This window comes from Sinohyriopsis cumingii, chromosome 1 (genome assembly GCF_028554795.1).
Source record: "Sinohyriopsis cumingii isolate HCF-2022 chromosome 1, ASM2855479v2, whole genome shotgun sequence".
NCBI classification, from domain to species: Eukaryota; Metazoa; Mollusca; class Bivalvia; order Unionida; family Unionidae; genus Sinohyriopsis; species Sinohyriopsis cumingii.
The window spans coordinates 67727383-67799471 of record NC_142961.1 but is presented as its reverse complement, the minus strand read 5'-3'; the positions used below and the strand labels follow the sequence as shown (position 1 = coordinate 67799471).

Here is a 72089-nt window from a genome sequence, read left to right as displayed (position 1 = left end):
TGAAGCGAGTAAGTTTCTGCTGCCATCACGACGTATACGGAGTAAGATTGATATCTCTAATTACAGAAATAATGTTCTTTGCCACACCACGGTGGTGAAGTTACTATCTACTGTTCGTTATTGGTCGTTTGAGATACAATGATACGATTCACAAGATCTACCAGGTCCAGCAGCTTCTTTGAAAATCCATCTGAATATTTCTAGTCAGACAAGCTGTGGTACTCATAAAGTGCAGGGCACAAAATACGTAAATTAGTACGTCTCCACAACAGTTCTTTAAGAGTTCTTTGCTAGCACGCTCCACCGTTCGTTGTTGGCTATCGCTGAAGATAGTTTTTCATAGCATACCATGTCTATGAGGAATGTTGGAAGTGGCATCAAAATAACTAGTCTTTGTTGCCTCAATGACACGGTCAAAACTATAGTGCCGTCCGCGTGCGAGGTTATTGCATGTTTGAAATACTGTTCCATGGTTGTCTTTGTATATGTACATGAATCGATAAATCCAATTTTAAAAAGTCACGATTGATTTGTACACACATGCCTCTTGGCTTTTTCTTATCATGGTTTCTGTCGTAGTTTGAGACCATCACACGGTTTGCGAAATGCACTTTTTTCACGGACGCCGTATCCACATTGTTTGCACTGAACTGGACCACCACTCTTGCGAATTTCACCATTATGTTGTTATGCATATCTATATTTTTATAACTTCTGGTATATGATTTTATTTACTTTTTGTAATTTTATTAAGGGTCGTAAACTGTATAGAACGTTTTTTTATGCATTGCGTGCGTAATTTTACTTTGTAAAAACACAAATTACGAAGCATCTATAAATAGCTGTTTACGTACGTGTTGTCAGTTAGTATTAATAATCGTAATAATAAGACTTAAAATGACGCCTATGGCGTAGTTTTTCAATAACTGATCGAATATGGATATGTAACAAATGTATCAGTGAGTAGATGTATGCGCCTCCCTGGCAGCATGCGGTAATTAACATTAGCCCATAGGTTTAGATTAGGCACCACTCGACCGTGGGTTTAGCATGGAGTTAAGTGTAACATTGTTGAAAGTGACTGACTTCATTTGGGGATAAATTGTTACAGTTGGAGTTGATGTCAAAATGAGTCTCTTTGGGGACAAGATTACATCTTATGTTAAAATCGTGCGTATGTTCACATGGGTCAGCCACATTGGGAACAACGAGAATATAATATAAGAAATTTTGGATCAGCCACTCTGGGGACAATGTGAATTTAAATAGAATTTATCTTGTCCCCCTACTCTCTTATAAATTTAAGGTGAGTCATTCTGGAGACATGGAAAAGTGTAATGTTACCTTTTTTTATAAACAATCTGACCCTACTATCCATCGCTTGCTTTTTTATTACACACACACACACACACACACACACACACACCTTACCATGTAGCACGCCCTTTTTGATTACAGTCCAAAAACACACCCTACAATACACCGTTTACATTTTTTTCAGTCCAAACACACACCTACAACTGAGCGTCTGCTTTCTGGTAACTTTTTAAACATGTACTGCCACACTCCAGCGTTATAGCGTTATAAACAAACAACTATACCATTACACTCAAACGTACTATCACAAGAGAAGGGGTTAAGTGGTTTTAAGTTTTAATTGTCAACATCATAGATGTGCAAAAATCATACACACACGCACAAATCATACATAAAACAATTGTTTAGCCAAATATGTATCGTGTCTCTCTTTTCTAAAAGTCTGGGTGGCCTTACAAAGGCTTGATGGGGATGTTGACCAAAGAAATGAGTTAATAGATGCGCTATGTTTTATCTGCGTCTTTGGGTTTGCAACAATGCTCTCTTTCCACCCGTTACCCTGAAATGTTGGCAGAGGACAATGACGTGGGATACATTCGCAAATTTCAAGGGTTGATAAAATACAAAGGCTTATCCCCAACAAACTTATGCTGTCCAGTGTTACCGCATCATTTCCAAGGAAAACTGGTGTTCTTCTTATGTCCTACGTGTGCTAAAACACGTAATCAAGACCAGCTTTATTGCCACACGGATGAACGAACACAATTATCTATAACTTCTTCCGAGAACTAACTTTAACGAAACCAATACCTCTATCTCCATAGTTAATGGCAATAGTTTTACTGATGAACCGAATATTGTAAACCAATAGAGCCTCCATTTTGCTAATATTTCGCGAATACTTGACATATATAATTCTACAGAACCTAACACAGACAAACTTCTTGCCCTCGTGAATGAATGGATACCCAATCATGTTAGTTTTATTATCTCCCTAATTATAATAATTGTTACTATTGATATTATCAATAAAATAGACCTAAACAAACTTAGCTGGTCTAAATGGAATTGACCCTAAAATCTCTTAAAATATCGGCCTCATCAATCTCTTAGTCATTGAAAAAAGTGTTTAACTGTAGTATCACTTCCTGTAAATTTCCAATTATACTTCTGAATCAGGTCATATTTAAGTGGTTTTCTTCTTGTATCTGTATTAGAGCATCTTCTTTTTCTACTGTTCATCGATGACTTAGGCTTGTATCCAGTGCACTGTAACACGGATCCTTTCGCTGACGATTGTATACTGCATTCATCTGGTAAATATTTTTACACCATTGAAAATAAACTTCAAATCGACCTCAACGATATATTAATTTGGTGTCAACAAAACAGCATGCATATTAAAGCCTCTAAAACAAAATATGTGACAAGCGGAATAAAGCAGCGCCGATATACTAACCTTGATTCACTTGTAACTTCTAAATGGCTTAGACGTGTCTAGTGTTATGTATCAAAGACTTGTTGGTATCTACACTGATCAACATCTAAGCTGGAATACACATTTGTGCAATGGTAGTCAAATAAATAAAGGTCTTAAAATTACTGTCCGAATTTCTCCCCAGTAACTCGAACTTTATTTTTCGGGGTAGATACAACCACTTATAGACTACAGGTGTGCAATATGTGGAAACACATCTAATTATAACCTGTCCAGATTTGACTAAGTCCAGAAAAGAGCCGTCTCCTAACAGTTCTGAAACTTACTATTAAGACACCCAAGAATTCTTTCTTATCGCGTCTACAATGGCTACCAATACAAAAGCATATTTTTTTTCATTTTGAAAGAATTGTGACATATCAATCTTTAAACGGTCTTTCCTTAGATTATATATCTAACCTAACTGAATGAATATCATCAAATACGGAGCGTAACCTCCGCTCAACAACTAACAGTGATCTCCAGATTCCGTGGTAGAAAACCAACGTTTTCAAAGGACCATTCACTGTATAAGCACCTACCTTTAGAAATTCCTTATAGCCCTTATGATATCTAATTAAAATTCCTTTGCTTTATTTAAAACCTCATTAACGAAATCTTTCTTGATCAGCCGAATGATATATTAAAGACTCCTGATAGAGAATTTTACCATTGTGTCCAGAAATAATATGTGCTTGTTTTATTCGATGTAGGTATGTATGACTTCGGACATACTGAAATATGTATATCTGTGCATATATGTATCTGCTGACCATCATAGTTCCACATAATAATTCATTTTAAATTATAGTTCCACATATTAATTCATTTTAAATCTATCCGAGTACGTGTGCGAGAATACTTCAGTGTGCGTCATAGTTTTAAAATATTGTCTTATAGCATAACATACTCCAAAGATATGCACCACATGTCAGATGGGTTTTACATGGCCAAATGGGTTATCCTCGTTACAAATATTATTATTATTATTATTATTATTATTATTATTATTATTATTAATGTTGTTGTTGTTGTTGTTGTTGTTAAGAGATTACATGATTTGTTTCCTGCGTCCCATATTACAGAGGGAATCCTTAGGCAATAGCTTCTGAAATCGATGAAGATAAATATCGTCATAAATATTAACTTTCAATGCATTTTCATATAAGAAATGGACATAAAATTGAATAATATTTTTCCATTCAGATTTATTAACTGGGAAAGGATCTTAAAGTATGATTCCATGACGTCCTTTAGATTAAATTTATCCAGCAGTTTATATATTTCTGGAATAAGACAGTTTGTTTAAAATTGCATTCCTGGAATATGATAGCTAAAAGGATTTAGTAATAAAAAAAATAACTGTTTTGCAATATAAACTGCAGGATTCTTACAAAATAGCTCAAACAGTATTGTTTTTGTTTATATCAATGTAAGCTTAAATTGGGAAAATACATAATAGGCTTAATACAATGTCAGTTCTTGTATATCTAGAGGTACCTTATATATGCTTTGCGCAAATTCAATCGATTCTGTATTATACAAATATATTCTGATGACTTGGATTACACCAAGTCTCACAACGATACAAATTTCGGGGCATTGCAATAACTTAATACAAAATCTCAGCTGTAAGCCGATTAAATCTTTTCTTATTTACTCCAATATTGATAAAACTCTATAACGTACTTACAAGTGTACCTTAAGCTTTTTTAAGTTTCGTATCTATTCTGCTATAGTCAGACACATTAACACCTAAATGCCTAAATTGCTGTTTCTTGAAAAACCATTGTCTACTACGTCTTTGGAAGTTAGACAAGTTTTCGTCGAAAACTACAGTGTTAGTCGTCTTCTAGTTATATCTGTAATCTCACTCTGGATGTGTCTATCTGTCTGTCTCTCAAAAAAACCACAAGAAAACATCATGCATCTTGACTAATCAAGTCTTATTTGCCATTGTGAAAACCACATATAAAATTATCTCCAAATTAATATCTATTTATCTTTCTCTAAATCAAAACTGCGTTTTACAATAAAATATGATTTCACCTACAGTATTACATATTTTATGAGTATAAGGAAGATACAAAAACGTCTAAAAGACCGCACAGTGGACTGATATAATCATTGTTTGCTTTAAATGGATTAACATTTAATTGCCTTTTAGCACAAAAGTTAAATTGAAAGAACACTAAATTTCATCTTCAATTTATTGTCTATAAATAGTTAAAGCTACCTACTTACAATATCGGTGATCGAAGTGAACAAAATGTTGTTTTGAAAAACAATGTTCAGTGCCAATTAATTCTTGTTACTTTTGTACAGAATTATTTGCATTTTCACCTCAAACATCTTCCCTTTGACTTGAATGTCGAAATTATTGCTCACATTCCTTTAGCGTTCTTAAGGAGTAAAATCAATAAAATGATAAAATGGGAATTTATGGTGCTTTTCATATTCACGGAATGTCAGACTTAGTATGGTGTCTTTATCTTCCGTTGTACGATATGTATCTGGCATCTGAAATATTAATCTTTTGAGGCAAAGACGTGTATTCAAGGCGCTGCTGGTATTGATGATGAACGAAACATTGTGAAAGTAGTCTGTGGTATCACCCGTCTGTTCATGATATCTGCTTTCTTTATTTATCAGTTGTCTGTCCCGAAAATGTTCAATATGACCGTCTTAACTATGTTCAGAGTCACCTTTTTTATTACACTTATCGATGCCTAAAGCACAGAGTTCAAGTATGAGCTGAAATATTACACAGAGAGCGAGAACTGTAAGCTCAATCCAGAGTCCAATTGCTACTCCTACATCTGAAATAAACTGGGACATCTGAAATATAACATCAAACGTTTTAAAGATCTATTTGGCTGTTAATAATTTCTGACACACACACACACACACACACACACACACACACACACACACAGAGAGAGAGCTAATATAACTATTACAACTGCGCTTTATTTGCAGTTTTTAGTACATCTGTTGCACTTTTCCTTGTACTTACAAGGCTGTAGACCATTGTTGGTGTCAGAATATTTCACACACGTGCTCTTCACGGATTATTCTTCTTGAATTAGTATTACTACCGTAACGCTCTCTTGACTAGTAAGTAATCGAAACCATATTGCATCGTCTCCGCCGACTAATCAATTCCAACCTTGACTGGGTCCTACTTTTCTTCCCTTGACACAAACTGAAATTCCTCAAAGAAGAAAGAAATAAAACTAAAATATAACGAGACTGATATAACCATTCGGCGCTACTGTTCTTGTCCTTCATCTCTACGAATAACGAATTTGGGGGATGGGGTGAGGTGGTTCTCACAGATTTACTTAATAATCTGAACACAATTTGCATCAGAATTATCGAAAATCAAAAGATGATAGAAACAAATTAACATGATAATGATCGTTTGATACTGACCATACCGAGCAACAACTTTGGTCATTTTATCATTCGCGATTGTATGCGTACAGGTCCGTGGTCTTGAGGCTCGCGCGTGAGAAACCCCGCTACTCCTCTGGCCGAATGCGGCACTTTTAAACCACCGAATGAATTTTGCTGCTTGTAAATCACATCCATATTTCGAATATTATATCTCAAATCTCCGCACAAAGTTATCGGAAGGTATCCATTACCGCCAACACGATCTCGAACTCGGCCGTGATAATGTTTTTTTTTTTTCTTCGACGGCCACCCAGTTCAGTTGGACATCTGTGCGGAGACTGCTTTGTGCGGCCGCCAGAATTTCTTAAAAAAGCGTAGCCGATGATGGAGTTGTGACGAAATTATTTTACCAGCTCTGCCAGCCACAGCAGATGCAATCAATGTAGCTCATGCGGCAAAATCTACTGCTGTACCTATAATTGATACAGCTTTGATTCGAGCAGCAGGGAGGGCGAATCCTACAAGCTACTTTTCCGAGACACCCCTTCCACTGAAACTTTTCCCGATAGAAGCGTTATTTCCATGAAATAACACTTTTATTCAGAAAACGAGACAAAAAAAAATGTCCTTGAAAATGCTTTGTATTTCCGCTGATATAACGCGAGTTACTTCAATAAATCCGACTCGTATCCGACATAATTTCCACGGTGAGGTATCATCGAAAAATCAGGTGTAGTTTGCGCCCCCCTGCTGCTCTACGAAGACGAAGATTTCCAAGGAAACATTTTTATGTTAACCATACAATGTATCAAGTCCGATACGGTATCGTGTCCGCGGGTCGTGTAAATTTATTGTCACAAATCCATGCGGGGTTCTTTGAGCGCGACTAAAGAAATTTTTGAATTTATTTATGTCCATATCACCGCTACACCATGTCTGATGAATGTTTCTCAGCGTGTGAACATCAACTCCATTAAACACCGCAAGAAGATTACAGTTGTCTCTAATTACTTTAGGAATTTGTGTATAACGCTGAGTAACATAAATCACATCAGTGTTTTTATGACGACCTCGTGAAAATATTCTTGCAGGATTTTTTTGCTTGTCCAGCATCACATCATCATACACTACTAGGTTATTTATTTCCCCGTTAAGGTCTTCCACGGACGGAGCTTCTTCAATATCAGTTATAAATTCAACAACATCCTCGCCGTCTTCACTCAGCGCTTTTGCACTCTCATTAAAATCTTTTATAACATCATAACAACGTTGATCATCCACAGACGGAGCTATCAAGTATAGTTTGTCCCATTTCATCCACTTCATTATCAAGTTCAGCAACAGCTGTGTTTTACCTGAACCGGATGGCCCAATTATAATCGCGCGGATAGAGTTTGGTAGCACTGAATTATGCTTAACTGGCTCCTTTCTTCGCGTCGCAGAAAAATCTGTAATTTCCATTTGTATATAAAGAATAATAATTATGGATCTATATTGTGTGAAGTGTAAGGCACGAACCCCTACAAACGACATAACAACCATTACAACAAAAAATAACAGACAAGCACTTTCTGGTAAGTGTGCGCAATGTGGCACAAAAAAATTTAGATTTCAAAAAAAAAGCCTGACAAAGTCAGCGGAGGTGACATCTCAGCAACCCTCGGACGACTTCCAGGTACCCCTTGGGCTAAATATCCCGGAGAAAAGCATCTCCCAGGATACAATTACTGCGGTCCAGGGACACGACTAGATATCAGACTTGATGAACAATCTAAACCAAAACCGGGAGAGTATCCGATAAACGCTATCGACGCAGCGTGTCACATACATGATGTTGCTTATCGAAGTAAAGATCTACAAGACAGGCATATCGCGGATGTGAAATTAATTCATGTACTAAGCTCCATAAAAAATAAATCATTTAAGGAGTCACTCGCTAATTGGTTAATAAGATCAGCGATGAAATCTAAATTAGCATTAGGCGCTGGATAATTAATAACAATGGAAGCGATTTATTATTCCCCAATCGGATACTGGAGAGGTAACTCAGCAATTAATAAACTCGCCAGCGCAGCAAAAGTAACACGCAAGGTTGCCAAAAAATGGCTGTCAAAACAAGCAATATGGCAAATCTACTTACCACCACCTCGACAAATCAATTTTGCACATTTTGATGTTAGTACCCCCAATGAAGTTCATCAGGCTGACATACTATTCCTGCCTCATGATACTGTCCGTAGAAAAACATACAAATACGCGCTAACAGTAGTTGATGTTGCTAGTAGATACAAAGAAGCAGAACCGTTAGCGACTAAAACAGCCGCTGAAGTTGCTTCTGCGTTCAAACGAATTTATCAGCGAGGACCTCTAAGCTGGCCCCGATTATTACAAGTTGATCCTGGTAAAGAATTTCAGGGTGCGGTGTCATCACTGACAAAGCAGCATAACGTTACCATACGACGAGGACATACTGAAATTCATCGGGATCAGGCAATTGTTGAGCGATTTAATAGAACACTCGCTGAGAGATTATTCGGATACCAGTACGCGAGGGAATTCATTTACGATACGAGATCTCGTGAATGGGTTGCAAGACTGCCAAACGTGATAGCCGCACTGAATAATGAAATTACCAGAACAACAAACATGAGACCTGTAAATGCAATCACAAAAAAATATATACCCCGCGTCAGTGAACGTGTTTCAACGCAGCCAACGACGCTAGCGTCCCCACTGCTGGGTAATGTCACCGTTAGGTATTTATACGAACCCGGCGAACTCGAAGGAGGAAAAAAAAGAGCAACCGATCCCACATGGAGTGTTACCACACACAAGATATCCAGCATAACCAGATCAACTGGGAGAAACGCAATCTACAGATTAGATTCGACTGCTCCTCAGCGTGGATTCACACGCGAGCAACTTCAGGTGATTCCCACGGATACACAATTACCACCTCGATCACTTAAATAACTGCAGCAACACCTCTGCGTCGATTACACTCAAGACAGGTCAGCATTACATTTTCACGCGTATGACCGAGATTGTTGTCTATTCTATCCACTGTAAATTGTCTTGGGTCGTTTTTCGGATACTGCCACAGCAATAAACAATTACAACTCGCACAGTGATTATTCTGACGCTCACGTAACGACAACACAGCGTTGATATCCAGGTTAAACTCTCTATTATTTTTCTTGTCACTTTGTCGGTAACTGTCTAATTTTTTTCTTATTTGATCTTTTTGCGTTAACTCAACAACGGCTGACTTCGTTGACGTATCTAATACAATTCTTCGTAACTGAGCCATCTTTCTTACTCTGGACACGGCTAAATAAACTAAATTTGACCATTCGATGCGGTCATCAACGATCCAAACAGTTGTATCAGAAATAGTTAATCCTTGTGCTGAATGAATCGTCATAGCATATCCTAGTGTCCACGGTGATTTATTTATTGCTAATGCATCTTCGACCGCATCGACGTTAACTGTTACTATATCATTCAATACTAAATTTTGTTTCTCTGGTTTTCCGGGAATATCAACATCAATATTCTGCAATCGTGTATCATCTGGTCTATAACATAACGGCACTTCCAACGTTGGAAATTTCTGCCGCTGTAACTGAAATAGTCGCCACTGAAGTGTATCTCTGACTGATTTTCTACTTGCAACAATTAAATCATCTGGTTTCCACGCCGTTAAAAAGTTATCAAATGAAGTCTCTGGAATTATTTCACGCATTATTTCACATTGGACTTTATTGGTTTGTAGCCTAATTAGTTTTTTAAACTCCTTTAATGTGTCATCAAGCGCTCTGATGTCATCACGCATTTCCTCGTAATAATCAACAAACCCTCTCAACCATTCGTGGGGAGATTCGCCGACAAATGGTGGTGGTTGACCATGATCGCCGCACATCACAACTGCGGTATTTTTCGTTAACAACCACGTCAGGAACCGTTGTAATGTATCCAGCGGCACAGTGTCTATTTCATCCCAGATGATTTTCTCCGGGATATACTTCGTTCCCATTCGCTCAGGAGTCCATGTACCGCCGCTGTATTTGAAAAAGCCGTGATAAGTGCAGGCCTTTACTCCGCGTTGTATCATTTCTCTGGCAAGTCTGTGTGTTGGTGTTAGCACGACCAAATCAGAATCGCGAAATAGTTCGATTGCACGAGTTGTCTTACCACAGCCTCCAGGTCCGTTCAAATAAACTGTTCTGTGTCTAGCAATTGGATCGTACACAGAAGGCAACGACAAAGTTGTCCACGACAAGGTTGTTGATTTACGATATTCATCTTTAATTTCAACATCAGCTGATTCACAGTACGCGTGCAACTCTTCCTTTTTTACTCGCCATGTTCCCCATTGATCATCCGATGTTGGTAAATCTAACGCTGTTAAATCGTCTTCGTTAATATAAAACGAATCTGTTGCAACCCTTACCGCGAAGGGAACTCTATTCACCATCGACAATAAATTTATAGAAACATAAGCCAGCATAGAGGATCTCAAATGAGTGTACTGAGCTGAATCACCGTCGATATAACTAACAACTGTTCCTAATCGTTTTCCAGGCATCCCCGGCAATGATATTATTATATCCTCGCGGCTACAAAATGTATCTTTCGCAGTAGTATCAGCGATAATGAAATTTAATTCTTCTTCATCCATAATTAATCGACTGTGATGTCGTTTATGATCATATGCTCCACCTTGAGTAAATTTACCTATCAATCTTCGGCCGAGATCTTTACAGTTGCGCTCATCATGTTTATACGCCAGTGTGCGTAATTCTTCTTCAGACGCTGTAGGATAATTTAATTTTAAGTCAGAATAACACGCAGTATCAGTTGGAGTTGGTAACCAAACTGAGGTTTGTTTTGAGTAACAAATAATCCCCTCACTGACAACAACAGATGTTAGTATTGTTTTGTCAACCATAAACCGCAACAACGGAAACGGCACCCACTTCCTTTCGTGGAAATGTCTGCCAAACCAAGCATAATTAATAGGATGTAACCGTGTTGCAAATTCGAACGATTCCACGCGAGCAAATCCAGTCAGGTCAAAATCAGGTAAAGGTCCGTTAATAGCTACTCTTGTCATTAAATTTGTGGGATGTCCAAATCGTTTAAAGTATTCAGCGCATTCGCCATAGCCAAGAAAACTTCCTGGATAGCACGCAATCATATCCACCGATACCATATTATCACTAACAAATACACTATTCCATAAACCGCCGTGTCCGTATTCGATGCAACTCTGCTGAACATTCTCGAGAAAACTCTTCATGGTTGGTTTCCAATTATTTTTTTGTCGTGCTATATGTGCGGCAACACTTGGAACAGTAAAACAATTAGTTAGTAATTGATCAACTTGCTCAGTTGAATATTTTTCTGTGAGCGCTTTCATTTCATTTTGTAACTCCGCAGTTCTATATATTTCTCCGTTCGGGGTCACGAACTGGTCATAATCACCAACTTCAGAACTTCTAAACAACCATACCGATACCGGATCGGTTTTACTCATTTGATAAATACAATCAAACATACCCGCGGAATAATACCTTATAACACGATCGCGTGGAAATATTTTAACTGATTCCGTCCAGGCGTGGCTGTTATGATCAATAATTGTTATTGAAGCTCCACTACGGTTGTATTTCGATTTATACAATTCCTCGCCTGTTAGCGATAATACCGTTATAGGAAATCTTAATAATTTTTCTAGCGCGGCAACATCCTTAATTGTGGCCCCTGTATCTTTGACTCGATTAGCCCATGTTGTTATTTTATTTTTTCTGATCTCAGTTAGACCATTTCCACGTGCTGCGTTTTTAAAATGTTCCATTACTCGCTCAGCTACACAATTTAACATTACTGATGTTTTCATTGGCGTGAGTTTATCTACACTTGGTTTCTTTATCGGATATATTCCGTAAACGACTGCAGTTACTGGATACGATCTGGCGTAATACGGTATATCAACCCCCGTCAACATTCCTGGTCTAGAATTATTGCTCAACAAAATAGTTTTCCTTTTAATGTCAAGGATAGGATCATTTTTATCACTGATAATCCACGTGTCATCGTCGTTTTCGTTGACCACTTTGACAATAAATTTTATCTGTATGAAATATCTTCTATCGTCGAGATACCCAATTATGTTACGCGCGATTGTATCGTTCATGGTAGCATCAATGATAACGCTCGCGTCGGGGATAATTTTATATGTCGACCACACATGTGCGGCACCATCACGACGAAACTCTTCCTTGGCATTCTTGATAACACCAAGCAGTTCCTTTAACTCTCTTCGTCGACGATCAGTGGTTAACCGGTCAAGATCGAATCGACCGCCTGCGGGTTTTATTCTGGAGAGTCTTTCAAAACTCATTATTATAATTAAGACAAGTATTTAAATAGACAAAAATATTATATATAATGAACGGAAACTCAAAGAGTTTCTCTGGAAATGCAAAGAGTTTCTCATGCAAGTGGATTAAACTAAATTCATCAGCGCCGTGTAGCAGACGTTGCAGAGGCGAATACTGTGGACAACATGCTCAACAGGTCCGCGGTGGGAGTCTAGGACCGATACCGTGTATCAGATGCGGCATTGGAGTACGAGGAAAAACGCAATTATGTTCAGCGTGTGGGGGGAAACGCTATCGAGAACTAAAACGGTATTATGATAAAAAAAATCCAGACTCGAACACTCTCTCGGAGCGTGATTACATAAATAAGTTTTCAGACAAATTATGAATTAGACAAATGATTTGCTTATAGTATAATGAATCAAGAATTCGTCCCCGAACAAGAATTTGTTCCACATCCAACTATTCCAAATTATGAGGCAAACCGAGATGGCATAGTGAGAAACTACAGGCTGAGGAAACAAGTTGGTACAGTTGATAATGCTGGTTATTTAAGATTTACTGCCACGTGCTCAAAGAGGTATTTATGTCATCGTTTTATTTACGAATGTTTCTTTGGAGTGATCCCTAAGGGTTTTGTCATTGATCACATTAACGGTAACATACTTGATAACTCTATAAACAATCTTCGCGTGGTCACTCAGAGCAAGAACTGCCTACTGGGTAACACAGGGCGTTGTAAAACAGTTGCAAGAAGAGCTATTAAATCTATAAACGCAATTACAGGTGAAGAAATTGTATTCCAGTCAATAAACGCCGCCGGTAGGTATTTCGGTATTTGTTCACCTGTTGTACAGCGTGTCGCAGATGGGATCTACAAAACAGCATTTTCAAAGAAGCTCAAACAGAAGATTTCATTCTGTTATATAACTCTTATCGCTGACACAAACGACGATAACTCCTCCGAGAGTGTGTAACGCTTTGCAGAGTTGTCGTTGGGTCAGAGGATTTGCCCCCCCTAAGAAAGCCACCTTGATAAAATATTTTATCGAGTTCATAACATGTAATCATTTATTTACCGTAGAATATATATTTTTTTACAAACAATATCCTCGTTTTACTGAATATATCCGACTGTTTTGCTCTTCTGTGCTTGTTATATGACCGCGCTTAAGAAAACATACAATTAAAATATTTTAAACAAGTCCCGCCCACTGCTAGAGCGAATTTCCAACTCGCAAGTAACAGTTGGGTTATATACGAAATCGCTCCCTAAGACCTTTGGGTCGATCGAAAGTCAGCAGCGCAAGCAAAACCATAAATTAAATCCGCCAATGGCGGGTGTTTTTACACCATCCAATGGTCGATTCAATGGATGGTTTTGCTCTGCTGCTGATCGTAGAAAATGACCCACCTGTGTATGTTTGTGTCGTCATAGGATAAGGTCTTAGGATAAGATTATATGTTCATTGTGCCTTTGCCTGCTATGACACTCGAATCAGAGGTTAAAGGTTGTTCTGTGTTGTATCGTCCCCCCCGAGCTTCTAGACCGTTATTTGACGATCTAGAAGTTCCTCATGGGGTGAGTGACCCCCAAAAATAAACAGATAGATGGATGCATAAAGCTCTACGTCACCTGGGTGCCCACCAATAGAAACATTCAGAAAGAGTGTTGGCCAAAAATAAACGGTAACATGAGGTGCCTAAGGGAAAAATCACAACACGAAGGTCTAATATAAGACCAAGAAAAAAAAATCCTAACAAAGGACTCATGAAAGAACCGTAGGCCGGTGAAGAGTACCCAGTAAGTGATAACCGCTCATCATCTATCTGTTTATTTTTGTTTTTGGTGATGCTAGCACGAGAAACTCTTCGAGTTTCCACGCTCATGCAAAGCATTTCTCTGGAAGTCCAAGGGACTTCTCATGCATTTAAAAATATGAAAATATATAATAATATGAATCACGAAAACATAAATACCATACTTGTTGAAATTAAAGAATTACAACAGCGAGGTTTTAATATTTTACTAGACACTGAAACAATTATGTCAGATTTTGAATCCTTGAATGAGCTATCACAATCGGGGAAGAACAATCTCCCCGCCCGTTATAGGTTCATTAAGGGTTTGCAAGATCGCATTTACAGATCACTTGCCGGGATAACTGAAAATCAGGTATCTGAATTTATTCCACTGTGCCGTGCAGTTGAGAAGATTCGTCTTGGATTGTCACAAGAGTATGAGACTCGAAAATTAATTAGCACCAGGGTGAGACGGTTAAAAGGTTATATAAAGAATCTAGACACGGAAATGCCTTGCATTTCTGACGAAAATACTAGTGTTTCTGACTACGAGGCCGACAAGGAAGTATAAACCGCATAGCGTGTGACTCACAGCACAAAGTGAAAGTAGAACCTGAGAAACGCTAGCCCCCCGCTTGGAGTGTAAAGCACATTTCCACGGTAAAAAAAAAGTGTATTATTTTTTTTGCCCGAGCGATGCTAGCATCGCCAGAAACTCAAAGCATTTCTCTGGAAGTCCAAAGGACTTCTCAAGGGCGTTTTCAGATCTGAAAATGTTTTACATGAGAAGTCCTTAGACTTCCAGGATTTGCTTAAGCGTTTCAACATCAATACAACAATGAGAATAGTTCATAATCTGTTCTCGTTGACACCAAGCTGTGATCATATGATTTTGCTGTAGCTGTGTTAATTGTGACGACGTCAACAAGAAGTCTTCGTCACCATACACGTCAACGATTATTTTAACGGGGAAATACTGTTCCGGGGGCTGACTCTTTGAGTTTCCAAATGCGGTTTTTATTGCCTCGTGAAGAATTTGCTTATCATGAATATGAACTCGTGCGTGAATGTATTCACATTGATACATTATACACAACTGTTTTTTTTTAAATGCGCGCTAGCACGAGAAACTCTTCGAGTTTCCAACGATGCCGGTTTTGATAACCACTTGGCGATGCTAGCACGAGAAACTCTTCGAGTTTCCACGCCCAGTAGAGCATTTTAGGATTTCACCAGTAAGTTCACGGAGACAGTCTCGCCACGCAGGTCCAACAAATTTCCCCGTTGGTCGACGAGTTTGAAATTTATCGTTGACAACCACCGGTTATGACACTGCAGATAGACCGGATTGATTGGTTCTTGCACAATCAGAAAACCAGGGGGGTCTTTTGGTGTGAACGTATACAGGATAAACCCCTGTTGGGCCGTCGTAGTATCTGATGCGCTGTAACTGCCATCGATGACGTCACATACAAGATTGACCGCAATAACATCTGTGATATTTACGATCCCGGGTGAGATGTGTCTGCCATCGGATGCTGTACTGTTGTCGTGTCTTAAAATAACAGGTTGTGGTTTTGTTCGCGTGTACGTGGCAGAAATATCTTCGAAAGATTCCGCGATGAGATCCTGGACTGATTTTCTCAGCGTGTGCGCGTTATATCCAGGAAGTTTAAAATCTGGAATATCCTTCACGGGAATACCAAATCGGGCTGCAAACTCCGATCTTTTTCGATTTCCATAATCATCCTTGTAATCCAGGAGATTCTGAATTATTTTTTGATTTATAATTTCCATCGCGGATGCGAGTTTGTTTAGTTTTTCTATGGCTGTGATAATTTTATCGCGAGAACTGCTTGTAGAAACGCTAGCGTTTCCAGTTCCCGAACTGCTTGCAGTTCCACTTGTTAAATCAGAAATATAATCTTGAAAATATACTCGCAACAGTTCTAGCTGTTGTTTATGTGCTTGTTTGATCGGATTAAAAAAATGAGCTTCTATATCTTCTATAAGGTAAAGACGGTATTCCCCGCCTTTGAAAGCTGCCCCTATATCAAAGGGGGGATCTGGTTTTGTAAACCAGGCTTCTCCTGATTGTAATTGATCTGAAAATAATAAATAATTGCCGTACACGAGGTCGTGTAGTTCTTGTTTATCGGTCATAAAATCCGATTTTTTAGGTTTTGGTGGACCCGGTTCGACCTCGGGTCGTTTTTGTGGCCATCCTAATACTGTTCGAATTGTGCTGTTGTAAATATCCACGGCGTATCCCGGTGTTGAGATTTCAATGACCGCAGACAGCGTTGGTTCGTGCGCGGTCACAGATATTTTGGCTTCCTTGCCGGTGATTCGTTTTATTTGGTGTTGTATCTCATTATTGATTTCTTCGATCTGATAACTCCCAGTGGGTAGCGTAATTGTATCCCAGTCGAATTCGTCAGAGTCGGCTTTGGTTTTCCACGAAAACACAAACGAATTATTTGGCTGCAGATCACCAAATGATGCCGACCTGATATTGGGCCAGCTGTGATACGCACTGAGCTTTGCTAATGCGATTTCACTCACTGGAATTGGAGTTGGAAAATTAATGCTGAATTCTGGTGTCGTCGAGGACACTGAGATCATTGTGGTCCTTACCGGTGTTGTGTTTGTGACTATTTGCTGAAGCAGTTCTATTGACATTATTTATTTGTTTAGTTTTCAAATAGTCATTGTACACATCTGACATTAGTTTGAATTCAGAATCTGATATCAACGCAGCATCGCTACTTTGCACGTCTAACGATGATGATATCAGCGATGATAATTTCTGATATGCGGTCGTGGCTGTATTTAATTTTGTCGTGTAATCGTGTAATTTTGTGTTAGCACACGAGGATATTTTTTTTGCTATGATGCCGAAAACTCCTGCCGCGGTAGTGGTCGTACAAACAGAGATTGTGGCCGCGACTGCAATTACCGGAGTGACCGCTGATAGTATTACTCCCGCGGATGCAACAACGGCAGATACTGAATAAACCATAATGTCTAACACTGTTATGCGTCTGCGGTATTTTTTTACCTTTCGACTGGTTACTTCGATGACAGTTTTTAACTCAGATTGCCACTCACGGACTTGATTGTATCTATACGCGGATGCTTCCATTATTACTTTACCCGGTGACCAATTAAGGTGTTTCGGCGACAAATTCCAGACAATACCAGTAATTGACTGTGGCTAATCCTTCCGGATTTTCGGCTTCCAGCGTAAAAGTTTCTTCGGTTCTTTTGTTTATCACCACAGACGCAACTCGGGAAAACTTGCTAGTTAAATCATGTCTGGTAGATATCTTAAATTCTACAGCAGAGAGTACTGTCAGTCTGTATATTCCAGTAACATCTGCAGTATGTGGAATAGTCTTGTTTTGTTGTGACCATGTTTCCCTTCCTGATTTTATCGTACACACAAGGTTTTTTGGGGTTACTCCGGCAGGAATTTTAATTAAATTAAATTTTTCCATTATCTGCGGAATTCCATTTACTACGTTATCTAATGTTTCCTTAATTTCGGTGAGTTTCATACTGACGGCATTAGGTTTCCCGAAGAACTCATCTACGGTGTTAAGAACGTTTCTGCGAAGTCTTCCAAACTGGGTCACATGAACATCATACTCAGCTCGTAACGTGGATAATTTGGTATCTATGACGCTGTCGGCTGTGTCCACATACTGTTCGTTTGCTGCATCGTCGTTCGAGGCTGGATCTCTGAGTACGGTTATTTTGTTTCCATTCATGCTGAGTTCGCCTGTCATCGTGTCACCGGCTTTTTTCACACATTTATCAACACCTTTATCAATACTGTCTTTGATGCTTGCGATTGATATATTCGAGTCCTTGATCCGGCCACCATCACTAAATGCAACGAAGTTATCCTTGGTAGCTCCAAGAACTCTGCGAATTATATCATTCCACTTAATGTTGCTCGTTCTTAGTTTTCCCTGCTTGTCCTGAAAAATAGCAACTTCATCTGGGTCAACTCCAGCTATATTCAAAAGATTATCGACTTCATCTCGGGTCGCATATTTTGAGAGATCAGCATCTGTGCTTGGTTTGACTTTTCTTGTGAAAGGTCTTCCGTAAATATCCACCATTATTCTTATTGCTGTTTTTCAAATGCGAGCATGAAAATGCTAAGCATTTCTCGATGCGGTATATTCATACACTACTTTATGAGGAGACGTTGCTGGATTTCTTGAGATTGCATCAAGAACATTTAAAACCTCGTTTCCACAAATGGGCGGATCAACTAATGTTTGTGTTGGTAGCGTCGACTGCCACACTGGAATATTAAAAAATCTGCTGTTGAGAGTGCGAGGCACTCCGCGGACATACCTGAGAAACTCAGTTGGCGGTGCTAAACCGTACGAATCGAAATAGATAATTCCACGTGGATCGATCGCGTAAGCAACCCAGTGAGTTCCCGGACCATCTTTGTTGTCGAGATTGATAATGCCAGTTTCTGGATTATTCGGTTGTTGCGGTAATTGATCTCGCATAAATACTCCTCTGAAATGTTTTATGCGCAATTTTTTAACAGCATCGAGTAAATCAAAATTGCTCATTGGAGACTGACGAAGCGTTTTTAAACCCGTTTTGGGTACCATGATGCCGGAGTTCCTGGTAGTCTTAGCCCTGATCCGCGAGCGGATCTCCCCTTTTTTTTCTTATACCCGTGTCCGGTTGCTTTCTTTAGTGCCATTCCAGCTGCGGTTCCAACTGCACCAAGTGCTGCTGCCTTTGCTACGGCTGGTGCTGCCGCGGCAATCAACGCCGGTATTGCTGCGAGAAGAGGAAATATTCCACCGGTTTTGGTCATGTCCTTGATAGCTGCAGCAGAGAAATTAAGTCGGACACCGGTTTTTGCTGTTAGTGCCTTATTAAAATGTTTAATCTGAGTATTAGTCAACGACAGCTTGTTTGGACCACCAACAAGTTGATCTCGTTTTAACGTTATTGATGTCCCGCACGTGCCTGCGTTCTTCGATTGCAATTTCTTCGTTTGACCGGAAGTCAAGGTGACATTAACGTGACTGTATGACATTATATCCTAAGTTTGATTTTAATTGCGTTACATATTCTCGATTGGAGCGTCAATAACTCTCATTCGTCCGCCAACACCTTCAAGCAGCATTGCTTTATCGGAGAGTATGACAGCGATCGCTCTAAAACCAGCAGGCGGGCCGAGGGGAAACTCACCTACACGAGCTTTGAAGTGTATATCAACGACAGATTGTTTTGTTAGATCCAAATGTTCCAGCGAAAAGTAATAAATCGGATACAGCGTTGTAAAATCCAGTTGTGATATCTGCAACCCGGTATCAATATTTTGATCACGTCCCATAAATGTCATCAAACGATGATACGCACGCGCGACCTGATTGTTTGTATAATCTATCAGTATATCCTCGGATGGTTCCTGATGCCCGTTTATTCGCAGCGAAACCTCAGAGACATTAAGTTTGTCAAATATCATATGACTCTGTAGTTGGGAAGTCAACCTCGCATTTTGCTGGAGTGCAACAAAAATATGTCGCGGCGCTGATATTCCCTGTTGTGATGCTATGTGCCACGTAAACTGCCCGAGACCGGCACCTTGAATGGAATCTGTTGATGTTGTTAACCACGATATCAGTGATTTACCGCCTGTGTCCATGAAAGAGAGTAATCGTTGCTCTTCAGTGATCGATGGAGACATCACTGGCATCCACAAAGCAAGCTTGAATAATATTACTTTACCGCCAGCAACACCGTCTTCTCGCCAGATGGCGTCAACGTCATCACTTTTTCGGTTAAGTACAACTGTATGATTGGCTCCAAAAATAACCTTTCTGACATGTCTGCAAAATCCAAAGATGTGAGACAGTGGAATTGCGCATGAAAATCTCCTACGTTCACCTGATAACATTAATTTACGCGTAGCAAAACCTAAATTGTACTCTGGACTAGGCCTTAATATTGGAAATGCAGCACCTGGTCTGGCCGCAAATCCAGCCGGTTGCGGGTCCATAGCAGTGCCTTGTGCTGTTTGTACTTGAATAGTAGATCTGTGTTCAGGATGATCAGAATTATCCTTAGCGAACATCATAGTCGGACCAGCTGATCTAGTGTAATCATCTGAGTATCTCGCTAATCCCAGGATTGTTGTAGCAACGTCAACATTATCCTGAATTATTTCAATTTCTCTTCCGTCAATGCTGTATGAAGCACTTTTGAACAGCGCCATGATACCGTTGTTAACAAAACCAACTCGAACATTAGCTCCGTATGCTGTATTAGCGACAACATCTGTTACAAGTTCACCCGTGACTTCAAGAAATGCTTCAGCGGGCAGGAAATATCTACTTGTATCCTGGACTCGTAATTCAATTCGTCCGCGTTGATTAGGTACTGTTGCATCATAAGAATAATACTGATAATCGCGCACGGACTCATCTTTTAGTGTTGGTGCATCCATGTCGAACGCTGGATCAGATATAGGTTTGAACATTATATAAAATTATTGTCTTCTAAAACGAAATCCGCTTCCTGATATCAGGCTTGTATTTATTTGTTCGGGTGTTTGGGTTACAAGCTCTGCAAGTTTTTGATTGGCAGCCTGATTTATTACTTTACTGACGTCCGCGGGCATAAGTTCAGTACTGGCCAGTTTCACCGGTGGCGGTTTTTTTGATCTACGAGTTAACCGTAACAGTCTATCCTTGATTGACGCGAATGCCTTCCCGGCGAGATCACCAACAGATCCAAGGGCTTTATCCTTGACAACATCAATAGCTTTCATCGACAATTGTTTTGCAATCGGTAACACCTTAGGGGCTATTCTTGAAAACAAACCAGTAACTGTATCACCGAGACCATCTCCGTAGGTTGCTCTGTAAACTGGTAATCGCGAGTTCACTACGCGGACTGGTAACACGCTAGCGTGTCTAGGTTGAGAATTGTGCACGATCATTTTATTTAATTATTGTTTCTCTAACTAAATTTACTAGTCACTGTAGTAACCATCCGCGAGTTCATCAATGAGTCCCCGGTAAACGCCGATATCCATAATGCCACGCTGAAATAGTCTCTGACAGATATCTGCGGCTTCATTTATAATTTCCGGAGAGTTGTTTCCGGCACGTCTTCCTCCGATGAGAACTTCCAACCGTGATACGTCATTGACGATATTATCAGGGCAAGTAATGTGACCACCAAGACCACTACCTGTAGCTCCAAAGAGGCCAAGATCTCCGAGAACATCACTGCCTTCATCTGGACGCTTCTCTGGTGGCGGTGAATAGGGAGGAGGAGATCCTTGTTGTCTACTTTTGTCAATTTTCTTCATTGCGCCTATAAGTGCTGAAAATTTTGAATCGTTAGATTTAACCGTTTTCTTGTCGTAGTATATACGATACACCCACTTAACAAAATTGTAATCAGCCGTGGACTTATATTTCTTGTTTAAAACTTTTTCTTTGTTGCGTAAACCCCCTAATATCAATTCAGGTAATTTTTCTTCTGGCGTATTTTTAAGGAATTTAATAAAACCCGGATCAAATCTCGCAGTTAGTTCAACAATTTCCTTTGCTGGTTGGGGTGTAGCAGCTTCGGAGACTTCAGCGACTTCAGCGACGGGTGGAGGCTGAGCTGCAACTATGTCAGCCGGAAGATCTTGTAAAATCTTTTTTGTTTGCTTCGTTCTTTTTGCTATTTTTTGAGTCAACGGGATAATACCCAACTTTTCTCTCTCCTCCTCTTTAATATCGCCCCATATTGCCTTTTCAGCGGCTGTTGCGGCTTTTTGTGTAGCTGTTGTAACGGGTTTAAATAATTCTTCCGCGCCAGCTGCAAATTCGATTTTTGCTTCTTGTCTTGCTTGTAATTTTTCTCTAACACTATCACGGACAGGAATAAATTTTTTAATTGCTTCGAGTCGTTCTCGTGCTAGTCTAGATGCGCGAGATTCGCCAATATTTGCCATTATTTATTTGTCCATGATTTAATTCCCCCGCATGGATTTGTGACAATAAATTTACACGACCCGCGGACACGATACCGTATCGGACTTGATACATTGTATGGTTAACATAAAAATGTTTCCTTGGAAATCTTCGTCTTCGTAGAGCAGCAGGGGGGCGCAAACTACACCTGATTTTTCGATGATACCTCACCGTGGAAATTATGTCGGATACGAGTCGGATTTATTGAAGTAACTCGCGTTATATCAGCGGAAATACAAAGCATTTTCAAGGACATTTTTTTTTGTCTCGTTTTCTGAATAAAAGTGTTATTTCATGGAAATAACGCTTCTATCGGGAAAAGTTTCAGTGGAAGGGGTGTCTCGGAAAAGTAGCTTGTAGGATTCGCCCTCCCTGCTGCTATTCGCTACAGTTATTTCGAAGTTGGTAACTGTTAGGGTCCATCACATGTCTTCTATTAGTAATACGATCGCATGGTATAATTTCTGTACAATATGGTCTTGTCCAGATGCAGCACGAAAACGTGCTTCTAACCAGTTACTCCCTTTCACACGTTGCCTGTCATGCAATCATAGAACATATCTGCCTTGGAAATGTTTAAGTCTCGTGCGACTGTGCGCTCCGGGGACCTGACATCAAGTTTGTATAGAGCCATACTGATTACACCAGTTAATGGTGGTTCAACATAATAGTCGGGAAATGTAGCAGAGTGAATTTGTCGATAAATTCCACTTTCTCGTTGTAAACACAATCTATATTCAGTGTAGTCTACAAATAGGTGTTTTCATGTAGAAGGCAATGATTTAAGCTGGCATTGCGCTGATGTTGGTACAAGAGGTTGGTCCCAACGGACATTTTTTCTATTTGATCTTGTTAAGATTATACATTTATTTATTTTTTTGAGTGTATATAATGGTCTGTTAATCTTGAACTTTACGCAGATATTCATTGACAAGTGAAACAAAATCACCAGCGATGTCTCTATTCTTAGTCATACGTTCCATCATTTCATCCGTAAATTTATCGACATCGTCATCGCATTGGCTGTTAAGAATCCATCGTGCAAATATAATAATACATCTAAACGCCAAAGACGGTCAAATACCCGCAACCGTAATGGGATATTTCAGCTTCAACTTGGCTTTTTAGCTGTGTACTGGTCATTGTAAGTGAGCAGTTCCAACTTGAGGCGTGTTATGACAGCATTGCATCCTATGTTATTCCTGGCGACGAGAAGTGGACCGCTAGATAGGGATTGTGCAAGCGCGTGTCAGTATCTCTAACAGCCACAAAGACATTTATGAGCGGCAGGACGTCGGCGCGGAATGCAAGTCGTGATAGTCACCGAGACTTCCACAACCAAAAGCTGTCCAGACGTTGTTCCCGTGCTCAATATTTGTCAGTAGAACTGCCTTCTAGAGTCAGTGACGAATAGAAAGGGTCAATATATGAAAACATTAGTTCAGAAAATTTCTTCTTGTCGCTCATTTACTTGTACCGGCAGATTTGTATGGTGGTGAGCAACTTAAACATTTCATTGTCAGTACCATCGTATCGACGATGGATAGTTAAACGATCGTCGCTTCCTGTCGAATTGCTGATCATAAGTTTATTCAGGTTGGAATTGAAAAACTGCATTGAAGAAATGAACTGCAGCTTACCCATCAACAAACAACATCTAATTATCCATCATGTTGGAAATGACTTTGTATTGACGCATTCGACTCTGTTGCGACTCAGTGCATGATCCATTTGCCATCGTACCAGCGCAAGTCAGGAAGCATGAATAGAATTCTTGTGTTGCTGAGGCAAAGTCGCAGTTGTAAGTTGTATGCAACGTTCGCGGCTGCTTTATACACCCTTTTGCATTGGTGGAGCTGGAAGTGCTATTACAGATTAAGTGGTGAGTAGCCACGGAAAACTCGCTATCATCTTTCGTAATAGTAAATATGTTCGCGGGTGAGGTAAGCTGTTGCCGGATCCTTGTAGCAGTAATCTCTAGCGATAAAGGAACATCTCAACAGTGTGCATGTGCGTGTGCTTGTGCGTGTGTGTGTGTGTGTGTGTGTGTAAGAGAACAATGGTCTGACAGGTGAAAGCTTTACAGAATGGAATCAAAGCATCCAAGTATATGCAATCTGTATGTTACGTACATAACGTAAAGAAAACACTACACATATTACAAAGTCTGTTTCAACTAATACTACTTAAAATAATGGAGTTATTATTGTTAGGAAAGCAAAGTTTCTACTCCGATCAAGACATGATATGATACAATGTAAGACTAGGCAATGCTACTAATTTCGACAGTATTTTTCAATTGCTGACGTTTATCGTAAAGTGCAATAACAATTTTAAAATTTCAGCAAGTTATTAAACTGGGGTTAAAACCCTAGGATCATTACCTATCTAGTAAAGAACGTGTTTCCAAATGCTCTTAAACAGTATGTGACACTACGACAAGAAGTGAAAGAAAGGAGAAAACTGGGTAAAACTATGATGAAAATTAGGGTTTGTGTTGATATTCCTCTGGAAGACCTCGACTCCGGTGACAATAATGATACTATTTGATTTGTTGATTCAAGGACTTTTCACAATTTAGAAATGTAGAGAAAACAACAATCACAAAGTGATTAATCCTTTTTATTCATTCAAATGGTTACAGGAAATGCTGAAGTTTCACTATTTGAAATATTTTCCAAATTCGCATACGGTGATTAGCTTGGTTAATTTCTAACCCTATTAGATGTTTTTTTTAATTATATTTCCGGTCAGTGGCCTAGTGGTTAGAGCGTCTGCCTAGGATGCAGGAGGTCGCGGGTTCGAACTTATAAAATTGGTACTAACATCTGCCTCGCTATTCGCTCAGCATTAAAAGGTTAGTGTTAGGACTGGTCGACCTGGTGTCAGGATAATGTGACTGGGTGGGACATCATGCTAAATGTCTGCGGCATGATGCCCCAGTGCTAAATATCACTATAAACTGTCACACTGAATGACATCGTAGCGATATGAAATTGTTAAAGCTACGTTAAAAATCCAACACACACACACACACACACACACACACACATTTCCGATCACAAATGCAAATAACAAACCCATTCATGACTAAGAACTAATAGCATAGCATGCTCAACCAGGAAGAAACATGCCCAGATGTTTTCGTAAACCATCTTTAAAAGAGTACAATTGCATAATACAAAAAATATCAAATTCAAGAAAACTCCAGGGATTTGTAGTCCTTGTAAAACACCATTGTATGCGCCATAGAGTAAAATTGAACTAGCTTACACTGAGAGAAATTTAATCAGATTACACTGAGAGAAATTTAATTAGATTACACTGAGAGAAATGTAACTGTTATCTTGAAGGATTATATGTATATTTTCACATAGATTAGATCTATACTTAATCTGCTGCGAATCCAATAAATGGGCTTAGTTTCTCTTTACAAACTAAGCTTAAATTTACGTTTTTGGAAAGAGGAAAATGCTGTTTTCTATCAACTATTGAATGACAAATTTGTTTTGCCATTCAGAATCACAATATCGGTAGTAATTTCAGCATATTTTCATATTATCAATTGAAGAGAAGAAATCAAATTTTCTTGTTGCCAACTTTACGTAGTAATACAATAAAATCGTCTACTCACAGCTTCACACAAAACCACAATCTGTAAAAGCTTTATTTTTCTAATTAAGAAAACTTGAAATAATAATAATAATAATAATAATCAAATGCAGTGAGCACATTTTGTATTTGCAGTTTTCATTTCTCCATTAACTATTTGTACCTACCTCAGGCCAAGTCCTTCAATTCAATGGAACAATTCTAATTTATGAAAAATTTAACAACATTTGGAATACCATATTAATAAGGTCGATGGAAAATAATTGTCCGCCTATAGCTTTTGTTGTTTATGGTTGTAATGACAGTATAGTTTGTACTAAAAATTAAATTCAAAAGATTTAAAGTATCCTAGGTAGGGATCGGTAAGTTAGTTTGTGTTATCTTCAAAGCCAGCGTTATAAAATATGCATAGGACGTTTGTGTTACACACTCTGGTGTAGTCCGAGGGATGGTCCCTGTTGGTTAGCTTCCCTGGGTTACAACTTCGAAATTGTTGTGTGTGTGTGTGTGTGTGAATATATATATATATATATATATATATATATATATATATATATATATATATATATATATATATATATATATATATATATATATATATATATATATATATATATATATATATATATATATGTGTGTGTGTGTGTGTGTGTGTGTGTGTGTGTATTTATAGATATATCTACCCCCACCCCAAATATATATATATATATATATATATATATATATATATATATATATATATATATATATATATATATATATATATATATATAGTATGTACGCTGTATCAATGATATACCATGAGATGTATAAATGTTTCATTAAAAGGAAACGAGGCTTACCGAGTTTCCTTTTAATGAAAAATGTATACGAGTGGTATATTATTGATACAGCGTGCTTACTATACATATATTTTATCTATACCACAATCAAGTTTTCATTGTATATGGGATATAAAACTGACGGCCATAAACAGTGCACTTTATGAAAGTGAACTCTTCACAATCTCTCGCATGTATGTTCGCTCAAACAAGAAGTTCTTTAGTGATTCATAAATTTCATGTACACTTCATTCATATTAATTGCTATATGTTTCTTTTAGCAAAATTAAATAGAATGAAATCACAAGGCTGCTAGTTAACATTTAAAAAAAATTTAATAATGTGCATGCAAATATTGAATTTGCAGCGTTCGTTGTCATGAACAGTAAGTAACAGGACGGTCATTTGCATATATAGCAACACTACGATTCGAGCCAGAAACATCAAAAAATTAACGAACAAGAGGTAATGAAATAATGTTATCCATATCTATATTTCATTGATATCATTTCTGTCCATATTTCACTATTCCTACTGACTGTCAGTGTCACTTTCAATAATTCTCCTACGTTTCCGCTGTGGTCCCTGTTTGAGAATTTTCCTGTTGAAAGAAGTTGACCCAGTTAGGGATCTCGTTCACGTTTTGCGGGATGTTCATACCATATTTTGTACGGTTATGCTTGATCCATAGAACGGGTTGCTGATAATCTGATTCTGTGGAATATTACACGTTTGGGAAGTTGATATACTGCAGTCTGTAGTTGGAAATTTCTTTGTTGGGGTGGGGGTAGTGACAGCATCATTACTTGGGTGGCCGGTGTTGCTCAGGCAATTAGAGTGCGTCTGTTGTTGTTTGTCACTACTGTTTGAGTAGCTGTTTATAGACTGTACATTTTTGTCACCTGAAATTTGCATGATATCAATTGGGGGAATATTTTTGTCTCTTAATTTTTGAATTAGGTACTTTCGGCTACTAGTGTTTGCTAATTTCTTTCTTTCGATAATATTTGCTTTTTCTTTCATTTTTTTCATGATGGCTCCAAGTTTGTTAATGCCAACGACCTGTTTTCTAAACCATTTTGAGTTTGTCGCTAATATTTGCATAGTGTTGGGCGCAATGTACAAATGATCTTCACGTTGACAAAAGTCCCCTGGTCTTAGTTCAGCATACCATTTGTAGATAGCAAGTGGATCTCTCTCTTTCTCTCTCTCTCTCTCTCTCTGTTGTTTTTATTTTCATACGTCTTAACATTAATATATCTCATGTCCTTGACATTGTCTCCTGTTCTTGCTTTGTCTGTGGTTTTCTATATAGGTACGCTTAGTACTGTCAAAGGCTTTCTTCCCTAACTTTTTTCCTTTACCTTTTATAAAATCGATAACTCTTTGAATTGTTAATATGTTTTGTATTGTTAATATGTTAATTTTTACAGTTTTGCCTTCCTCTACATAACTCTGATTAAAATTAATTAATTTACCCATGCATTTTTTAAAATTCTATTTGCAATTATTGTTCTAAGTATGTTGTAATCAGTATGCAGTAGGAATATCGGTCTTAATTTGTTTTGATTTTTGTTGTTGTTCTTTTGGGTTTGTTTGTTTGTTTTTTGTTTGTTTTTTTTATCTTCAGCCGTCCTTTTTCTTTATAATATCGTCATTACTCTTTCGTTCATTTTGTTGTAATTTATTCAATGTATGTATGTTCGCAAATTTTGATGACCTTCTACTTCGAGTCCATTCATTCATGGCGAGTTTCAATTATTTGTATTTTTTAATTAAAATTCTCTAAGAACCCTATGAAAGGGTTAAACCCAGTTTTCTTTTGTAGTGTAAGCGTTACCATCTCATCAGTTTTTTTTTTTCATACCAGCCGTTGAAAAAATAAGAAAGAAGAAGAAAAACAAATGTTGGATACAAAATCTCACGGCTTTTAACATAAACATAAGACAATTATTCTTTTATTTTAAAAGAAAATTTAAAAAATAACATGCGCCTTGAATTTTATATCAGGTCATCAGGCCGCAAAGGATACAAATGAAGGCTTAGGACACACGGCACGCTCTCCTGTACAAGGGAGGTAAATCTAGAAACACTTAACTGCATGACCTTATTTATTTCTCGTAAGCCGTAATCGTATAATATAGAAACAATAAAAGCCGCGAACACAGGAGTATACGAAATCGAAACTTTGATAAGCAAACCTCGCGGAAACGTATCAAAAACAATATTAATATCAAAGGATTTCCTTTAATCCATTTATTACAACTATGCTTTACGCTAGGGGATATTATTTTGACATGTATAGTGTGCAATAAAAAACGCCATTTATCGGATTGAATACCATTGATCGAATAAAAAATACCTCTTAGCATTAACAAATAGGCGAATTCATAAGGTCCGAGTCTAGATTATTCAGCGATCGGTCAAAGCCCTCTCGAAGCTGGTCATTTGTTCCTCTTAGCTTTTTTCGACACATTTCTTCGCTTCAACGAACATTAAAGAAAAAGCCGTTCATTCACAAATTTAGAGATCACGCCAGAAATTTATCACATCTAAGTAAAATCTCTGACATACAGGTACGTTCTTTCTATCCACTATCAACGTCTATGCGTTCATATCTATATTTGACTATTTGAATATGATCTACTGGTACTCACTGCAATGAATCCTAGCTTTCTTTACCCATCATACAACATCGTACATTTTAATTTATCACCTAACGTGCGACAATTCGTTTGACTTATCGGTTCAGTAACTTCTTTTTTGGCGTTCTCTAACTGCATACACGAATCTCGCTAAAGTTATTTCCCCTTAGTTCCTGACAACAACGACAAACCCTCTGTACTGCATTGCTGAAGCGGACTTGCATTATTTGAATTTAATGCGACAGGTTAATTCGATCCTACCGCTTTCTTAAGTCACGTGCATTTTTATGATCAGGCTATGAAAGTGAGGCGAATTTACGGTAAGGAAACGGGGTGGGGTGAGCATGTTGTGCCAAAGAATGAGCTTAATCTTGTAAACATCAATTCTGAAGCAAGTTTGGTATATAAAAAAAGAACAGTTTCTTTTCCTGCGTTAATACCGGCATATTTCATCTTGTGGTACAAACACTACATTTCAACTCGTGGCTAAGCCAATCATTTAAAAATTATGGAGGTGTTTGTTTTTGGGATAGACTTTTATTGTTTGTTTGTTTATTTTGTTTTGTTTCTTTGGGGTTATTTTGTCTTGCACCGCAAGATGAAATATACCCGGTATTAACGCAGGAAGAGAAAATATCTTCAGATATACTCGTTGTCAACTATGCCCATAGATGCATGTGATTCAATAATGTGTCCTCTGAGTGAAATTATTACCTTGTTGCATGACTATCATCTGTCACATTTCCTTTTTGATTGATTTCTCATCGACATTTTTTTATTCTTAAGTTGATGCTAAGTTCTGATTACAATATTACTAAGTAATATGTCGTCTAAATAACTTTCACTACTGTCTTCTTTATATAGTGTTATGTCGTTTTTTGTTTATTTTCACCATTATCATCATCATCATTACATGCACCATCAATATCAACATCATCAGCAGAAGCATGGTTGTTGTCATCGTCGTATTCGTCGTCTTTGTCGCAATCATCATCATCATCATCATTAAACTTCTCCTGGTCCACCTGCTTTGTGCATTGGCCATTCACATGTAGCATTTATAAAAAGAAAAAAATGTAGAGGGGCTCCGAGTGGCCGAGTGGTCTAAAGCGCTCTCCGTTACGGATCACTGCCATCTCACCTCTGTCTGCGTAGGTTCGAGTCTCTGATTCGGCTACTGTGGGTATGTGAGAAAGCTTGCCATTAGCTTCTCGTGGGTCGGTGGTTCTTTCCGGTGTTTTCCAGGGTTCTTCCTCCACCATTAATACTGGCCGCCATGTATAGCCTATCGTGTGCTGAAAAAATGGCGTTAAACCCTAAAAGCAACAACAACAACAACAAACATTTAGCCCCATATAGCTGTTTTCCTTCATTCTTACTTTTTATAGAACAAATTTGTAACAAATGCTAATTTCTTATACGTGTTTGTGCTAACGGAATAAATACTGAAACAACAAACATGTAAGAAAGAACAGTGGACTACATATAAACAAATTTAAATTTACCAGAGAAGCATTTAGGTAGCATGTGAAGTGTGCTGATATATGTAATAAAATTTGCCATATTTACCACATGCGTTACAAATACATAATACGTGCCTAATATGAGGCCTGCTGGTGATCAGCGGATTGTAATAAACAGCTAGTGAACAAATAAATAATTGTTTTCATCACAAATAGAAGTCGAGATGATTTGAAACTTTATCCAAAATATCGTATAACGAGGAAATACTCCCCCCCCCCCATCAGATTGCTGAAGTAATACTATCGGTATTAGAATCTAGTGTTCTACAACAAAATTTATTTGCAATAGTTCCATGCATGTATTAAGAAAAATAACTAAAACTAATAATAGTACTTTTAATGTTTGAATGAGTTCCATTTCATTTTTTGCTCTGTCTCTCTTTCACCTTAACATTTGTACAACTCACAAAATCAAAAAAAATAATAATCTTTGAAAAACGTACTGCATAATTTCTATATATTACATGAAAAACTCTTTGAAATGCAAAGCTTTGTTTCTGTGAATATACGATTCATTGTTCTGTAAAAGAACTGCATAAAATGTACCATATTTTGAGGGCAGTCAATGTCAAGCACGATATCAATATCTGTGAGCTCTTGGGCCAAAGGTTTCATTTCGTGGCTATCATTTTGTTTTACTTAATCTCTTTCCCTGACAGATGGTTCACACATTGTATGCAACATTTTATATGCAACACGGGTATCGAAGTGTTCATCCTGTCTGTCTGAAACTCCCATTAAAGCAGTGGAACGCATCGACTACCGTACCTAAAGTTCGTATTTGCCAACCAGTCTTTGACAGCAACGTCTCTGGATTTACGTTCAGAGGTGCGACAAATGAAGTCTGGGAGACGAATATCTTCTTCTTTGATTTGACGTAGATTTACAAGCGTAGTTTCGGTCCGTTTCCTAACTTCATCATGAAGAGTACCTTCATCATTAATAGGAACAGAACACTCATTTTGAGCGTCAGCTTTCGATTCCTGGCCCTTCAAAGTCACATGTGTCCCATCTACGTCCAATACTTCAGGGTTGGTGGGAAGTTCACTTGTCACACTGACGTCATCCACCCAACAGTGAGGACCACGCAAAGGTTTTTTCATCTCCATAGGTTTGACTTCCGGTTCCTGTTCAGGCGGCGGAGGAGTTGGTACCTCCTCTTTCTGCTTTTTAGTCTTTCCTCCAGCGATTCCCTTTTTTCCCCCTTTAGCGGATCTGAAAAAGAACAAAACTTTGTATACGAAAAGACTTTAACATGGTCACAAAAAGCATTGTGATAGCATGACGGCCAGGTGAAGGAAATGCAGATTTTGAAATAACGGTAAAACAATTTATCGTGTAAACTTTCTGACATGATTTTAATAAAGCCATAAGACTACTGGGTGTTTAGGACATACAGTCAGTCATACGAGGTAGAGATCTATAGTGGCCTTTCCACGAGGGCAGGCAGTCATACGAGGTAGAGATCTATAGTGTACTTTCATCATATTTATGTGTTACCAGAGAATTCACTTTAAGCAAGACTAGGCAATGATACGGAATGTTCCATGGCAAATCCACCAGAAACGGGACCGAAATCAAAGACCTGATTAGGCAATGAGACGGAATTTTCCATGACAAATCCACCATAAACGGGATCGAAATCACAGATTTAATTAGGCAATGATACGGTATACTCCTTTCCGTATACATCACTAACAGGACCGAAATCTTTGGCACAACGGAACAATGAAAACACTCAAAGTGTGGTCTCACTGGATAGTTTCGTATTTTGACACCCCCCTAATTGATAAGGTAGAAGGCATGAACCTAATTATCACAAGCCTAGCATTTATAAATTCAAACATAGCTAAATCTGTAATGTGGTTTATTTACTTTGAGTTAGGCTTGGAAATGGGTTGGCTTGTTGGTGACTGCCTGTCACAGTTAGACGAGCATTGGAGATCAAATGCGTAACTTGAGCTGCAAATGAGCAGCCGACATGGCTTACGTATTTACCTGTGTCTGCTACAGAGGTAAATATCTAAAAATCTAAATGGTTGAGGGGTGATAAAAAGTATGCTAATTTGTTATAGTACTACTGAACTTTATTCATGCATAAGGCACATACTGATCCTTTTAGCTGCCTTATCACAGGAAAATATTCAAAATAGCTATTTCCTGTCAAAAATGAATGTAAAAATTAGGGGTTGGTGGCAGTGTTGGTTCAGTATAAAAACCACCAGTTGCATCAGGAATTAACCTGATCGCTGCAGTCAAAATATCACATGTATTCTTTCTTCAAAAATCATTAGTTTGTTTTTATTTGTATATTCAGTGTAAAATTAATCAAAATTTTCTGCAATAGGTCATTGTTGGATGAAAATTCACCAGGAAAACTGTCCAGTGAGACCTCATGTACCAAAGAGACAAAATTGGAGGCTTGACTGAACAATGAAAACACTCCATTCAAAATCCTTTAGCAAGGAGCCGGAAATTGATGGTCTGACTGAACAACGAAACAACTATATTCAAAATCCTGCACAAGGAATTGGACGCTTGATTGAACTATCAAAACACTCCATGCAAACCGTTGTACCATGGAGACCACAAAATATTTCATGTCAAATCCACCACAAAGGTAACAGAAACGTTAGGCCAAATTGGGCAATGAGACAGAATATGCTTTACTAGATCCGGGGACTGAAATGTTAAGTCTTATCTGACAGTGAGACGGAATATTCCATGCCAAATCCATCACAAATCGATCATATGGGTGACCTAGCTTGTAGGATTTACAGAAGAATTTGATGATTGTTACGGAATAATCCAATGTTCCAGTTAGGGTGATACAGAGGGACGCATCTTCTTGTCCTATCTATGTGTTCCGCCAATATTGCTAGCCTCCTATTTGCGCCCCTAATTGATTTGTTATTTCCAGCCTAACCTTTCTGTGAGTAACTATAATTTCTAGATTGTCAATTTGGCTCTGTGTTATTCACATTGAAGAATCTGGAATGATCCTTAATATATACCATTATAGCACGCTTAGGGTTTTGATTTCCACACAATCGAGGACAAAAATGACTTCATTTATTGAGATTGGAGTAAAAAGAATGTTATTTTGCAAGATCTGATAGAGGTTGTAGATGAGATATATATTCATACTGGATAATAATCTAAACTGGGATCCGGAAACTGTTGATTATGTAATTTCACCAGTACCATTTGTTTATCGGTTACACGTAACGTCTTTCAATATGTAAACTGACTGAATGCCACTTGGCTAAATTCTCCCGAGTTACACATAAACCTCACCCCAACACAAATACGTAGACGTAAGAGTCGTCAGTTGTGTTGACACCATCAACATATAACTAATATATGCATTGGTTTGAGTTGCTGCCAGTTATTTGTTTTAATGAAATGTACTATAAAGGCCATCATTCTCGCATTAGTTCATGATTGGACAGCTGGCCAGTATAGGTCATACTTGCTCATTCGACTGTAAACTGTTAAATTCACGGGTGTCCAGAATGTTCCTGGACGTGGCAAGAACTGTATGCAGAAAACCAGTCTGAATTAAGTTGCAATTTGTAACGGTTCGCTGAGTGTGTGATACACATTCTTTAAAATGCTGGACGATATCATATTCTTCATCACGCACTAATCTATCTAATAATTACTGTCATAATTCGAGTATTACTGGCAGGTGTGCTCTGTACAGGTGTGCTCGGAAAACGGTTTTAAATTTTAATCAATGGCTGAACATCTGTTTTGTTGTTTTGTTTGAATGGGATCAAACCGATGGTTTAAATGTAACCGAACAAATGAAGTTTAATAGCCTAGACATTCCTTTGCTGAAAAGCAGAAGCAGTTCAGTAGATAAAACGTCGAACTTGAGTACCTGCCGAGGTCAGACCGGGTAAGGCTTAGCTCCAATTTGCTCAACTTTATATAGCCAATAATTTATTTAAAAAGAGGTTAATACAATTTTCTTTTTTACAAATGTGCATGCTCTAAGATCATGTCCTTGTAAGTAAGAACTAAACCATGTGAATCCAGTCCTAAACTATTGCAGTCCTTAGATGATGGCATGCGTTTTGTACAAGGTTATCGTTACTCTAATTTGAACTGCTCCTAAATATTTGTCCAACATTAAGCTAACAACAAGAAACGACACACTGTCCAACATTAAGCTAACAACAAGAAACGACACACTGACCAACATTAAGCTAACAACAAGAAACGACACACTGTCCAACATTAAGCTAACAACAAGAAACGACACACTGTCCAACATTAAGCTAACAACAAGAAACGACACACTATCATCCCACGTTTTCGATAATGACAGAAAACCTCTAACTTCGCTCATTCAGACTACGATGATGTAAATCTTGTCATGATTTCCATGAGTACTATTTACTTTTCTAAGCAATATAGTTCTAAACTTCTATCCCTACCTGTCAAATACCTGTCTGAAGTAGAGGCGTTACAATCTGTAAACTATACGTACACGCTAATCTCGCAGACAAGATCGTGACATAAAAATCGCCGTATCGTTAAAATAGTATTGATCTCTTTCATTAGGCGCAAGTCAAATTTTGCGATTTATCTGTTTGATATTTATGACCGATTTAATTTGTTTTCGTATTGTCTACGTAGTACAGATACGTAGTACAGATACACTGTTGGAAAATTTCATGCACATGTTTAAACAGTGCTCATCCCTAAGATGGTAGGGGAGGGGAGGAGGTTGTTGAGGGAAAAACTGTCTAAAAGAAAGACCATTGAGACCGCTATTTTTATGGAAGCCTCATTTTTTTCTGTCTGTTATTAAAGAGATGTTGTATTCGTCCAGTTAAATCAGTAACGCTAATTATCAATAATAATAATAATAATAATAATAATAATAATATATTATCAGCATATTCCTATTAGATTTTTTTCTGCAAACGATGTCAAAAACAATCTGACAAAAGTGCAAACCTCAATACTCTTTCGACACGTCATAATCATGTTCCACCCAACGTTCAAGGAAAAAAAAATATGGAAAATACAAATCAGTGATTAATTAGTTTGAGACGTTCTCCTAGAAGCTCTCTCTCTCTCTCTCTCTCTCATTGATATCAGACGTGGGTTGAAAATGTACTTATTGCGAAATTTATACGTTGCACATTTCTCTTCTCCCCCCCCCCACACACCAAGAATATCATCAATATCAGACGATCCAGATATTCAAGGACGTGGCATCGCTGGCTGTAATATTGGGTTATACTTGCTTGAAAGGAAAAAAAACGACTGAGCATGATTTTGCAAGAGGTTATATTTTCAGAAACCTAAATACAGGTCAAACAATTCCAATTGCTTGTCTGCTTGCATTTATTTGTTGCTTTTTTTCGTGACAGCAAATTACCGATATCACGGATCAATATCGTCGCAGCCATAATATATATATATATATATATATATATATATATATATATATATATATATATATATATATATATATATATATATAGGCTCTTTTTCAAGGAAGGAACAAGTTAAATCTATATAACAGACACTAATCTAAAACCCAGAGTAATTCTTGACTCCTGCACGTTTTAATGACGAGAAAATATACAAAGAATAAAAGTAGACGAAAGAAGGAAAGAATACGAAAAGAAGAGAAAAGGGTAGACGTGCTCCTAAATAAACAAGCATAACATTTATAGATATCAAACAGGACGGACAGGAACAAACACAAGCTTATAGACAAGCATAACATTTATAGATATCAAACAGGACGGACAGGAACAAACACAAGCTTATAGACAAGCATTGACATTTTTACAGCCCTAACACAAATGTATCCATTTTTAAAATGTATTGTAGCCAAGTGTAATTTTAGAATCTGTAGTACTGTTGGGTTGTTTTACTAAAGATTATTTTCCCAATCGTGCTACCCCAAAAGTGACTTCCAGAAAATCTAGAACGACTGCTTACAAGTACAAAGTGTACAAAGTCAGTTTTAAGACTTTAGTTCTCAAGTCCTGACAGAGAAAGCAGCTGTCGTAAATATGGACATATATGAGTCGTTGTTGAAGGAAATAAAACGGCACTGCTAATCTGAAGACACTGGACAACAAATTTTTACAAAAGTCATGTTACTGAAATAAAATTAGTCAATTCTTATCAATTTTTATGTGCTGAACACGAATATGACAGTCAAATTGCAAAATTGGCTCTAGTTTTTTTGTAATCTGCAAGAAATTAATGTTTACATAACGAAATGCATTCCAATAGTAAAAGGTCAACTGTAATAGCCTACCTATAAAAAATCAAGTCATTGACTACATCTTAGATTTCTTCGCCTGTCTCTTGTACAGCTGTTCGGGAGCATCTCTGAGGAGTGTCCAGCAGTAGTCAGCCAGCATTGTAGTGGACCATTTTCCCTGGTATCTTTGTTCCATTGTTGCGATATCTTGATGAAAACGTTCGCCGTGTTGATCACTAACAATACCACAGTTGCTAGGAAAGAAATCCAAATGGGAATGAAGGAAGTGAATCTTTAGAGACATATTGCAGCCAAGTTTCTTGTACTTCATCAACATGTCTTCTACTAGTTCCTTATAGTTTTCTGCTCTAACATTTCCGAGGAAGTTTGTAGAAACTAGGCGAAAAGCATTCCATGCTTGTTTCGCGTCACCTTCCAGCAAGTTGTTGAACCGGTCATCTTTGAAAAGCTCTCGAATCTGAGGACCCACAAAAACTCCCTCTTTAATCTTTGCTTCGCTGAGTCGAGGGAATTTTTCATGCAGGTATCGGAATGCTGGCAAAGTCCGGTCAATGGCTTTCACGAAGTTCTTCATCAAACCTAGTTTGATGTGAAGGGGTGGTAGCAAGATTTTCTGAGCCTCAACCAGAGCTGGGTGTTGGATATTCTTCTCTCCAATGGCTACATTCTGCCTGTGAGTCCATTCCTTCCTCATGTAGTGCATTTCCCTTGCTCGGCTATCCCACTCGCATAAGAAACACATGTATTTTGTATATCCTTGCTGCAGTCCCATTAAAAGGGCAACTACCTTCAAATCACCACAGAGGTGCCAGCTGTACTTGTTATACTCAATGGAATTCAGTAGCTGCCTTAAGTTATCGTATGTCTCTTTCATGTGGACAGCATACGCTACTGGAATAGATGGAAGAATGTTTCCATTGTGCAAAAGCACAGCCTTGAGACTCAGTTTCGAAGAGTCCACAAATAGTCTCCATTCTTGTGGGTCATGAGTGATTTTTAAAGCATTCATGAGGCCCTCAATATCGGAACAGAATATCAGATTACTTTTCTTTCTGAAGAAAGGCTCCAATTGCTGGTGGCGCTTTCGATATGCAGTAATTGTGACATCTTCTTCTAGAAGATTCCATTGTTGGAGTCTTGATCCTAGCAATTCTGCCTTGTTCTTTGATAAGTCCAAATCACGAATCAGGTCATTTAGTTCTTCCTGTGTTATTCTGTGTGGGGTTGATGATGCACCACAGTGAAAATCTGGATCACTGCATGCTGATGGACCAGGAGAAGAACAGGTCGACTCACCTTTGTCTTCGTCAGATGAATCAAGAGAATATTCTGCTGGAGGTTCTGGAATAGGAAGTCCCTCACCATGTGGAACTGGTCTCAATGCAGACGGAATGTTTGGGTAGACTATTCTCGACTTCTTTCGCTTCGTTATTCCGCCGGAAAGAGGAGGAACCAAGCAGAAGTAACAGTCATTTAGGTGGTTGCTTGGCTCTCTCCACACCATTGGGACTGCAAACGGCATTGATGACCTTTTGCAATTCAACCACTGTGAAAGCTGTGTTGTACATGTAGCACAGCATATATGCGGAGCCCAAGGCTTGTCTTGGTCACCAACCTTGCATCCGAAGTAAAGATGATATGCCTTCTTCACTTGAGAATTGATACTTTTCTTCTGGTTGGCAAATGTCACTTCCCCACAAATATAGCAAAAATTGTCCGCGGTATTAACACACTTTCGAGGCATTACTGTTCTTTATTGTACGTAAATGGATAAAATAATAAGTTTTATGTAACAGTAGCTTGAACTGTCTCGCACAACGTCTAAAATATTTTAAATGCTGAACCTATCTGATTGGGCTTTATATAGTACACTGCTTACGTCAGCTTCAGCAGCCGCCTGGCATTAGTATAATAGGCCTACACATGTATAGTACACTGCTGACGTCAACTTACTTCAGCAGCCGCATGGCATTAGTATTGCATTGCATCGGAAAATGATGCAATCAACTGTGGATGATGTGAGCATGATGGTATTATGCAATGTTACATCATTATTCCGGATGTTGCTGCAGTCCTACTGGAGAAATTTACACAGTGAAACATAGAAAATGAGGTATATGAATATCTTCAAAACGAGAGCCAATACAAATTTTTCACGGTTATATTCGTGTTCGGCACACCAAAATACTACAGATTAGGGCCTTTTCAAGTCAGTAATGATTTCACTGTTGACCAGTGATATCAAGATCGTTGAGAGTATCCATCACTCACAACTATATGAAATCTCATGTGTTGAGACTATCCATCACTCACAACTATATGAAATCTCATGTGTTGAGACTATCCATCACTCACAACAATATGAAATCTTATGTATGGATCGAGCTGTATGGACATGAAGAATTAACTTCTTCAAAAATCTTGGAAAAAATTCGACACCTTCAACATTCCAAAGATGAGGTTGGAAAGCTACTTTTCATACTATGCACGTTTCAAAGTTTCTGGGAATCATTTTCTCAGTTCCAAACGCAGTATCATCCAGATTAACAACCATGAAGACCAGATGTGTTTAGCCCGTGTCATCGTTATGGCTCAAACTTATGTAGAGACAAATAAAGTAGCAGAATGGAAACACTAGTGGGAGAGTATTAGTATACTCGAATATAATCAAGCAACGAAGAGAAGAGAAGCACGACTTCGTTTGGAAGAAGCGTGCATTTTCAGTGAGACCGTGCGTGGAGTTCCTGAATTGAAAACCCTTCAATATGTGATGGCTGCTATCATACGATGAAAGTGTATGCTCGAGTCATTCGTGGAGATCTCGTTTTTCGAGGACGTACTTCTCCAGACAGAAACACATTCCTATTCATCATCATCAAGATCATTTCGATACCACTATCACATGATAACTCAGATACAATTAACAATGTGACAAAAGATTTAACAGTCTGGAGCACCATGTTCGTTGTTGAGAGAGATCTCCAGGCTGTTTAGCCTTCAGACCTTCCATTCCTGAAGAACAAAAAAAGTGTCACGTTGTGTGAGAAAATTTTCTAACAATTCCTGCCTCATGTTAAAAAATGTCTTCTGATAGAATTCTTAAATCAAAAATACTTTGGGTAATGTCAATACGTGTTATATAATATTGCGACTTTAGACCTATTCTGAAACAAAGAAATTGCCTGTCCGTGCCTTAGCCATTGCGTTACGGTCAAATTCGCGGTTTCTTCAAAGAGAACCTTGCCACGGTGGTGAGAAACTCTGTTTCTTTTGCAATCAGCAGTGATGTCACCAGTTGGTTTAGGCTTAGAGACCGGAAACCCGACATTATAACGTATTAGTGCATCTACCACAGAAAGTTTTCCAAGAGACCACCGGTATCCAGTCAGAACTAAGATAGTCAAATTTTGGTCGGTTTCTCACGCAGCCAGACATTATTCTATTGCATTCATTGCGAAAGAATCAGTGCACATTTGGACGTGGAAAGAGTTGGGAGACACTAGACTGCACTCCGAGAGCAAATTACGCACTCGTAAAAGAGCGGGAAAAAGAGTTCTAGGAACTCCGAACGAGATTTGAAACAGAGGCTTGTGAGGTAAAATATCTTCGCCCGAATCTCTCTCACTTTTTTAAACAGGTGTCGTACGATTTATATGTTATGATGTGCATTGAATTTAATATGAATTTACTTCCCTATGTAAAGCTGAATTATCAACATATCATAATGTAGCGTTTTGCAAATAAGTAATATTCAAAATTAATGTATGTTGTTGTTAGGGTAAAATCGAAGTTGACTGTGTAATCTGTTACGATGTTGCATCGTGGTGCACAACTGAATTAATAGTGAGAAGTGTTAGAACTTGTATTTGATTGTATTTGAATATCATTGTGCATTGTGCAGAGTTAGGCTTTGTTGGCCTTGTGCACGTATAATTAGGCATTTTATATTTGTGTGTGTCATTTATAATTTCTAAGGTAGGAAATGCGTCAGAATATTGTTAATGTTGATAGTTTACTATATAGAGAATTAGGGATATGTGTGTATAGATCAGAAGTAGTGTTATTGTTGTTGTTGTTATGGCCTTTATTATAGAATAAGGGTGTGTGAAATATTTAGATGTGAGTGTATGAGTTGACCTAATGATTTAATTGCCATTATGTTGATGAAACGTCTGTGAGAGTGTGTTAATCCTCCTCTGTTTGAACAAGGATGCACGACTGTGCGTCCCTTCTAATCCACAAGATGCTTTCGAGGTGGCAACAGACACCACCCCGTAGATTAGAGAGAAGACATGGAGAGCATGTAGAGATAGGCAACCGAGAGTGTGTTAATTCTCCCGTGTTCGAACAAGGAGGCAAAATTGCACGTCTCTTCTAATCCACAGAAAGCTTTCCGGGTGGGATGGGAGCCACCCGAAGATTAGAGAGAGGAAAAGACGTGAGGGCCAGGAGAATAGGCAGTAGTGCGTAGGCGCAGGGCCGGAGACGGAAACAAGGGTACTGGAAGTACCGGCAAGGAGGGCCAAGAGAACGGAAACAATGGTACCAGAAGTACTGACAAACAATACAAGGCGGAGGTTACAGATAAGTAATATAGAGGGGACACGGGAAGAAAACACTCTAACCTTTAATTTCGCGTGATGAAATAACTGGCAATTTGAATAGGTCTTGTATTGACTGGAAGCAATTGCATTGATAAAGTCTCCTGTAATTGTGAATACCGTGATATAGTTTATTAAATTGTTAATCCTTTTATCTTATTATTTTTATATTTTATACACCTAGACCGTCGGCTTTGCTGACTGGGGGCTCGGAGCTATTTTATCTTTTGATTGTCCGTCTTTCTGGGGTTAGTAATAATTCCGTAGGGGGAGGGCACGTGACAGAAAGAATTCGATGTTCTTCTTGCAAGCGAACATTTGTCAGTTTAACATGTTACGAGGGACATTGCATGAAACAATTCCAACAACATAAAAGGGCTTGCGAATGACTGACAGTGGTACACTAGTGGACAGTATGCTCTTAATAATAACATAAGTTTGTGCAAGAAAGAAACAAACTGTCGTTTTGGTGACCAAATCGTCGAGTTGGATCATCAGTGTTATATTCAAAGATACGACAACAAGCCCGATGAATTACGGAATGACGAACATAACAAGAAAATAAACCAGGACCATAGTTTGAACTGTATCCTCGTTTACTTTGAATATTCTTAAAGATACTGAAATTCACATTTCTAATGCTTGTGTGGCTCATTGAGCTTGTAACGAGTGCATTCAAGAACATTTATTTTGTAATTATAGGAATTGTAATGTGATTTAATGTAGACGAGAACAGATATTAATGGTAGTATTACTATTATTTCTTTTGATTTTGCTGAGTGGCAGTTGGACCCCACCGACGACACTTGGGGCGATGAGAAGATACCATCGTTTCGAAAACTGTTATTGATACGCTACAGTAATTCCTCACAATTTATCGAGATAGGACGAATATTTATTTTTTTAATATTATACAGAACAAGGAACCTAATTTCCAGCAGTTAGAATGAACGGAGTGAAAATTATTTACATACAAACAGGAAAAGTATATTTTTAAAGATTTCTCCAGTTATTTGGCTATCTCTATTAATGCCTAAAACATTTAGGGTGATAGAAATGACTGAAGGTTATTTTCCACACTTTTCAACACCGAAACAAATCGACACTTCTTGCTCCCATATTTGCCTAAAATTGTTGACTACGACCCTGGCGATGTGTGAAAAGAACAACGAAAAGCTTTTGCTGTGTATATTTAAAAGGCATTATTTGTTGGTTAGTTTGGGGGGATTTTTTTTATTGAAAAAAAAAAGATTTTCATTAATTGATGTGGGTTTTATAAAGCTGAATGCTGTAGCTGACCTTGTCCAATGTAAAGTTTATTTTTTTTACCTGACCTGAATCATTGATTCTTTTGAAAGTTCTGTAAACAACTAATACATAGCTAACATTTTCTCTATGAGCATGGGTTTAATAAAAGGGTCATTATTAATAGAAGTAAACATTCTATTTTTTGTCTGAGTCTATGGTATTGTGTTTTCCATGTTCTTTATTATAGTTTTAGTAATAAACTTTCTTATTATGACCAAGATGTTATCTTGTAAACATTTGGAACCTTCGACAATTAAATTTTCCATTAGGTAATAGTAGTTTTAATAGAAAATGCTAATTGTGAACTGAGGTCAGGTACAAGACTGTATAATCTTTTACTAGAAAAATTATTTATTCGTGCTATACGATCTTGAGGCAGAAACATTGTTGTGTCCAGTATTTCATAAAGACTGGAATGTATTTATTTAAGTTATCTATTATCTGGAAATACGAAGTGGTAAAAAAAACATTCTAGGAAATAGAGACTTGGATTTATAGTGAAATTTTAATAAGGATACATTCTTCAATTGTATAATTGTGATCCAACAAAAGACTGTTGGCACATCCCACTACACTTTCAATGTTACTCTTTTAGAATAATACTAAATTTGTATTCGAAATCCCACGACTATTTGGGATTTAATTCGCAATACCGTAAGAATGAATGTTATGTGTGCAACGTGTATGTCAGTGGTTACAAATACAATCGACGTACGTGTTACGCTTACCGTCGGACGAATGTTTTCCAGAAATCAAACTAAAGTAGCTAGAATCGATCCACTTTGACAAGATAACGTTGCTGATGCGTGTCGCATAAACGTCGTACAATCAAGGTTGCAAATATCTGCTTTGTGTCACGTATATATTTTCGAAATTGGCTTGGGTAGTTTCTTTGACTTCTAAAACAAGTTCATACTAGCGCGAACTTTCAAAGTCACCTTGAAACAAAGTGGTAAAAGTACGATAGCGAATAGACAAAGGCTCCTAATTTATTAACTTCCAAAAACAAAAGAGGAAAGACATTTATTTTCTTCACCTCTGGAAATATCGAAACGAAAGCCAATGCAGCATAACGTTTTCAAAGAACTTTATAAGAATGTATGTGGAAATATTGTACACATCACTGTACTTAAATAACATATTTGTCAGCCAGCAGCATGGACAATTATTCTTACCAGAGCTTAATTGGAAACGCTATTGATGTATGGATAAGAAGCCAAGAACATACACCTGGATACCTGAATGGTGTGGAAACCTAACACTGTTCATGCCATAGTGACATTGTGTTGACAGACGATGGTGACTCTCATAATACTGGATTTAACGATTGTCAAAAGAAAGTCAAACATGGCCATAGTTTAGACATGATGGATTGTTTACTTAGGACAATCGGTTTCAGGATAAATATATGTTGAATGGTGTGAATGTGTGTCTGAGACTGAATCAAAGTAGTGCTGTATCTTATTTAATGGCAGGGCCGTAGAGAGCGATCACGGGCCCTGGGGTAAGCAACACCCAGGCCTCTCCTAGTTCTTGTTCAAACAAACATTTTCTTTTGTGAAATAAAAAGTGTTGTTCTGCCCAGGCACCGGAGATATATCCCCGGTTGCCCCTCCCCCTATCGGCCCTGTTTAATGGCTAATGCTAACGAGTACAAAACAAACATCGAAGAAGCCAGACTCTGCGTACGAGATGTGGAAGTCATACCGAAAATATGAAGTAACATCAGTCAAACTCTAACCACAGGTTGAAGTGAAAAGATTCGCAATAGCCTCTGGACTCCGATCAAAGATCGAAAATCATTTTTCCCAGTACAGCTACCTAAACATTTGTTTATTAGTATCATCAGCAATCCTTCCGAGTTCCAACATATCAACACAGCCAAGACAGAAGTCACCAAAGAAGGCCAAACAATGAATACCAGATTATTTTGAACCCAACACTGGCCCCAAAAAAATATTTGAGATCTTATTTGACCCTGTTTGAAGCCATATGTGAATTAGTAACCAAGTTCCCATGGCATTACGTACGACAATTATTCAGTAGGATATACTTTGTGGGGATTTGATTTCACTATAGACCAATGTATTGATGAAGGGCATTTTCACCTTATAAAATCAGGCCAACTACATTTGCAAAATCAGTTCGCACTGGCTTTCGTGGTCACAGTGAACGTCGTCTCGTAAGCAGAATTTGATAATACTCTGGAAATAAAAAATTTGCGAGTAATGATATTAGACCATTAGAAGCATAGAACAAGAACCCATGGAGATTGGTAAAGATGATGTCTTCTTTCCAGAACAGCGGTCGCTAAGTATAGAAATAGAAAAAAAAAATATGGAACACGAAGTAATGGACGGAAACGGAGGATGATGTTTTGCAACCAAACTAACAATCAAATACACTAAGTGTGGACACGGAAGATGACGAGAACAAGAACAACACATATGCTCCTGTTTTGCAAGCATGACCAGAGAATATCGCTATTGTTGTCAAAAAGATCATTCTAGTCCAGTGCAACATGTTTAATGATTGATAATGAGTCAAAAAACGAAACTCTGGAAGAGTATCTGTAAGATGAATGGGCTTTCACATGAGAAGACGTTGAAAGAGTGGCATAAAAACATCAGTGAACCTTCCCTACATCACCTGCCTTGCCTTTCTTGGAGAAGAAACATATCAAAACTCTCTTGCAACGGCGTACAGAGACTTTCCTTACATCGACTTCCACGACAGACCTTTTCAACGAAGAAGTTCTGTGTGAACTCATTACTTATTATTATCTGTGAAAATGAATTCATGGGAACTTCATTGCATTGTAACCCACAGTTCGTAAACAATGTTTTGGAATCCAGTGGTGTGCGTTAAAGACGAACTTCCTCATCAAAACCGACAGCTAGATCTTATACAATATACCATCTACATAGACGACAGTCGTGACCAGTGTCCATTGACTAGCATTTTATTTTCCCAACGAGCACAGTTTGGATTATTTTGATTCCTATAGATTACATCCTCTGAAATTCGACTTTATGAGAAAAATGATAAATTGGGATCCCAAGGATCATATACAAGAGCATGTGGACAAAGATGTTGTTTGTATTTTCGTCATCACATCAGTCTTGGATTTCCAGTAGAATATTTACTGACTTATGTTGAACTTTCTTTCTCTACAAACAAAGACAAAATAGAAAAATGTGGACAATATGGCCTTTTATTTTCAGCTCAGAAGTGCAAAATAACACTGTACTAGATCATTGGATGTGTAGTCTTACTGCACAACATTGTAACCTTTTAATTACGTTCGTGTTTACACATTTTTTTGGGGCCCCGATTGGCCTAGTGGTCTAAAGCGCTCACCGTTACGGATCACTGCCATCCCGCCTCTGTCTGTGTTGGTTAGGGTCTCGGGCTTGGTCAATGTGGGTATGTAAGAAAACTTGCCGGTAGCTTCTCGTAGGTCGGTGGTTCTTTCCGGGGTTTTCCCGGATTCTTCCTCCACGATTTATACTGGCTGCCATGTATAGCCTATCTTCTGCTGAAAAATAGCGTTAAACCCTATAACAACAAACATAGTGGTTGTGTGTCAGTCGTACATAAAGAAGTGGATTAACCATAATCGTCATCTCTTCATTGTTGTCTGACGTTTCTAAAAATCCATATTTGGACACAAAAAAAAATCTCTCTCTCTCTCTCTCTCTCTCTCTCTCTCTCAAACTTTGGTTTTGGCACAAAAATTATATCCAAAGTTTAATATAAAAAAAGAAAAAAATATTTTCTGAATAGGTACAAACATTCCATGTCCAATGCACAATTTGATGTGCCTCGTTTGTGCCAGTTTTAAACTTAACCGGGAAAATGTCACAACGTTACAAGGGTATGCAATCTTAGATTTAAAAAATACGAAATACTCGGTGTGAGAAGCATTACTTCTATATACTTGGTTCTGCCATTTTCAAACTAGAACATGAAAAGGTCAAAACGTACAATACAAGAATTGTGAGCTTCATGTAAAAATATAGCGTAGTTTAACTTTGACAAAACTCTTGTCTCAATAGTTTCAAGGTCATACTTCATTAATCGTACGATCAATTAAGGCACATTTTCAAGAAGTGAACTGGCCTTGGATAAAACCGATCAGTGTCCTATCTTGAGAAATAAATCTGTCTCATTTGACACTGGATATCTTTAGCGACAAAACATTCTCCCTGTGGGCTGTTAAAAACAAATAAACAGTATTACAAATTCTAAAACCACACGTGGCTACAATACATGATTTATAAAAAAGGATAGTTTGTGATAAGATTATAAATGGAAGTCAGTGCCTGTCCTAAAGCATGTTCGTTATTCTCTCCGTCCTGTTTAATGTGTGTATTTTCTTTCTCTGCTATTTAATGTCTATATAAGGCAATTTTTGTGTATGTGTATGAGCATTCCTACCATTTTCTCTTCTTTCACTTCATGTATGATGTTGTATGTTTGTGTTTGGATTATAAAATGAAGTCATGTGACTGTCTGTTCGTCGTTCACTGCATACTTCTGGGTTTATATTCCTATCATTGTCTCTCTTTTTCACTCCATGCGTGATAGTATTGCTAGTGGTGTAGGGTTTATGAGGACATTAGTGGTTGGTAATGTTGTTTAAAAGGGAATGACAGGGAAGTTATAGGAACATATGGGTTTCCCTTTGCTTCCAAGGGGATAATATGAAACTTATAGGGGGACACGGAAGCTATCTTTCTTTGTAATGGATTTAATTTCTATTTTGTACCCTATCTTTTAAATCGTACCTTGTGTTGTCAGTATATGAGTATGTGTTGGTAACTCTAAAGTGTGTTATGGATATTACGGGGTGGGGTGGGGGTACTGGTCACCCCAAACGGCGTGCTGGATAGTCACTGTGGGGTTAATCAATAGTACATGACTGGGTTTTGGTCAATTACAGCGTACATTAAACGTAATGTTAAATTCCCATCGGCTCCTGAGAGCCATTTTTTTTCTCCACACGTCCAATATGGCTGCCTAATGCTAACTTTCCCACATGCCACGTAATGTCATTCATATGTTAAATTTCCGTTAGACCCCAGGCAGCCATTCAGTGTTAAATTCCCATAACTAAAAGAAATAACACACAACTATAGCCTTAATTTTTCATTCCCGTTTGAAGACATAATGTTCCATTGAAAGGTATATAAATCAAAACGGTATAACCTCAATTTTAAAATCATGTTCGAGGACATAAGATCCCAGCCAAGGTCAACAACTTCTAACAATGTATACAGTGTGTTTTCTATAGCATAGATGACCCATGAACTTCAAATATTCAATAGATATTTACGTATATAAACATTCATGTATTCACTGATGCATCAAAATTGAAATGTTATTTTTAAACACTCTTGTGGTGTACAAAACCCAAGAGGAAATATGGAGATAAATACGGCACAGTCTAGGGAGGTTTCTTTTGTTGATTTTGTATGTTAGATACAAGTAATGCCATTCCAGTTTTTGTGACTTGTCTTGCTCTATCCATTTAATCAGCAACTTATCAGTAGTTTTATGTGTAGCACACAATTAAAGACTGCCCACTGGACTGAATACCATGTTTAACTACTAGTATTTTAATAATCTTCCAAATCTAGGCCTAAATTCTGGTCTAACTTCGAATATTAATGTAACCTTGTTAAGACATGTGAAAACTATTAGGTCTTTTAAAACCTTTCTTTCACTGTGGGTTATTATGAAAAAAAATTTCGTGTTATTGTAAATTTTTCAAATAAGGACGATTCACCCATTTTTGTCACATCGATCTAAGATGCCTCTTTAAAAAAATGATATAGTCTGAAGATAGTTTTAATATATTTTTTATTAGTAAATATTTGATTATCGGTGCATATATTTTCCTAAAGATAAGAGAAACATTTTTACAAAAAGCTTCCTTTCTCCAAAAAAAAAAAAAACTTAAATGATAAAAAATGAATTAGAAATACTCTTCAAAAGTGAATGAAGGAAATATTCACAATTAAACAACTAAAAATATGGTAGAGTGTATCAGTTTATCCCCAAATGTAAGAGATATAACTATTCTCTCTCTCTCTTTGAAAAAATGGTCGTCGCGGATTTTTGCCGGTCATGCTACGATGTCTCTGGAGCTAGGAATGATGTATGTATGTATGTATGTATGTATGTATGTATGTCTGCATGTATGTATGTCCTCTTCAACAGATATTACATAAGGTTAATTAAATTCAGGATAACACAAGTTCATCAAACATAACAGAGAATCAAAGTGACAAAAGTAAAAGAGTAGCACTGCGTAAGCTAACGTATTGACAAAACGAAACATCTCAATACCTGCAATCATACAAATATGTAGTCAGAGCTAACTAGCATTTGACTTAGCATGGCAATGAGCTTTAATCATTGGCTTCATGATGCTAATAATCCAGCGACTGTCAGTCAGTGCGGTTGTGTTCTTACTTGATTAACATTAACTTTGAAATAGTAATGGAAAGGAACGGTAAATTTATACTAGTGGTAACAATATGTGTATTTCTTACTAAATGACATGTATGTATGTATGTATGTATGTATGTGTACGTGCTTGCGTGTGTCTATGTATGACTGACTATTTGACCTCATTATATCTTCAGCAAAGAAGCAGGTGTTGTTCCTGAGAAAGAATTCCGAAAACAAAATTATTACCATCCACGCTAATTAGAAAGTGTTGAGATGAAATACTGTAAACTGTTTTGGTCAGTTGAAGCTCGATTCTCTTATGACAGTCACACTAGTAAAACTCACAAGAATCCAACGCGATAATCCGCTTTAAATCACCAATGCCTCCCGTTTTTCATAAATTTCACCATTCTTCCACTCTGAAGTTGGGAAGGAAGGAAATGATTTGTTATGTTTCCAACGGTGACATCATCATATCTTGTGTTCCAACTTTCGACCGAAACTGCTTGACCCACAGATGTCGGCGATCAACATCGGATTAATTCGTACGCATGTGAAAAATGGCCGGGTTTCCCAGACCCGGTGAGAAATTACATGGCACATATTGTGATGAAACGTTGCTGTTATCTGGTTTTCACGGAAGCCAGCGATGTTTAGGACCAATATCTTTCAAGATTCGGTATTATTCTGATGGTTTGGCAGATACGACTCTTTGCAGGTAACAGCGGCATTTGGGGCTTTAAAATATTTACCATCGAAATACAAGTTGATAGAACACCTTGACTTACTATCTATGTTCTATTACTTTATACCTAAATTCATCATACCACCACCACCAAGATATATTGTCAATGCTATGTTAAATAATCGGTAATTTAACTGGCTTAATTCGTCCATCACCTTGTTTAGTCCATCTATTTTCTTATTGTTGCTATAGAAAGTACATGTACGTTGACACCTCCCCTTCTGTCATTCCAAAAGATAGTAAGTTAGGATGACCAATAACTTTCTGTCAATCGGTATCTTCTTTAGGTTTGAATATTATGTACAATTCTTAAAATTCAAAGGGAAACAAAAACATAGAAACGTGATGGAACAAGATTTGAGATAAAAGAAAGAGAACAAAAAGTTCTTGTCATTAAGTGCTTTTTATTGCATTTTTTATAAAATCTGCCAGACGAATCAATGTAATCGTGTAATTAGTCTTACTTACCAGCACATATTACCGGAGTAAAGAGTCAAAGTAGTCCTTATTTTTCCATATAAGACGTGACGGTTTTAATACAACAGTACTCAAAGGTACATGAGGTTGTTTGCACTTGATTACATACGATACGAGTCGCTAATTTTTTTTATTAACTGAGAACGAATTAAATATAAATACGCGAAATATGTCTTTAAAGAGTAGCTCTTGAATTCCAGGTAGTCAATTATGCACGCACACCATGCCCTATAGGTCGGCATTGTTCATTTGCGCGAAATGGCACTTCTTTTGAGATAATAAATATTTCATATGAGCGGTAAATATCAATAAAATATAGCTATTGATACAGTTTTGATTGCATCAAACTATGTTTGCAAGATCAAGAATTCTTTTAGTGCCAAGTTATAAATCGATAGGATAGAGTAGTATGATAATAGAGGTTTTGTATATGAGTTCAAAGATAGTGGCAACGCGAACGTCATATATATATTCGCGCCACACCTGCATTTGTGCTTGTCACATCGACCGACTTGCTTAGAGTAGTATGATAATAGCGGTCATGTTGATTACTAATACAGGTTGAAGTCTTCGACCCCACATGACTTTCCTCTTACAGGGGCGCCTGTGGGTAATGTTCACGCGTGGGCATGTGCACATGATTTCAGGACAAAGTCATGGAGGAGGTAGGAGACTTTAACCTAGATCAGTAAAAGAAATAACAAAACTATTATTATCATACTACTTATAGTTTGCTAACTTCTTCACAATGGATAACAATTCAGCATGTTGTCCTGGTGATACTTTGATCTAGAGATGGGGGTAAAATTATCAATCGACTTTACTGAATATCATATGAAAAGAGACTGAAGCGAAGTCGAAATACTATAACATAACACATTATGATCTCCAAATAAAATATTGGCACGTGTTACTGTATGATATATTCCTACAGTATGACATCCCATTTTATATACACATTTTATTTGTGTGTTCCAAAACTGATTTCTTTCCAATTCGTAAAACAAAACATGTAATTTATATATGTCATAAAACCGAAGACACTGCGCTTTATAATCCTATCATGTTTTAACGAAACCGCTGGTTGTCCGACTGTTGCGGACCGCTCCGGTGGCCTAGTGGTTAGAGCGTCCGCCTCGGATGCGGGATGGCGTGGGTTTGATCCCCGGCCGAGTCATACAAAAGACTTACAAAAATGATACTAACACTTACTTCGCTGGCGCTCGGCATTAAGAGGTTAGCGTTAGGACTGGTCAGCCTGGTGTCAGGATAATGTGACTGGGTGGAACATCATGCTACATGTCTGAGGCATGATGCACCAGTGCTAGACATCACTACAAAATGCCACACTGCAGACAACGTAGCGATATGACTGAAAAATTGTTAAAGCTATGTTTAAAATCCAAATCACACACACACACACACACACACACACACACACACCGTTACGTATTAGTATCTTTGATTTTGTTATACACCCACCATTATACGACTCGTGATAAAGTCAACTTTACCAGACATTAACGTGAAACCTCGTATCAAATGTGCATCTGATGCAGATTTGGGCCTTGTTCTCATGGATGACGTCATTTACCAGTGGTCGCTTGATGGAATAAGAAGGATGGAATCAAAGTAATGGAACGAAAACAACATAAAACTTGTCTTTTTATTATAAAATAATTATTTAGGACATATACGAGGAGTATTTAATAAATTCTGAATATCTTGTAATGGCGTGTTCTTCTTCCTCTTTTGTTTGTTTGATTTTTAATGTTTTTATTAGCTTTTTTAGGAGGGTATCTATTTGATCCTTTAAACATATTAAATGCCGATCGTAAGACAAAATAACGCTTTTTATAACTGATATACAGCAGCACGTGCTTCACGCCGGATAGACGTAGATATATGCTTGTAAGGTGACATAGGTAAATGAAGGTGACTGAAATTTTCGACAAGGAGAACAATTCTGTTGCTGTGTAAAGCGAATCTGTAAAACCCGGAATGAGTGCTCTTAGAAAACTATGATGCCAAAACCCATCTGGAAAAAGTCACAGATACAGTTCCGTCAGATCCTTCAGTTGTCAGATCCAACAGTTCAGAGGCGATTTCATCGTTTTAAAAATGGGTCCGCCTTTGTTGACGGCTGATCAAAATTTGCTCGGGTTGAAATCGCCTAATACCTTACTCGCAAAATACGAAACTAGTAACCAGATATGCTTGATTGAAATTGTCGCACATGGATTTACTGTTTTGAATCTCGATTCATGAGAAAATAATAAGGATTGGATTGGAGAAAGATACCACATATCGCTCTACGTCGTCGGATTATCAAGAAGGTTTTATATGCGTTACTTTTCGATTCAAAAGGCCGGTTCGTCCTTACACCTGTGCCTTGCTCTGCTAATAGTAACGTACATACTTATGCTTCCAAAATGCTGCCAAACACTCGTCTGCGTACAGGCACCAGAGGCACCTACTCACTAAATGCGCCGGAGCATAAATCCGCCGTCATGACAAACTTCCTGAGGGATCACGCGATACGATCCCTTTCACATCTTTCATGCAGCCTTGCTTTATGCGCTATTTTTGTTTGAGTGGATCCATTCTCAAAGAGTATCTGTGGGGCAGACAATTTGAAAGCTACTGTGTACTTGAATGGGCACTTTTTCATTGTATGAACATCACACAAACATATAAATACAAAATGGCATTTATTACTAAGATGATTAGACTGAGAGTGTTTCCAGATACACGGGGAGTACTTTGAAATGACGCACCGATGCATAATAAAGAACGTTGTTGCACAGCTAACTAATATTCAGAACTGTTTAAACCTCTCGTAATAAACACATCAGTACAGTGACTTGACCTTTGTTAGCGAAAGGGCATAGAATCACGCTTGATCCTTTAGGGCCATCGATATCAGAAGTCCTTGTGATATCAATTACTGGTACTTGTATGTATTTTGGCCCATTCTCATGCACTTTTCACTTTCTTAGATTGTGATAGCATGTTTTATATATTTTTTATATATTGTGCACTTCTAAATCAACAGCATTTTTAGCCGATCCTTTGTTTCTTTAAATAGCAATAAGCTTGAATAAGTGACAATTTGAAATGTTCCTTACCATCGTCCAATAAAATTCTAGTCTTTCTTTCAATATTTCACCATTAAATCATTTTGCAAAAGTTGGTATGATTTTAAATATTACTCAAATCCACAAGAGATCTACAACTTGAAAACGATTTTAAATTTATAAATCTTTATGTCGAAATTATTGTGAAATAAATTATTGTTCCTGGAACTAGTGAAAGATTTGTTACTTTTAAATTTAGGATGGAAAATGTGTTTAATTAAGAGCCATAAAGTATTAATTGTTACACTCTAAAAAATCACGGACTTCCCTCACTGAACACCAAACATGGCCACAGAAATTAAAACTGTTATGATCATATGTCGTCACAAATCGTTTCAAATGGGCACGTACAAGAAGACGAAAATGTTCCTTAATTGTATAGTGATCACACCATAAATTTCTTTTTGTCAGATTGTGTTATGCGCAGATAAATTTCACCAGCTTCGGGAAATCTCTGGGTTTTTAAAAAAATTTGAACAAACTATTTTTTCAGTATGCAGTTCCTTTCAACATCGATTCTACAACATATGCGATGCTAGCTTTCTATTTCGCACGTCTATTCTGCAAATGGACAGGATAACTGTTTTTATTTTAATCTATGTGATTCTCTGGAATAACTAGGTACGTATAATCGACTTCAATATTCTATTCTTTATTGTTCCTTTTGTTTTTTGTTGGTTGGATTTTTCTGGTTGTCTTTTGAGGAAAAAATGTTTGGGAAATGGTTCCGAAATGAATGGATGCTGCATTATTATTATTTTGTCTTAATGTGCAACAGCATTGTGGAACGAGGTTCTATCGGTCACCACGATCACGTGAACAACATAGCACTGAATGTAGGGCTTAAGAAAATGTCATGGTTTGTTTGGTGTAATCATAGCAATATAAACTATGATAATGTCTTTAAATTTATTACATATTGATGGCATGCAAAAATAGACATGCATTTCTGTTATTAGAGTTACATTTTAAATACAGTCTTCTTTAAGTGTTGAATTACTGACGAAAACCTCTATAAAAAGGGCAATATTTGTCGTTTCAACCAAACAATACTTTGAAATTAAAATATTACGATCTCTTTATATAAATCCGTCCTTGATTCAGAAAAGAACATAACTTTCCTTAATTAATTAATGCATATGCAAACTATACTATGTTTAAGTTAATGAGAATACATATCGTTACAGGTAATAAAAGTAACGATTATAATTTATGTAAATTCAAACGAGTTACAGGTAATATAACGAACACATGTTATGTAAACTTAAACGAGTTACAGGTAATTGAAGTAACGAATATATGTTATATAAACTCAAACGGGTTACAATAGAAGTAACGAATATATGTTATGTATATTTGGAAAGTTACAGTACGTGCAATTAATCATGAAGCTAACACTGAAATAATCAATAATGAACATGCAAGACTTAACTCCAGAGACCAAAACATGTTTATTAACAGAAGAATTGACTTTTTATAATGATGCTTTTGTGATTTTAAAATGAAGGGGGGGGGGGGGTTACATGCCGAAACAGGCATTGAGCAGCACCATTTAACTTGTCATTTGTTCCTATTTCCGAAGTAGCTTTGCCCCGAAATTGATATTTCATGTTAACGGTGTGCCATTGTTCAAGGGAACATGCTAATTATAGAGTTTAAAGTAAAAATTATTTATGTTTATTAAAGATCACTGTAAAAGTCAGTTTGCAAGTATCTCACAAGTTTGGACTGAATCGGGTCAACTCATGTTCAATAAAGATGTCTTATTTAAGATGCAAAATGTTTGGTGCTTCTCTTTGAATTCTTCCATTTCAATATTAGACTATTATTTGCATGGCCAAAATACAATATTATTTCACAGAATATCAACAAAAATAGGTATAATGGTGATGGGTATTTGCCTTTACAATTTATGTTCCAACTAAAGTTAAATGTTCGTTTCATTTCAAGACCCGTCAAAATAGCATACTAGTGCGATACACATTTATGCTATGCAAAGAGGTTTCTTTTTGTTACCGTGTTGTTACGATTATATGGTTTTAAATTAAGTAACTGAAAAACGTGAATACAATCAAGTTTTGTAAATTTCAACAAATAATGTATTTCCCAATAATAAAAAGTGAAATTTAAAAATAACTTACAGTATTGTGAATTTAATCACAAATATTCCTAACAGTTCTATCACAAGTCCAAATGTATGAAGTTCCAGTTTAATTCCATTAGTGTTCCGAATAAATTCCTCTGTTGAATGAGCTGATGTGCCTGTAGTTTCGAATGTGTTAATTTGCCAATGGCCCGGAATGTGGCGATGTATTAACAGTCTTTTGATGTATTACAATAATATAATAAAAAATCTCCTTGACTGAATTCACGATACTTGCAATTTAATGATTTAGTTCAAGAAGTATTAATGAGCACTTTTTAATTCCAGTGAACAATTTGAATCAATATATCCATCCGAATTAAAAACTGAACACAACAATTAAATTGATTCCGTTCCAGATGTTACCGTAGTAATGAGTGATTTTTTAGGTAAACAACATTGATACTAAAAGCTAAGATACAATAATAAAGCCCAGATGTAAGTCAGTTTCCTTACAAAAACATTGAAAGTTGTCAACAATTTTAGCAATTTTCATGGGAAAAACTGATGTCCTACACTCAGATTAAATTGAACGTATTTACCTCCACTAATAATGATAAGAATATTTAATCTATAATTATAGAGAAATATTAGCTATGTATTATGTTATTTACAAAATAACTTCACTAGTCGGGTAGACCTTTAATTTGATTTTGGACTAAGGTCAATTATACAATACAGATATACAGAACATGTAATCATTCCGAAAAGCCAACAAACAGTCCAAAATGCCTTCGATCATTTTTCACGTTTTGCTACTATTTGCTTGATTTTTGGTCAGATATACGACTATGTAGTAGTATTACATAACAAATGCTTCATCATTATAGCATCTCAAATGTATACAAGTTAATAGATGACAAACGTTTGCAAAAATAAATAAATCGAGTTCATTATTAGATCATCTCAAATGTGTACAGTTTGACTGATGATAAACGTTTGCAAAAATAAAAAATCAAGTTCAAAGCAATATCTATATTTAATTTCAGTAATGTGACATTGGAAAGCAACTAGGTGGTTTGTAGATATTCCAGTCCGATCGAATCAAATTCTGGACCGGCCAATGTCATCAAGCAGGTAACGTACATTTCTCACTGATTAATTTGCATTTGGCTGCCCGCAATCAACGAATATTTCATTGATGATTGATCCCTTTCAGATTTTAAACTTTGAGAACAACAAATTTCTTTAAATATGACAAAATATTTTAATGACCATGTTCATTTGTTCATTTCTGAGGACGTCATGGGTTATATACCCATTTTAATATCACAGCTTGTATCATAAGTGTCAATAATGTTGACTGCCCTGATTCTCTTTCAGTTGTATCAGCAAAGATGGCGTTGTTACACAAAGAGAATTATGCATGCCAATAGGTCGCTACATTTATTTAGTCAAATACGCGTGGCAATCTGAATTAAACTGCTTAAAAAAGAAAAAACGGGACTCCTATCTACTTGCATATTTCTCCATTCGTTTGAAAATGAAAGGGTGTCCGTATCGTACAAAATGTCAAGCCAGAGAACACATGCATTTGTTGGTATATAATACGCTTAACTCCATGGTACAGAAAATATCGTGGGAACCTCCCCTGTTCAATAGATATTCTATTATAATGAAATTTCAAGAGCTGTCGCTTTAATCAAGCTGTGATGGTGCAATAAACTTATTGACACAGGCAGTCCCGACACGTCGTTATCAGCTCAGTTCCTAAACCTACTATTCTCCACTGTACTGACTCTTTATCACATGGATTAAGAATGGATTTGGCGCTAAAGCAGCGGATTATCTCGAGACTGGTATCTAATATGTTTTGTCTGCATCTATAACGGGAGCCAGTGTCTGTTAAAATAAACACTGCTGTCCAAGTCCCCGAGTACATATCTTTACAAACAATATTGCATAACCGTGTCAACGAATGAAAATGAAAAAAAAATACTTCTTTTGTAGTTGCGAATAAAAGAGAATAATGGTTGGAAAATAGTCAAATATAAGCGTTCCTTTATCTTGATCGAATAATACAACGATGACCAGAGGCGAGTCAACAGTGTTTTTAAGCAAGGAGTCCGTCGAATCTTCCTGTTCAGTGAAAATAATGCTCTTTAGCTGAGATAGTATCCAATTTAAACAATACAGCATTTCATTTTCATAATCTGTTTCCTAATACGTACATTTCAAACTGAAATGTGCCTAATTCCACCACAATGGATCTCGTCACTAACCTTGCCAGTTGAGATTACAGACACTATTGGTCCAAATAGTGGTGTGACCATTAATATGGTCGAATTTGGACTTAAGTTCGGCTGCTATGCACCTTTTTCTTACCGCTCTGTGTGTGCGTGCATGTGTGTGTGACAGACAGACATATTCTAACTTTCCACAATGGGAGGAATATACAAAGTAATGAGTTCAGCTCTAAAGATGAACATTTGCAAACGATGAAATGTACGGACACCAACAAATAAGACAGATTATAAACTAATAAGATAACATTCGTTGCTTCATGGTTTGCGATTTGATTTAAATATTTAACCTTGTTTACAAACCTTCGATAAATGTATATCTTGTTCTATACTAAACATGACATACATAGATTTTTTCAATATATGCAGCCCATGTTTCTCCTATAATACATACACAACGCCCTGTTTTATCCCTCAAACTGCCACGTGTAAGGCTGACCAAAGTGATCTCACGGTTACACTGCCGCGTGTCAGGTTGACCAAGGTGATGTCACCATTAAAATGACCATGAGAACATTTATCAGGGTTGATTCTACTTTCGATTTTGGTAAAGTCGTGTACATGTATTTACATATTGCATACTTCTGAAAACTAATATATCCTCAAAGCCAATTGTGCAAAATACATACTACATCTATACTCAGTATCCCAAACGACAAGGATGTAATAAATGTTCTGATAAAATGTTCCACCTAACCACACTGAGAGAGAGAGAGAGAGAGAGAGAGAGAGAGAGAGAGAGAGAGAGAGGAGAGAGAGAGAGAGAGACAGAGACTTACTTGACACGTCCGCTTTTTGGTCGTGATTTGCCAGATTTTGGTTTTGCAAGTGATTTTTTTTCCGGAGATTTCGGGGGACTCTCTGGTTTTGGGTCCTCAGGTGGAGGTCGTTGTCCTTGTTCCGATGCTGCGTCCTCGATCTTTGTGACCTCTGACCCCGCCTCGGAGGGGCTGTCCTCTTCTAGCGATACTATGTAGATATTCGGAAATTCTTTGGTGTCTGGAGGCATCAGTCTCGTTTGGGGTATGGCGTCACCTGCTACCACCTCACGATTGAACCTTTCATCAACTTTGTCCTCAACGTTCACAAAAGCATCACTTAGATCCAAACAGTTTGTATATGGGGTCTCGAAGGAATTATTCTCAATGTCCTTAACATCATCTTTCCGCACGAACACGAAATTATCACACATCGATAAGGAAGACATAGACGTTGACCGAGAAGTAGCGCTTGATGGAACAATCCTGAATTCCTCACTACTTCGAGTTATTGCATCTCGGATTGCTGGTGCTACCGTTTTGCCTCTCTCATGATTGTATTGTATCACTGGTTCTGAGTATGGGCGGACTTGTTTAGAATTCAAAACTTGTTGATTGATTTTGTACAGAATACTTCCATCAACAGTGGGTTTATTATAGCGATGTAGTGTGTACGAGTTACACTTTGACAGGACCGAACTTGTCCTATCTGCCTCAAGCGAAAGTTCCAAATCCCTTTGTAAGGGATGTGAAGAGTTAACAAAAGCAACGTCAAACATTTGACGACTGTATTCTCTCAGAGATGCGCTGTCCAGTCTCTGTCTTGTCACGCTGTTCTGGGCATCCTTCACTTCTTTCCTGTGGCTCTGGGCAAAACGCACAGCATCCTGACGGCCACGTGGCATGGGGAAGCTATCCAGGTTCCTTTTCTGAAAAGGAGGAGCGGATTTGATGTTAATTCTAGCATTTCTGCAGTTTTGTGGTTTCCCTGTCAGGGCCCTTTCCCTCAACTTCATGGTGGTCACCCTGTTGTCCGCGGTTACAGGACGGCTGGGAAAAATCACAAACCCTAATCCCGGTGAAGGTCCACATTTGACAGAATCACTTTTCATATCTGCGTTAGTGGGGCAACTTGCGCGAAGACATACATACTCACAGGCTTACACTAGCAGGATTTTGTTTATGACAATCAAACCATGTCTTGAAATTAATAAACAGTCTGTATATGCGCCTCTTTAATAAGCTGTACCCTTGCTTAGCCGGTTGCATTCATAAATAATCCAATATAGACTAAAGGTTGCGCGCATTATACTAGTATTCGCTCGATAAAAAATATCGAAATAGTATTCCCAAATTTCATCCTTCAGTGCGCTTGTTATTCAATAGAGTTGCGATACTGACTTTATCTGAGTACGTGGTGAAGGCCACATACTGTATCTATCCAAACAGACATCGAACAATCCACGTAAAGCAAATACCGCTGGAAACGGAGTAACGATAAGATGCATAGAGAACAACAAGTTTGTGTCATTAGTTCTTGACTTTATCTTCTTTACTGGATCGTACAGGCTATATAAAAAGCCTTTGTAATAGTGTTCAATTGTCTGTATGAATCGCCATTATAGTTTGACCGATTAGTCTATTGACGGCATAGAGGCACTACAGTACTTAACAGACACAACTTCGACAATCGTTACTAACTCTGCTGTAAACATATCGCGGTAAATAATGTGGGTCTTGCTAAGATATTCAGTACAAACATTATAGACAGGTGTGATTTTCGATCGACCGATGGGATGTAATCGAGTGCACTATATACATTATAGAAGTCAGCTACTGGTGTTTCATGTACTGATACGCACAAAAAGTACACTTGAGACTTTATCATAATGAAATGTAAATTTATAGATGTCCACCTGGCGCAAACGCCTCCCTCAACCCACCGATGATCATCAAATGCATTAATTAAGAAACCTTCAAGGACAAGTATTTTATTAATGCTTACCTATGTATTTCTCTATCTAGGTCTTTCTACGAATTCTCGTCACCAGGGATATTGGGGTCAATGACATATGATCACAGTCACGTTTTGAGTAATATACAAGAAATCTGCACATAAACATCATGTCTTTGAAATTCTTTTAATATGTCCTTCACATCACCCCCCGATCATGTCTGCTCTGTCCGCAGTCCTTTATGTGCATTCGTTTATTTTCAAAACATGTTACATGTACCCACTCCACCCTGACAAAATAGATTAAAGTTTAGTGTTATAATCATTTACTCATCCCACCCTGACAAAAAGAGTTAAGTTTAGTGTTATAATCATTTACTCACCCCACCGTGACAAAAATATTCAAGTTTAGTGTTATATCATTTACCCACCTCAACACGAAAAAGAAAAATAGCTTATATCCCAGTACCAACTCGCTAAGCGAAGTCGGCCGTTACTTCCCTTTACTTGAGTAGGTAATGGACTACATTCAATGTATGAATGTATGTATGTATGTATGTATGTATGTATGTATGTATGTATGTATGTATGTATGTATGTGTGTGTGTGTGTGTGTGTGTGTGTGCGTGCGTGCGTGCGTGCGTATGTATGTATGTATGCATGTATGTAATTTTGTATGTATGTATGTATGTATGTATGTATGTATGTATGTATGTATGTGCGTGTGTGTGTGGTAAAAGTTATGTTACTATAGAGGGGACCGCTCCTGTGGCCCACAGGTGCTCGACGCGAGCTTGATGTAAAAAAAACCCAACAATAATCTAAAGGAAAAAAATCATACAGAGTGACAGAAATACCTTAGATTACCCCGATGACCCGTTCTGACATAGGACCCTCTCTATCATAATATATAAGAGAGAAGGTACGGAACTTCCAAATACTTCGCTCCACCCATGACCCTCGATTTCCTTCTGCTATTTCCGTCTTTAAAGGCACGCGACCATACTATATGGCTTTGTTTTACTTCTGAGATATTTTTCTATCCATCAAGCCATAATTGACTTTTCTGCGTTGTACCAAACTGAAGTTACGGGCTCCGAAACGTGCGATTTTCGCGAAGTTTATCATTGTGGACACTTCCGTGCTCATCTGAAAACCGGTGACAAGAGCGATATGGACAAAGTTTTCAACTCTATGGTACATCCCTTCTTGAATTACAGAACAGCGGTAGATGCAAAAGTAAGTTTTTTACTTACCATTAACTCGATTCAACTTTAGGAATCCTGTTCCATGCAAGAATTATACATTGTCTTCTTCACTGCACAACACATCGTATACACGCATCTCTATTTTCAAAATAGGCGCCACTAACGTCAATGCCGAAATATGATTGGCTCAAAAGGTTATACTTATTATCATAGGAGCACGGAAGTGTCCACAATGATAAACTTCGCGAAAATCGCACGTTTCGGAGCCCGTAACTTCAGTTTGGTACAACGCAGAAAAGTCAATATGGCTTGATGGATAGAAAAATATCTCAGAAGTAAAACAAGCCATATAGTATGGTCGTGTGCTTTTAAAGACGGAAAAAGCAGAAGGAAATCGAGGGTCATGGGTGGAGCGAAGTATTTGGAAGTTTCGTACCTTCTCTCTTATATATTATGATATAGAAGGTCCTATGTCAGAACGGGTCATCGGGGTAGTCTAAGGTATTTTTGTCATTCTGTATGATTCTTTTCCTTTAGATGATTGTTGTTTTTTTTTTTCTTAACATCAAACTCGCGTCGAGCACCTGTGCGGTGGCCTAGTGGTTAGAGCGTCCGCCTCGGATGCGGAGGGTCGTGGGTTCGATCCCCGGCCGAGTCATACCAAAGACTTACAAAAATGGTACTAACAGCTGCCTCGCTTGGCGCTCAGCATTAAGAGGTTAGTGTTCAGACTGGTCAGCCCGGTGTCAGGATAATGTGACTGGATGGGACATCATGCCACATGTCTGCGGCATGATGCCCCAGTGCTAGACATCACTAAAAACTGCCATACTGCAGACATCGTAGCGATATGACTGAAAAATTGTTAAAGCTACGTTAAAAATCCAAATCACACACAAACACACTATAGAGGGAATAATGGTTTAGCTCTGACCTGCTAGCCATTGATTGAGAGAATGATGGATTAGTCCTGACCTGCTTACCATTGACCGCTCTTCCAATGATGGTTGGCAATACTGAGATACAGTCTGCATATGTACGAACCTCCGTATGTCTGGCTGAATGATAGAACTATGAGTTTAGGAGGTGAAGCTTAATAGAGTCATACCTGAAGTGACGCAACAGGAGGTGAAGCCAGGACCAGGTCTAGGACAGCCCATAATGCCCCACAAACCCCCGCGAAAAACCCAAACAAACAAATGAGCTCGAAATCGTCTGTGCGTTTTGTAGAATTAGTTTTCTGTAGAATTAGTTTTCTCAGCAGTTAGACAGACGGTTACTCGTATAAGCTTTAAATCTTTAAAATGCAAAGTTTCCAGCGAAGACTCCGTCCTATAAATCCCTTACCTGCTTGTTTACGTTCCGCCTAAGCTACATTCGTAGATCCTTCCCTAAACCTGACAGTCACACCTAAAGTGCCGCTAAAGGAATTGGATGCTGATACGGTCAGACCTTAAGTGCCGATACGGGAAGTGGAGGCTGATACGGTCATGCCTAAAGTGCCGCTACAGAATGTGAAGGCTGAAAGAGTTATATCTTCCAAAGAATTGAAAGTGTTATCCTTTGTTTTATCACATCGCGGGTGGGAGAGAAGGCGGCGAAGGGGGATAATAATGATTTCCAAAACTGACAGAATATTCAGACTTGGGCATTTTCATCTAGAATAACTACTTTCGAACGGAAGAAGCATACGAATCAATGAGCGTCAGCTAAAACTCTGATGTTCGTCCGATTCGTTTGTGACATGTCACGCGTTTGCAGATAGTCCGAGTTTCCTCTGACCCTTGCCACCCTATTTTTGATATTTGGACATTAACGGTTGGGGTGTAGGGTCAGAGTCCATTCCCTATTGAAAAGTTGGAATTCGCCGACACCATTTGGTGTCGGCATGGGGTATCCGCTTACTAGCCGGCCTAGCAAATTTTAACGACCTTTGATCGAGATATACCTGCATGAAATCGATAGGAATATGATTTATTTTAATTGCAATGATGTGCCAAAAGTAATTTGTTGAATCACATTAATTTAATTTCAGGTCTTCTTGTTTGAATTCACTATAATTTCTAGTTACTGTCTTTCCTATAATATTACATAGAACTTCGTATTTCCAGAGAATAAAATATAATTTCACCGAAATCAAACTCTGTGTGTGTGTGTGTGTGTGTGTGTGTGTGTGTGTGATTTTGGATTTTTAACGTAGCTTTAACAATTTTTCAGTCATATCGCTGCGATATCTACAGTGTGACAGTTTATAGTGATGTCTAGCACTGGGACATCATGTCGCATACATGTAGCATGATGTCCCACCCAGTCACATTATCCTGACACCAGGCCGACCAGTCCTAACACTAACCTCTTAATGCTGAGCGCCAAGCGAGGCAGCTGTTAGTATCATTTTTGTATGTCTTTGGTAAGACTCGGCCGGGGATCGAACCCACGACCTCCCGCATCCGAGGCCGACGCTCTAACCACTAGGCCACCAGAGCGGTCAAATCAAAATCTAAATTCAAATATAGCAATGATTACCGCCCAGATGTTATCGCAGAAATACATATTTTTCAAGTAAACAAATGATGTAACCCCTTGACTGGGATTTGTCTCGGTCCAAACCCCAATATAGATTCTATATGTCTTAGCTATCTTCAGAACAACATACTCCTCAGTTTTGGTTGAGACAAGGATGTTCCGAATGAACTGACGATGTTGTAAGATTGGACACATTCTACGCCAGAATATACCCATTACATCACAATGTAGGTCCTCTAAGCCTCCTATCCAAGTCTGGTTCTTTTTTTTGCGTTTTTATTGTTTGGAGATCAATATGTGATAATAGATTGAAGTTAGGATCAGTAAACGTGCTCGTTGTTCAATGTGCAAGGAAAATACACTAAGGTTTAGATGACCCCCGAGTCATAAAGAGCGTTCCGGCAAGAGTAAATTCTAAAAGTGTATGAACTATGACGATCGATCCACAACAAAGAACTTAAATTTGATTCATCAGCAGCCATCGGAATATCTGCTTTGTTATTACCGCTAAGTCACTAAACGTGTTTTATTTTTACGTGAGAGTAATTGATTAATGTCTAAGGAAGAACAAGTGTTATCTTTGTGTGGATGATTCTAATAATTTGAGGGAATTATTCTTATAAAATGAGTAGATGATTCTAATAATTTGTGGGGATAACTCAAATAACGCGCGAGGAGGATTTCAGTAATGTGTGAGGATGATTCTAGTAGTTGTGATGATAATTCTAATAATTTATGGGGATAATTCTAATAATTTGTGAGAATGATTTCAGTAATGTGTGAGGATGATTCAAGTAGTTGTGATGATAATTCTAATAATTTATGGGGATAATTCTAATAATTTGTGAGAATGATTTCAATAATGTGTGAGGATGATTCTAGTAGTTGTGATGATAATTCTAATAATTTATGGGGATAATTCTAATAATTTGTGAGAATGATTTCAGTAATGTGTGAGGATGATTCTAGTAGTTGTGATGATAATTCTAATAATTTATGGGGATAATTCTAATAATTTGTGAGAATGATTTCAGTAATGTGTGAGGATGATTCTAGTAGTTGTGATGATAATTCTAATAATTTATGGGGATAATTCTAATAATTTGTGAGAATGATTTCAATAATGTGCGAGGATAATTCTAATAATTTGTGGGGATAATTCTAATAATTCGCGAGGAGGATTTCAGTAATGCATGAGGATGATTCTAGTAGTTGTAATGATGATTCTGTTCATTTTGTATGAATGCCTTTAATAATCTGTGAGCATGATTCTTATAATTTATGAGTAGAGTGAACATGCAGGGTGACTGACGTACTTATGTCCCGTATCTTTTAACTTAGGTTTGCCTCAGGCAAAGAATTTAAAGACGGAGGGTGCAGTTAAATCAACTACCGTCAATGTCCTTGCATAGAAAAAGTTATGTATTGTGATGATGAACAAAAATGAGTCTCACTGGAATATATTTGTAAGGAAGTTTGGAAAAATATGATGTCGTGCGAAAGGTATGATTGCAGAAAAGTAAAAATTCATACCAAGAACTATGAAAACTATTACTTACTTTATTGAAAAGGGAATTTTCGAATATGTTATTCTTCTATTAAATTTAATTTTTTATTTCTCTAATACAAAAAAAAGACTTCCCGCGTCTTTTTATTCATTTAAAATACTAGATATTGCATATTCCAGTTGCTGTGGTAAATTATTTCTGAAAATATAATATTTAAGCCTTTATTAGAGGAAATTAATTAATTCAATCAAAGAGAATGTCAAAATATTTCCCAACAGATAAAGTGCAGCCCATTATTTTAAAATGTAATATTCAATTGGTACTAGCCGATGTTGTTTTATAAGTAAAAGAACTTTTATTTCATTTATAATGCAAAAGAAGAAGGGAGAGCATAACTGACTAATTTATACAATATTTAAATAATTTTATTGTTCTAATGTTTTAATTTCAGCGATTATGTTTAAAGATGATGACAAGTTAAAAAGTAATTTGCTAGATCTACTGTTTCAAACTTGGATATTACTTTAGTTTGCGTTTCTTTTCTGCAAAGTATGTGGAAAATGAAGTAAAAACAATAAATGATGTTTCTACAAGATCTTTTCACAAATCGACTTGTGGTGGTAGTAGGGCTTTGAAGGAAGCAACAGCGCCACCTTGTGCGCAGTTTGATCCGTCTTTTTCTCAGACACGAGTGTTTTCGTCTTTCTTCTGGAAGAGTCGAGGACTATACAAATATGCCGTGTTTATTGTTGGCAATGGAATGCGTAAATATGTGGCTGCAACATGGCCTGATCAACTTTCAAGAATGGTCACTATTTAATAAATTGAATACTCATAAATTCAATGATCAGTTGTGTAGTCTCATTTGATTATGAAGTCGGGCTTGCCACTCACAAATACAAATTAACATCTTCTATCTTCATTTTAAAAATATTTGCTTTTGTTTTTAGCAGACGATGAATAATCATCACTGTGGGTACTAGTTTAATTATGTTACGAGAAAGCTTATATAATGCAACTTGTTGGGACGGAGAAAGTATAATGACTTAATCAAATGAAGAGCAAACGACGTTGTTTGTCTACATAATCTGTGATAAGCAGGTACGATCGGCAATTTGAACCTACAACTAATAGATTTATTGTAGGTTGTTATTTAAAAAAACCGAAACGTACTGTAAATTTTTTTAACCAAACTAGTTAACGCAAATTATGAAGCTGAGATTGCGCGCGCGCTCGCTCACGAGAGATTGCTTTCCAGAAACTTTTAAAACTGCAACATATTTATCCATGGTCACAATCAGAAATTGCTCTGCTTATATGATATGTTGACAAGAATCGAATGTAATAAGATTAATAGCGGTTCTTAATAGTTATTTGGTCTGAAATAACAACATGCTCTGAGGTCAATGTTCAATCAGTTTATAAAATAGTTCCGTCATTATCATCATAAAAACTGTTCGTACTGGCTTGGAACTTAACGACACAGCAACACAAGTAGGTTATTTAGTGCCAAAGCGATTGGGGAAAAACGCTTTGATCAAGGACACACAATGGTAGCTGACACAGGCTGGTTCAATGGTAGGATTTGAACCCGCGTCCTTTCCTGGCGTGATTCAAGCACGCTGACCACAGAGCCACCACAGCTCCCAAACTGGTTGTAAGAATTAATACCTGATTTGACAAAGAAGTTGCATTTATCTCATGTTTTGAAGATTTTAAAATTTTGGACAGTATTGGATGTAGACAGTGTGGTTTCCAAGGAAACTTACTTGCAACTGTTACTTATCAAGAGAAATGGTAAATTAAATAAGATAAAATCTGTACAGAAATGCAGAAGTCAAGGCCATTAGTTTCTTTCCACCGATCAGTTGAAACAAGATTATTCTGTCATGTTGTGTTCCCGATATTTCCAAATCCTCTCTCTCTCTCTCTCTCACACACACACACACACACACACACAACATTGAGTCATGTACAATCATTTAAACGCAGAAACACACATGTCAACACTTCTCGGTCTACATATTTCTGAATGCTAATCCGAACGTAGCCAGAAATAATTTAACTGATCCAAAAATCAATTGGTACGCTTGAACCCGTCATTTCGACTTGATCAATATATAATATTTTCCCACTCTTGTATGACCAAGACCAACAGTTCACACGGAACAATCTGATCATGGGGCAGGAGTTTAATCCGCCTGTCGATCTTTTGTTTGGCAAAACACCAGACAATGCCCCACCCCCCACCCCCACCCCAAGAATCCGTGCAGTTTCTGTCAGAATATGGAAAGGCAAGTTGGCGGCAACCAAGAAAGCGCACGAGAAGTTAGGCACCACTATTCTGCGTCAGAAGGTCACCTATGATCTCAGGGTTCATGTTAAGTTGTTCGGTGACGGTGATGTTGTGTATTTGCTCTATACTCTGAAAACGTAAGGGAAATTACCTAAGCTGGAAGTCAAGTAAACTGGACTTGGATGCACTGTTAACAAGATAAACTGATGCTACGTACCTTATCACAAGAAACGGTCGTAAGACGATTCAGGTTTTTCAGTTGAATTAAAACCATGCTCGGTACTATCTGAAATCGATCATGATCCAACACTCAGAAAGACTTGTATGATGAGGGTGGTTAGACTGAAGAGGAGGAAAGGTCGCCACATCCCATTAGGCTCAGGCAGCAAAGCTTGTGGCACGGTGGAGGGCATGCCACGAGTTCAGTAGAAACGAAAATGAGAACAGTAGCGATGTAAGTACGGAGGAGTACTGCTGCTTAATTCTTTGCTCAGAGAATCAAGTTAAACGAGCGTAGGAGGGCGCTACGGCAAACCAGTGGCTTTTGATTGAATTTGAACCTGAAGTTTCTTACGCAGTCGGATTATTTTTAATTTTGTATGTGATGGAGGGGGTATTTTGTTTTTTGTTGTCTTTTTTTTTGGGGGGGGGGGGTGATTTGGGTTTTAAATTCTCATTGAATTGACCGGTTATTGATGGAAAAATAGGGATGGGCAATTGCTGTGTCCCCGTGTTTCTTGAATAGTTGGGTTAATGACGGCTCAGTGCAATAATACGAGTTAAATTGACAAAGCCACACACTAGTGAGCCGATATGAAAGTTTAGATGCTAATGAGCGGATATAATAGTTTAGATGCTAGTGAGCGGATATGCTAGTTTACATGCTAATAAGCGGATATACTAGTTTAGAGGCTAGTGAGTAGATATGATAGTTTATATGCTAGTGAGTGTTTATGACAGTTTAGATGATAGTGAGCGGATATGATAGTTTAGATGCTAGTAAGCGGATATGATAGTTTATATGCTAGTGAACGGATATGATAGTTTATATGCTAGAGTGGATATGATAGCTTAGATGAGATGCTAGTGAGCGGATATGATAGTTTGGATGCTAGTGAGTGGATATGATAGTTTATATGCTAGTGAGCGGATATGATAGTTTATATGCTAGTGAACGGATATGATAGTTTATATGCTAGTGAACGGATATGATAGTTTAGATGCTAGTAAACGGGTATGATAGTTTAGATGCTAGTGAACGGATATGATAGTTTATATGCTAGTGAATGGATATGATAGCTTAGATGCTAGTGAAGGGATATGATAGTTTAGATGCTAGTGAACGGATATGATAGTTTAGATGCTAGTAAGCGGATATGATAGTTTAGATGCTGTTGAGCGGATAGCATAGTTTAGATGCTAGTGAGTGGATATGCTAGTTTAGATGCTAGTGAGTGGATATGATATGTTAGATGCTTGTGAGCGGATATGATAGTTTAGATGCTAGTGAGTGGATATGATAGTTTAGATGCTAGTGAGCGGATATGATAATTTAGATGCTAGTGAACGGATATCATAGTTTAGATGCTTGTTAGCGGATGTGATAATTTAGTTGCTACTGAGCGGATATGATAGTTTAGATGCTAGTGAGCGGATATGATAGTTTAGATGCTAGTGAGCGGATATGATAGTTTAGATGCTAGTGAGTGGATATGATAATTTAGATGCTAGTGAACGGATATCATAGTTTAGATGCTTGTTAGCGGATGTGATAATTTAGTTGCTACTGAGCGGATATGATAGTTTAGATGCTAGTGAGCGGATTGCTGTCGCTGTAACACTGTGTATTAGTAGTATCGTAGATCTGTGGATGCAGTCAGTATGGTCTGGTGGTGGCGATGAACATGGCAGTTTTGTATGGGTCGCTGAGGTCCTGAGCGACTTGTTGTTTTGGTATAGATGTGATAGGAAGCATGATCATTCTATCTAAGGTTTCGTCATGGTTAAGCAGGGCGAGCTGCCTTTTTGACCTGTTAAGGAACTGTGTGTTGATGAAGTTTTGCTATAGCTTACTTTGAAAATAGTTGGTACCAAAACAGCATAGGGGAGTGTCTATAAGGAATTTCATCACGCACAGATTGAATAATCAATTTGTGAAGATTAATGTTCATTCTGCAGTTGTATCAGATTCATCGATTCTGAATTCGATCTGTAATCATGTTTGAGAATCACAAATTGGGTTGGTAGCTGGTCCTAGGGGAGTTAATCGAAAGAATAATATTTCATCTTCTCCATGACTGCAATTGTGCTCGATTTTGTTTATATTGTACTCATGCATGTTTGCCTATGGTTTGAGATTTTGGCCAGTGTTGCTGTAAATGTGTTCCTATTTCACCGGAATACCACAGTCCTTAAACCGCAGCTAAACAAGATAACTTAAACCACGATTCTATGGGAAATGTATAGATGTGTCATCGCTATAGAATTCAATCAATTTGACATTGGGTAGTATTGAAATACCTGAAGACCACATTGCAATAAATTAATTCATGTACTCTGCACTAAAGACGCAGTATATATGGTCGGGTTTCTATAGAGAACGTTATACAGATCTGCTGGCATGACAAGTGTGTTAACTCACCTGTAGTGATCCCAGGTCGCCATCTTCCATTTTAATCCCTTCCAGACTTAAGCTCGTCATTATATTGAGAAACATTTATCACTTCTGTCGTTAAATAACGATCCAGTCTGATAACAAAATCCTATAAACCTACAACATTTTCTGCTTTTAGCAAACACAAAAGTGTTGTTTTCATTATAACCTTGGAAGCCCGTGTGAAAATAACGTTAACAATAACAATATGTATTGCATATAAAACATCAGATATAATTGTACTGAAAGGTCAGGGATACGGACCTGAAACCGCACCTGTCCTTTCTTTCTGAACAAATTGATTATATCAGAATGAATAATGTGTCCCATGACTGGTAAGTTGAAGTCGATTAATGTATCATTTTTCACGCATAATCTATGTATGAAATTTTCTACTTCTAGTAAGAATGTACCAATGAGTGTATAGGCATTTCAAATTTGCGCCAAAAAATTCATATATAAATACAAATTATAGTCGTTTTGTAGGTATTGTTAAACGATTTCTGTAACAAATAATACATTTCATGTTTGACACTTATTGTATGAAGCAACGTGAACATTAATTATCCCTAATAACTGAAATAAGTATAAAATTACCAGGTGAGACTGCATAGCAAAGCAACTGATGCAGAATAATTTTATTAGTTGTAACTTTGTAATGATATCCGGTGATCTGAAAAATGCAAATTTCTTATCTAAACCTTATTTGTGTATCATGTAGCAGCCACTAGTTTACTGCATTCTCGATGACTGTAATTCTTTATTTATCGATTCAAGACATATCTCTCTTTAACAAACGGTAAGTATAAA

General features: G+C 37.6%; 1 protein-coding gene across 2 annotated transcripts; it reads right to left on the bottom strand.

The window, feature by feature from the left end:
- Window positions 1-31323: 31323 nt before the first annotated feature.
- On the bottom strand, window positions 31324-71461 carry LOC149807059 (uncharacterized). Of its 2 annotated transcripts, XM_089961334.1 has the most exons (3): window positions 71268-71461; window positions 59156-60063; window positions 31324-32216 (listed from the first exon to the last, which is right to left on the bottom strand). In XM_089961334.1, the coding sequence occupies exons 1-3, from the start codon at window positions 71340-71342 to the stop codon at window positions 31739-31741; spliced, it is 1461 nt and encodes a 486-aa protein (XP_089817460.1). In that variant the 5' UTR covers window positions 71343-71461; the 3' UTR covers window positions 31324-31738. The 2 variants fall into 2 exon arrangements, with proteins under 2 accessions (XP_089817460.1, XP_089817452.1); XM_089961326.1 differs by lacking the exon at window positions 71268-71461 and having other exon boundaries at window positions 59156-60860.
- Window positions 71462-72089: the final 628 nt, after the last annotated feature.

Bases quoted from the DNA above. Each gene is read 5' to 3' on its own strand.
- LOC149807059 (XM_089961326.1), bottom strand. From the start codon at position 60,246: ATGAAAAGTGATTCTGTCAAATGTGGACCTTCACCGGGATTAGGGTTT. The intron at 32,217-59,155 runs GTAAGTCTCTGT...GTTCTTTTTCAG, and splicing joins CCAAAAAGCGGACGTGTCAA to ATCCGCTAAAGGGGGAAAAA.